At 45.6% G+C, this 72089-nt stretch overlaps 1 long non-coding RNA gene and 1 pseudogene across 4 annotated transcripts; one reads left to right on the plus strand and one right to left on the minus strand.

Moving 5' to 3' along the window:
• Positions 1–4657: 4657 nt before the first annotated feature.
• On the plus strand, positions 4658–40709 carry LOC102550049 (uncharacterized). Of its 4 annotated transcripts, XR_005502466.2 has the most exons (7): positions 4658–4918; positions 6224–6348; positions 6956–7025; positions 8437–8574; positions 10280–10356; positions 36898–37044; positions 40112–40709. It is a non-coding gene; the product is annotated as an uncharacterized LOC102550049 (long non-coding RNA). The 4 variants fall into 4 exon arrangements; XR_005502468.2 differs by lacking the exons at positions 36898–37044; positions 40112–40709 and adding an exon at positions 30655–31444; XR_005502467.2 differs by lacking the exons at positions 36898–37044; positions 40112–40709 and adding an exon at positions 19145–20192.
• A 27769-nt stretch (positions 40710–68478) lies between these two features.
• The window catches only part of Fam98b-ps3 (family with sequence similarity 98, member B, pseudogene 3), a 6464-nt pseudogene continuing 2853 nt past the window's right edge, over positions 68479–72089 (minus strand).

Raw genomic sequence — 72089 nt, forward strand, 5'->3', positions numbered from 1 at the left:
GGAGGGAGGGGGGAGGGAGGGAGGGAGGAGGGAGGGAGGGAGGGGGGAGGGAGGGGGAGGGGGGGAGGGAGGGAGGGGGAGGGAGGGGGGAGGGGGGAGGGAGGGAGGGGGGAGGGAGGGGGGAGGTTTAAAACTTCAGTTGTGCCAGGCAGCAGTGTGCAGGCCTTTAGCCAGCACTTGGGAGGCAGAGGCTAGCCTGATCTACAGAGCTACTTCCAGGACAGTCAAGGCTACACTCAGAAATCCTGTCAAATAGCAAGAACAACAAAAATTAAAATTCAGCAAGGTATAGTGGCACACAACTTTAATCCCAGAACTCAGGAGGCAGAGGCAAGTGGATCTCTAAATTGGAGACCAGCCTGGCCTACAGAGAGAGTTCAAGGACAGCCTAGGCTAGACAGAGAAACCATGTCTCCAGAGAAAAATAATTTATTCTACATTGTGAAACCCAAACCTATCAAATTATAAAAATTAGCCTTTACTAGTTTAAGGTCTAAAAAAAAAAATCACTTGTCTAAGGCAGGGCCATTTTTCCATTTGCACCCCCTTCACCTGATAAATGTTTTATGTGACCTCAGGAATAGAGACTTAAATAAAACTGGTTTTATTTTACCACGAATTAAGACAAAGGCAAATCTGCTTATTGACATGGATATGCCTTGACACTGCACAGAGCACCATCTTTTTCAGAGGTGATTTTTGGACTTTACAATATCAGTGCTGACATGCTGCTGTGTATAAATACACGGTACAGAAGGGAAGAAGTATGCTCAGGCTCTGACGGTTCATGTTGACTTTCAATTTGATGGGACTCAGAACCATCATGAAAACACCTTCTGGATGTATCTATAAAGGTGCTCCTTGCCCATAAAGGTTGGGCTGACGAGGAAAGACTGGGCTGAAAAGTAGCCCAGCAGTTAAAAGTTCTGCAGTTCAGTTCCCAGCACCCATATGGCAGCTCACAACCGTCTGCTACACCAGCTCCAGAGGATCTGATGCTCTGGTACCAGGCAAGCACTCTGACAAAAAAAGTTTTTTTAAAGAGCCTAAAGTTAAAAGGCTGAACCTGAATGGCAGTATCCTCGCAAGCTGGAAGTAAACTGAGGATCAGCACAGGTCCCTCTCTCTGCTTCTCAGCTAGACACAATGCAACCAGCAGCCTTACATACTGCCTTGGACTTCCCTACCATGATATCCTCAAGTAGTCAGCCACAATGACCTTTCCCTGAAGTCGTTTTTGTCAGGTATTCTGTCAGAGCAATGAAAAAAATAACCAACACAGGGCCATCCATGTCTGAAGTTGTTGGAAATGTAATCCCAAGCCATATGTTTTTGGATAAAATTCAAGTTAGCAACTCAAGCAGCTTTCGTTTTGAGACAGGGTCTCACTATGTAACCCTGGCTGGCCTGAAATTCACTTTGTAGACCAGGCTGGCCTTGAACTCACAGAAATCTGTCTGATTTTTCTTTTCTTTAATTGCTACTTCAAGCCAGCTGTAGTTGTAGATGACTTTAATCCTACCATTTGGTTGATAGAGGCAGGAAGATAGATCTCTGTGAGACTTAGTCTACATAATAATTTCCAGGTCTATTCAGTGAGATGGGTCTCAAAAAAAAAAAGATAAATATTTAAACACAATACAATCCAAATTTTTCTCTTTCTTTAACATTTTTTTTTGTTGTTTTGGCTTAGCTTTGTTTTAGAAGACAGGATTTCTCTGTGTAGTCCTGGTTGTCATGGAGCTCATTCTATAGACCAGGCTAGCCTTTTCTTCCCAAGAGCTGGGATTGAAGGCATGGACTAGCAGTCTATGTGGGTGTGTAAGCTTACTTGTCAGAGCAGATGTACTCATTGTCACTGAGCAACCTCTTCAGCCCCAGATACAGTAATGCTACACTTACATGCTGAGAGGAATGACAATGGGAAAATATTAACCCCTTTTTTCCTTTACTAAACCATTATGACTTTTATTTGTTTGAGACAGGGTCTGTATTATGTAGTTCTGGCTGCCCTGGAACTCAAAGAGATCCACCTGCTTCTGCCTCCTGAGTGAGGAGATTAAGGGTGTCCACCATACACCCAGCTTTAAATGTTTCTATAAGATCATAAAACTTCCTGTGTTCAGAAAAAACAAAAACAAAAACAAAACCACTGTGATTCTAACAGACAATAGCCTAGAATCTGAGCTGAGGCTGTTACGGCAGCATTCACTGGCATAGTGTAGTGTGACTGCATGTGAGGTACCAGGCCTACTGAAGCAAGGCTGCAGTGAAGTCCTGTTTCCACACCAGTACTGATGCCAGCACATTACAGATCTATTATGTGTTTGGTTGTGAATTATTGTTTTAGCAGGGTCTCTTGTATCCCAGACTGGCCTCAAACTCACTATATAGCCAATCTCCCAAAGGGAGATGGATTACAGGTATGGGCCACCAAATCTAGTTAATTCTGTCCAAGGGATCAAACTCAGGGTGTTGTGCATGCTAAGCAAGTACTTCACGTCTAGTCCCTTGAATTAATTTCTGATCACTGAACATTCAGAAACTTTTGATTGCTAATTTTTGTGACTCCCACATTCACTTATGCAATCCCATATTGGCTTGTGACCCACAGTTCAAGAAAGATGCATAAAGCAAGAATTTCACTAAGAATAATGGATTGTCATCTAACCAGTGGAAACTTTTCTTCAAATTAAAAGCAAATGTTTCAAGCAGAGTCTATACATAAACAGATGTTGTGGAGGTTTACATGTCATTCTGTACTGAAATTTTACTAGGAATGAAAATATATGTGACTCAGAAATAAGTAATCTTGAAGAGAATCTTAAAGAAAACTGAACCCACTCAATTATTCATATATAAACTCGATTTTTTTCACCACCACTATTTTGAGTCAAAAGATCACAACAAAAATATTTCAGAAATGTGCTTTTTCACTCTACAAAATTAGAAGGGTAAAAAAAGAAACGAAAATATCATTATACAATTAGAGTAATAACTATCTTCTAAAATTCAAATAATCTTAGCCTAAAACAATGTAACAAGGAAAAGTTTGTTGTTTATTGAGACAAGGTCTCATTCTGTGTTACGGCCTGGAAATTCCTATGTAAATCAGACTGGCCTTGAAACCACAGAGATCCTACTGCCTCTTCCTCCCAAGTACTGTGATGGCATTTGCGGCCACACCTGCCTATTTTAATTACCTCTTTATGTGGCTAAGTGAACAACAGACAGGCTATCCTATCAAGCTAAAGCTCAGGGAACCCAGCAGTGCTTCCTACCCTCTTTGGGGGCGGAGAAGAGGGGGAGACCAGGAGAGGGGCGAGGGGGAATGAAGACAAACAATGGAGGAAAAAAGGGGTGTTTTCTGATAAGTCACGTAAGATGATCTGTTCAGCTAGGCTGCACAATCAAACATACGAAATTCAGATCAAAGCCAGGGTGCATACCAGGGTAATATTTAGGTAATATCCTTAGCCAAAGCATTAAGGGGTGCGGGGCGGGGACGGGGGCGGCGACGACCGGACAGACAAGAAGGTGGAAAGAACCTGCTAGACCACCTCTTATTAAAGCAGAAAGACAAGAAACATAATCTGCCTGCATGGAAGAGTGGGGAAAGCAGTGCCCTAGATAGATTGGGAGTATTCCTATAGATAGGTACACAGCACAAAGACCTATTATCAATGATCTAAGCAATGTTTAGGATGTTGGCGTACCCCCTATACGTAAATATAACACAATTAATCCTAAAAGAAAAGTGTTCTAAATATACAGAGACATAAGAATGCAGACTCACTTTCAACGAACAGACCCACTGGTTTTACAACGAGAAACAACGAAACACCAAAAAATCCTGTTATCTGATATAACACCAGAGACGAAGGGGGTAAAGATGAAGTTATCTTTACACGTCTTTTCCTTCTGCCCTTTTAGACGATCTCAGACCGTCTCATTTCACAGGACACACACCCCTTGGGTCTCCGGAAACAAAGCAGGGTCATTAATTCTCTGGCCTGTGGGTGCACGCACGCCCCCCACCCACAAATGATGAGGCCGCCATGTGACTTTCATTAATAAATAAGCCAACCGGAGAGGTCTCAGTGTGCCTTGCACAGTGTGACAACCAGGCGCCACAAAAGAAGGAGTGGCTCCGGACCAGAAAAGCACTGCCACACCGCACCCCCGAGACGCGCGTCGGTCCCCAGCACCGACGCAGAAGCAGCGGCTCCTCCATCCTCCGCCCATCCCGCCTCCCCCGCCCGGGCCCAGCCCGAGGTGACCTCCGGGTGACAGCCCGCGCAGCCTTTTGTGCCGGTGTGTGGGGACTGCCCCGCGGCCCCCCGGTCTCGGAGGGGGTGCGGGGCCGGCGCGCTGCCCTCAGCATCCCGGAGCCGGACCTGCGGAGCCTGCGCTTCAGCCTCAGCCTCCGCCGCGCGGCCCTCAGGCCCGGCCCTCCCCTCACTCACCGGGGCGGCGGGCAGCGGGCTTGCGGGCGGCGGTGCCCGGAGTCAGCTTTCGTGCGGCGAACTGCTAGCGAGCCGCGTCCGTGAGAGTCCGAGCCGCTGAGCTGGCGGTAGCGACTGCTTAGCTGCGGCCCCGGCGAGGGGCGGGCCCGGCGGGGGAGGGGCGGGCGCCGCGCCTCTCATTCATGCCGCGGGGGCGGGGTGTGGGACCCGGATGCCCGGGCAAGTCCCGCCTTCTCCCTGAGGGAGCGCGGCTTCATTGTGTGCAGTGCGCAGGCGCAGCGTTCCTTAGGCTAGGCTACTGGCCACTCTGTAGGATTGATTCATGATACCGAGCTATAAGGTTCATATATTTTCAGCTGGATAGTGTTTTCCGTGTCTATGGACATTCTTAAGAGTTAAAAGAGTTTACTTGGCTTGGCTTCTCGTAGCATCCGACCCAAGAGTCCTCAAAGGTGAGATACCCCTAGTTAGATACTCCACCTGCTGCAGGCCCATTGCCAGCACAGACAGTGGAAGGAAGAAACAGTGTATCCTTTATTTAACTACATCTACCCATTACTTTAGGCCCCCAGCTCCTATTTTATTTTGGTTGTGAGCCTAGCCTTTAACGGCTGAGCCATCTCTCCAGCCCAGCTCCTATTTTATACTACAGAAAACTAACTCGGGATTTGGGGGCACTGAGCCCTCGTAAGAGCAAGGCCTAAGTTCTAGCAGATCAGTGAAAGCATGCAGGAGTTCTCATCATTACCACGGCTAAAATTTATTAGCAGAGGGTGTGGGTACTGCACCTTAGACCTGCTTTAACTTACTATTTTTCCGGGAGGTATCCCCTCCTCCTCCCCTAATAGATCTCATGGAAAATGTCTACCAAGCCATTCCTCCTGCTTTTCAGTAAACCATAAATCTCCTAGGAAAGGGAAAGTAAGAAGGACTCAGTGAATATTTTACCACAGACCCTCTGCTCAACTTCCTCTCTCCCCAAATCAGGCCACACATGAGTGCAATCTGCCATCCCTTCTCTCCCCGCCCTCTCCCCACTTCCCCTCCTCTCCCCTTCCCTTCCCTTCCCTCCCCTCCCCTCCCCTCCCCTCCCCTTCCCTTCCCTTCCCGCCCCCAACAACACCCTGTTGTGTTGTTGCCAGCTTAAAGACCTATCTAATTCTGTCAACTTGGCACATAGGCTAAGGCAGATTAGTACCCAAAAGTCAAGGTACAATGCTTTCATATTCTTGGTCTCTTATTCAAAGTATTGAAATAAAAGCCTACACAGATGTGTAAAAGTAGCAAGAAAATTTAGTTGAAGCAAAGCAAAGCAGAAGGGGAGTGGAGGAAGCAGCAAAGCAAAAACAAAAACAAAAAAAAAAAAATAGAAAAAAATGTTCAGGACACACTGCAAGGGAGCGGCAGGCCACGTGAGTGAAGATACTAAAGGGCTTGTATTGTGTGAGGCTTTCTTACTGCATTCAAGAGAAGTGTCACACAAACTAGAGTTGCTGGGGAAGAGGGTACCCCTGTTGAAGAATTACCTCCATGGGGCTGGACCGAGGGCACATCTGTGGGGCACGTTCTTTTTTTTTTTTTTTTTTCCGGAGCTGGGGACCGAACCCAGGGCCTTGTGCTTGCTAGGCAAGCGCTCTACCACTGAGCTAAATCCCCAACCCCTTCGTGGAGCACATTCTTGATTAATGATTGATGTGGGAGGACCCACCCCTTGTAAGCATATCACCTGTCACTGACTGTAAACCTATACTCATCAGGAAATCTCCCTTGGAAAATATGTCAGCGGTCGTACTGGCTAGAGTTTTATGTCATCCCCACACAGCTAGTGTTATCTGGGAAGAGAAACCTCAGTTGAGAAGATGCTTCCATTAGATTGCTTGAGGTGAGTCTGCAGGTAGAGTCTGAGGGGAGTCTGATTAATAATTGACATGAGAAGGCACGAACCACTGTGGTGATATCACGCCTGGCCCGGTGGTCCTGGGTGCTATAAGAAAGCAGGCTGAGCAAGCCGTAGGAAGCAAGCCGGTAAGCAGCACCCCTCTGTGGCCTCCACATCAGCTCTTTCCTTCTGATCTCTGCTTTGAGTTCTTTTCTGACTTCCCTCAGTGATAGGCTATTTATTACCTATAAGTGTAAGCCAAATAAACCCTTTCCTACCCAAGTTGTTCTGGCCATGGTGTTTTATCACAACAGTAGAAAGCAAACTAAAACAATGGTCTTGCTCGGCACAGGATTATGTGCTACTACACTGATCTGTCAGTCGAGGCCTTCCTACTGGTGTGATAGCAATATAACTGTTGTGGTTTAACTCAGTACTTTCTGATTGGACTTGAGGCCTGCCTCACAGGAAGAAAGTCATACTTGATACTGTAAACCTGGTCAAAAGCCAGTGGCTTGGGAGGTCACAGGCCCTAGGGGAATCTAAATACTATTGTTCTGCTAAATGTTCATGTCGTCAAGCTGCAGTCTAAATATTTATGTTTGTACAGATTAGTGCTGCTCCCAAGATTGGACAGAGAACATTCTGTTTGCAGCGGGAAGCAATTAATGCAGAGATCCGTAAGTGGTCAAAGAGCTAAGAATAAGTGACTGTTGGACACTTAATCCTAAATAGGACATCTGTTATTGCCCCAAGGCTCAGGGAGTATATTGTAAGCAGGGGCAAAAAGAATGCAGAGGCCAATGAATGGGAAGGAATGCTGTGAATTGCTTTCCTCTGAGCATGACATGGTCATGGCCCTTGTGAACTTACAACCATTGTGCTTACCTGCATGAGATTTAGTCAGTGAACATTCCAGCATGGGTGGAGGGGGAGTTCACAAGGCCCCACCCTTAAGTGAGAAGCTCTTGGCAGTTGATGGCTGCTGGGGAAAGGGAAATCAATTTTCTTTAGGGATTTGTCTGCTAATATGTCGCATGATCCAGTGGATGACACCATATCTACACCCTTGTGGGTAGTACTTGATTAGGCTCAGTGAGCGGAGAGAGAAGGGAGAGAAGAGGGAGGGAGGGGGAGAGGGAGAGGGAGAGGATGCATGTACCTGGGAAGGAGATGGATTTGGGAGTTTAAGGGAAGTGGGAGAAATTGAGGGGAAGATATGACCAATATACATTATATACATACATGAAATCATCAAAGAATAAGCCAAAAATACTGTAAAAAATTCTTCCTTGTTTGGGGTGATCTGAAGACTCTTTCCCAAATGCCTGCCATGCTGGATGTGACTGCTCTGTTTTCTGTTCTTCCCAGTTGAGCTGTCTCTAAGCATTAGAAGGGCAGACTCTACCTCTCTCTTTGAGGTCTGGTCATGTTGTCTCTGAAGGGATGAGCTGTCTCTACTGATGTTCTCTTGCCTTAAGCCTAAGAATGGCCCTCCATGGTCTTGAGGCCCTCTCTCCTAATAAAGCTTATTCTCAACCAACCTGCTGAGACCACTTCCTCCCTTGCCCCTTAAACCAGGATCCCCTCGGTCCTTGCTCTTAATCCCAGCAATTAGCAGGAAGGTCTTTTGGACACAGGCTTGCTGATGTCACCTTTCACTTTGATATAAACCAGACCTCCTCACCTTTCCCCTGGGTTGCGGCTGACTTTGCAATCCATTCTCATGCAAATCATCCTCTCTTTTAAGCTCTCTCTCTCCAAAACGTCTCCTCCGTGTGCCAATCTGCTGTCTGTTTTCTTTCATTTGCTTCTCCCAGTCTGGCACTTGAGCCTTATTTTTTTTTTTGGTTCTTTTTTTTCGGAGCTGGGGACCGAACCCAGGGCCTTGCGCTTGCTAGGCAAGCGCTCTACCGCTGAGCTAAATCCCCAACCCAGTTGAGCCTTATTTTACAGCTGTTTCTAGAGCAGCACAGCACTATTTCACTCTGCAACTGTCCCTCTACTAGAAAAGCAACACTTATCCAGCAACACAGGAAAACAGCAGCAGCAACAACAACAACAAAACTGGTTTTCTTTTAAAATCCACAGGGAATTTTTAGAGCGCCCCGTGACCCTTGTGATGGCAGACACAAGTCACACATTCATGCAAACCTGTAGAATGGATGGCAACAAGAGTGAAGCATGGATTCTAGATGGTAGTGACATACCAATGATGGGTCATCAGCTGTGAGTATTCTACTGCAGTAGAGGTTAAGGAGAGGGAAGCTAGTTAAGGCACAACTTCCCAAATTGTGGGTAGTGATCCACACTGAATGAAGGAGTCATGGAAAAATTGGCAACAGTCAAAGGTTTCTGAATATGCAATAGCCAAAAAATTCCCTTCAAAAGCTGGCACGTAATGAGTCTGGGCTATTTCTGATATGCCTAACCCATGTTGCCTCACACAGCTTCACTGCAGTCTTAATTCTGAACACACAACATCCAACAGTTTCTGAAATGGCCTCAAACATATGTGTGCCATTTGGTTCTATGTATTTATGCAACATGACAGTGTCAACATGATGACTATAACATGAAAATAGCAGTCAGACTTCAAGATGGCTCAGTAGGTGCTTGATACACAAACCTGATGACCTGAGTTTGACTCCTGGAACCCCAGAGGAAGAAAACAGACTCCTGAATGTGATCTTCTTATCTCCACATACATGCTGTGACACAAGTACACTCTCATTCTCACACATATACCATCATACATATGTACACAATAATGATAAATTTTTTTTTTTTTGGTTCTTTTTTTCGGAGCTGGGGACCGAACCCAGGGCCTTGCGCTTCCTAGGTAAGCGCTCTACCACTGAGCTAAATCCCCAGCCCCAATAATGATAAATTTTAAAAACAAAATGAAGAATCAATAAAAAGTGTTGAAGGATGTCCCATGTCTTGTAAAGTCAGATATTAGGCCAAACTTTATTCTTATCTATTAATAGTGCCTACAGTATTGGGGAAGGGGCCTTCATACACCATGCTGTGTCAAGGGCGACTTTAGGAATCAGTTCTCTTCTTCATAGCAGGTTCTAGGTATCGAGTTCAAATGATCAGGTTTGTATGTCAAACACTTTTACCCACTGAGCCATCTCCAAGTCTCCCTTAAGGTCAATTCCCTATATAAAACATATCATTGTAGGAGGCAAACTTACTTTTGTCCTTAATGAATGGTAAAATTCCATGTGTACCAAAGAATTGCTTTAAAACAAAGAATTGTATTGATTTATTATAATAAATAAGTGGTGTACTTACATATCTGCACTGATTACCTATTCCATGGGATTGCATAAAAAGTCTTAGGCAAAAAGGGATTGTGAGTGAGAAAAGTTTAAGAAATCTTGGTATAAGGAAAATCTTTGTACTTTCCTCTCATTTTTGCTGTGAACCTAAAATTACTCTTCAAAAAAAAATAGTTATTTTAGTATAAAGTGTGTCTGTGTTGAGGTTTGGTCATTTGCTATTTATTGTAATGCTAAATATTGGTCCCCAAGGCTTGGTTGCCCACAAAGAGGAGACAATCTATACTAGATCCATGTGACTCTATGTGACCTTGCCCCCCAAGTTATCCCTGATTGGTAAGTGAAAGGCCTACAGCCTACAGCTGGGAAGAATTTGTCAGGTGAGGCTTAGGGTTCTCAGGCGTGGGGTCTGAGGAGAACCACGAGGAGAGAGAGACGGTATCGAGAAGGAAGACGCCACGCCTTAAGTGAGTCATGAAAGCATGGCCAATTGAAGTTAAGAGCAGCCCAGATGGAGCATGGCAAATTATAATTTGGGGTTATTGATGGAAAAATAGAGTCTAATAGTGTAGACAGTAGATATCTGCCCAGCTCTAGTGCTCATTAAGGCTTATTATAAATATGAATGTTATATGTCTTTTATCCAGGAACTCCGTGGTCAAAGGCAGAGTAGAAACCCTGGATGGAGATAATTATTTTCTACAACATCTGTGTGTATATGCATGTGAGTACAGATGCCCCAGAGGTCAGAAAAGGGCACTCAATCCCTGGAACTATAGTCACAGGTGACCTGAATACTGCAAACAGAACTCAGATTCTCTGAGGAGCAGATGTGCTATGAACCACTGGACCATGTCTCCAACCCCCTAAAACTATTCTTAACAAATTATTCTTAAACTTTTTTAAAAGACTAATTTATGTGAATGTATGTGTGCCTTGGTGTGTGTGTGTGTGTGTGTGTGTGTGTGTGTGTGTGTGTGTGTGTGTGTGTTACTTACATGCAGGAGTCCATGGGAAGAAGAGGGTTCCAGATCACCAGAAACATGTTACAGATAATTGTAAGCCACCATATGGGTGCTGAAAACTGAATCCGAGTTTTTTGCTAGAGCAGTAAGTGCTCCTAACCACTGAGGCATTTCTCTTGCTCCTCTAATTAAGTATTTTAGAACAACGCATTTTATGGTTATTGTTGTTGTTATTTTAGTCTGGGTCTTACTATGTAGTTGACCTGGAACTTGCTATGTAGACCACGATGGCCTAGAATTCACAGAGATACTCCTGCCTCTGGCTCCCCAGCCCTGAGATTAAAGGTGGTGCCACCTTTAATGTTGCTTTAAATGATGTCTCTTTGCTTCCAACCACCGGCACTCACACTCCCCCTTTTTTGAGAATCTCCACTTGTGTTCATTTCTGTCTTGTCATTGGGCGCCCTTTGAAGTCTCTACTCAGTTGCATATTGTCTCTCCCATTGGACTGTGAACATTTCAGTTACAGAAGCAGGACTGTCTCCTCAGGATACTTATGTCCTCAGACTGGTGAACAGTGGACATATGGTAGTTGTCTGTGGAGGTGATGTTTACTGGTAGCTCAGAAAGGCTCCACAGAGAGGAAGGCTGAGTTATTTTTCTCTTAGCCCCCACAGGTGTCCTTTAATAACTGAACCATACATAGACTCACACACAAGTCTATGGAGGCCACACCTAGCTCTAGCATAAAGCAAAATACATTTAATCCAACTTCAAAACTCCCCATAATCTATGACAGTCTCAAAGTTAAAAGTCCAAAGTTCTAAGTCTCCTCTGGGATTCATGCAGTCTCTTAACTGTAATCCCCTATGAAATCAAAATAAAAAAGCAGACCACATATTTCCAACATCACAGGATGTTATCATTCCAAAATGTCACGGTGCGGAAATAGGAAACCAGCTGGGCAAACTCCAAACTCTCCACCTCCATTTTGATGTCAAAGCAGTCTTCATATTTACAACTCCCTTCATCTTTGTTGACTGAAACAACTTCTTTCTCTTGGGCTGTTTCCACTTCCTGTTAACAACTTTCCCCAGCAGATAGCCCATGGCTCTGGTATCTTTTTTTTTTTTTTAAAGATTTGTTTATTATATGTAAGTACACTGTAGCTGTCTTCAGACACACCAGAAGAGGGCATCAGATCAGATCTCATTACAGATGGTTGTGAGCTACCATGTGCTGGGAATTGAACTCAGGACCTCTGGAAGAGCAGTCAGTGCTCTTAACCACTGAGCCATCTCTCCAGCCCGGCTCTGATATCTTGAACATTTTGGGGTCTCCAAGTCAACTTCAACTTTAGCTTCTTTTTTTTTTTTCTTTTTCTTTTTTCAGAGCTGGGGACCGAACCCAGGGCCTTGCGCTTGCTAGGCAAGTGCTCTACCACTGAGCTAAATTCCCAACCCCCAACTTTAGCTTCTTGTTCCACTGTCTAGGAATGATCTTCTGTGCTCCTCCAAAGGGCTTAGGTCACTTCTCCAGCTCTGCCCTCCGTAGCACTCTAGGCTCTGACTCCACTCCGCTGCTGCTGCTGTTCTTGGTGGTCATCCCATGGTACTGGCATCTCCAATATGCTGGGGTCTTCTGCTGCAACTAGGCTCTTTTCATGGTGCCAAGCCTCTTGGCCTGACCCCTTCAGTCCTGAGCCATCAACTGCAACTGAGGCTGCACCTTTACCAGTGGTCTTTCCTGACCTCTCCATGACCTCTTCATACCTTCAAAACCAGTACCACTTGGATGACTCTTACACATTACCAAGTCTGGCTTTTATCTCTGGAACACAGCTTCTTTGTGCTCTCAGTAAATACTTCCCAGATTTCACCTCAGTAATACTGCTCTCTTCTTAATCACCCATAATATCCTAGCTCCAGTTAACCAGCATCAATTGTCCCAGTAACCCCTTCTGTTCTTGACTCAAAAGTCAAAACCATACAGCTGAAGCTGCTGAGTTCTGCTGCTTACTGGGGCTAAAACATGGCCCCCTTGTTCTATTACATTATCACCAGCTTTCTGTTTTCCAACTCCTTCACTACCTATACTTGCTGTCCTGGAACTTGCTTTGTAGACGGACCTTGAACTCAGAGATCTTCATGGCTCTGTCTCCTGAATGTTAGGATTAAAGGTGAGTAGCACCATGCTTGGACCTAAGCTTTTATTGGTAACTATGCCTCAAGATCCAGATCAAAAGTTTGTGTCATCCCATGACAATTTGACACATAATCATATCTCCTTGTGTTAAATGAAAGCAAAAACCAGGTCATAATAATATAACTTTGTGTTGTTCAACTGCAAACATATAAACAATAAGCTTAGCTGGGTGGGATCTTGCCCCAAAGTCACCACCCCCTTAATCTGTTTATTTCCTTGAACACAATATTTAGCTTCATTGTGCTTCTTGGTGCCTTTTAATAACTGAACCATACATTTTGCATTTTTCCTTTTTAAGCTTGCTACATTTGATTAAAACACTTCATGGGAGTAAACCAGAGGACAAAGTCTATGCTGTAATTTTTCAAGACTTCCTTTGTTAGTACAGTTAATGTGAATCTCTTCACCTTAACCTCAGGTAGAAGCTTCAGAAAACAGCAAAAGAGCAGCCACATTCTTCACCAAAACATCATAAGAATGATCTCCAGGCAACATACTAAAATTCCTCCCCTCTGAAACCTCTAGAGCAAGGGCTACACAGTTCAAACCACCCTCAGCACCAATGTCTTTCCTGTCTCTACCAGGATGGTCCATTAAGCCCCATGTAAAGCATTCTGCTGCTTCCCAAATCCACATCCCTCCAAACAAAAACATGGTCAGGCATATCACAGTAATACCCTAGTCCCTGGTACCAATCTCTGACTTTGGATTTCCATTGCTGTGAAGAAACACCATGACCTAGGCAGCTTTTATAGAGGACATCATTTAACAGTTTCAGAGGTTTAGCCCAGTACCATCATGGTGGGGAGCATGGCAGCTTTCAGGCAGACATGGTGCTGGAGAAGGAGCTGAGAGTTCTCCATCTTGGTCCTAAGGCAGGCAGAAGGTGACTGTCCTCCAGGCAGCTAGGAGAAGGGTCTCAAAGCCCACCCCTACAATGACACTCTTGTTCCAACAAGGCCACACCTCCTAATAGTGCCACCTCTGGGCCAAGCATATTCCAACCATCACATGGGGTTTGGGAGAAAGCCTCCTGTGAGACAGGGCAACCTCACAGTTCCCACAACATATGTTAGGGTTGTACTTTTTGTGTGCAGTAATGAGTGGTCTTTTATTTATCTTGGAGAAGAATTGGAGATTTTGGCCTCCTTGCATGTCTGCTTAGAAAGTCACTTGCTCATTTGTGATTCTGTTTGCACAGTGTTACTACATAGGATCTTTTTATTTACCCACCAGTTCCAAGTGTCCCTACTCATTGAGGCTATCTTACCTTCTTGGTCCACAAGGGAGAGGTAGGGAAGACTTTACTGTTTAGGGGTACAGCGATTTCTATTGCTTGTTATGGTTTGAATATGTCTCCTGAAGTTCCCAAGCTGGCTGTAGTAGCTAATACAGCAGTTTGGAGACGTTGTTGCTGGAGGTAGTAGGTCACTGTGTGTGTTTTTAGAGTGTAGAGTCTCACCCCATTTCCGGTTTGCTCTCTGTGCTTTGTGCTTGAAGTAAGCATTGTGATCTCTCAGCTCCCTTCTCCCACTGTTATACCTCCCTGCCATAGTGGACTCTCAGCCCTCTGGAACTGTACACCTCAATACACACTTCTGTCTCTCAATTGCCTAGTCATGGTCACTTGACCACATAATTATCCAGAGCTCTTAATGATCCCTTCAAGGGTCAATTATGCAATGCTTTAACCTCTTAGACTGCACCAGCTAAATGAACCCATCCTTTCAGTGAGAGCCAGATAGTATCTTTCTGGATTCCCCAAGTCCTTACATTCTAAGAATTCAAAACAATAAATCCCTCCTGAGGGTGCTCCTCTCCTTGAAGGCCATGTGGACTTCTTGCTGATTGTGACTCTTGTGTCTAGAGAGATTAATTGCTTCTCAGTGTAAGGTATGTGTACATGACTGAGGCATTAGCACTGGGGAGGAATCCTAGGCACATATGTACATGATGTCTTTGGTCCAGGCTATGTACCATACCACCACCACTACCACCACCACCACCACCACCACCACCACCACCACCATGCCACCACCACCACCACCACCACTACCATACCACCACCACCATGCCACCACCACCACCACCACTACCATACCACCACCACCACCACCACCACCACCACCACCACCACCACCACCACCACTACCATACCACCACCACCATGCCACCACCACCACCACCACCATGCCACCACCATGCCACCACCACCACCACCACCACCATGCCACCACCACCACCACCACCACCATCACCACCACCACCACCACCACCATGCCACCACCACCACCACCACCATGCCACCAACACCACCACCACCACCACCACTACCATACCACCACCACCACCACCACCACCACCACCACCACCACCACCATGCCACCACCACCACCACCACTACCATACCACCACCACCATGCCACCACCACCACCACCACCATGCCACCACCACCACCATCACCACCACTACCACCACCACCACCACCACCATGCCACCACCACCACCACCACCACCACCATGCCACCAACACCACCACCACCACCACCATCACCACCACTACCACCACCACCACCACTACTACCACCACCACCACCACCACCATGCCACCACCATGCCATCACCATCACCACCACCACCACCATGCCACCACCACCACCACCACTACCATACCACCACCACCATGCCACCACCACCACCACCACCATGCCACCACCACCACCACCACCACCATCACCACCACTACCACCACCACCACCACCACCATGCCACCACCACCACCACCACCACCACCACCATGCCACCAACACCACCACCACCACCACCATCACCACCACTACCACCACCACCACCACCACCACTACTACCACCACCACCACCACCACCATGCCACCACCATGCCATCACCACCACCACCACCATGCCACCACCACCACCACCACCACCATGCCACCACCACCATTTCTTCCTCCCTGATTTTCCACCCAACTGCCATGGCCTTTTGGTTCTTTGGCCTACTTGGTTCTTGGGTTGAGTTCAAATGGAAGAGGAGGACAGAGACAGGGAGTCTGTTTTCCCAGCCATCAACAAGCCACCTTGCTTTCTTGGTATACACACAGGTCCAATCACCTAAAAAGAACTCATAATCCCTGAATAATAATATGGTCAGGGTCATATTTGGGAGCTTCCTAATCCAGACTAGCTACAAATGCAGAAAACTGATGAGATAATCTTCCAGGAGTGTCTTACTTGGTGTTTTACTGCTGTGAACAGACACCATGACCAAGGCAAGTCTTATAAAGGACAACATTTAATTAATTGAGACTGGCTTACAGGTTTAGCGATCCAGTCCCATATCATCAAGGCAGGAACATGGCAGCATCCAGGCAGGCCTGGTGCAGGAGGAGCTGAGAGCTCTACATCTTCATCTGATGGCTGCTAGGAGAATACTGACTTCCAGGCAGCTAGGGTGAGGGTCTTAAGCCATGCCCGCAGTGACACACCCACTCCAACAAGGCCACACCTCCTAATAGTGCCACTCCCTGGGCCAAGCATAGACAAACCATCACAAGGAATGACACAACTGCTTAGATTCTCCTTTGAAATAGACACTTGTCTTCTCGTGGATTCTCCAAAGAACTGACCCTGAAATGGGGACATAGATGCAGAGAATTTATTTGGTAAATGATCTCAGGATACAGGCATGAAGAAACCAGGAGAGGGAGATATGGAAGGGAATAAAGACAGTAAAGAAAGAGTACATTCATGGTCCAGTTACTGTGGGGACCAACTGGGACTCAGTCCTTCTGGGAACTTACTAAGCAACTTTGTGGAACAGCCCTCAGCATCATTTTCCAGGATGATGATGATGAAGCAAACTGTAGCCTCTGTTGACTTCTATCTCTCCTTTGAGTGCCAGTGACTACCTGTGAAAGCCAAGCAAGCTGTCTACCTCAACTCTTCTAGCCATGCTGCTCCTCCAACTGACATCACCCTTAGTATACCACTATCGCCAACATTTCTTCCTCCCTGATTTTTCTACCCAACTGTCATGCCTTTTCTTCTTATTTGGTTCTTGTGTGGAGTTCAAATGGAAGGAAATGGAGTGGGAGGTACCTATCACCCACAGCTTACGCCAGGAAAAGGAACTATGTGGTAGGTTTCTTCTTCCTCCAATTCAGTCTGTCTAACCTGCTCACGTAACTCCCAGTCACTGCAGCTCATTTGAAAGCAAGGGAAAGGAGAAACAGGAAGAAAGCAGACAGCTATCTGACCATTCTCCAACCTTTGCAGGTTGCCATCATTCCTGGATGTTAGCTCTTCCATTGTATATAATTGAAATTGAAAGGTAGCCCTCTCTGTCTTCAGGAGTTGACTTACACAATGACCAAGAGAAAGAAGACTGGAAGGGAACAGGATCTCCAGGTAGACACAGCTCTCATGTCAAGTCTTAGGCTTTAATGCTAGGCATTTCTTACTTGCCTGCTTGTCATCCCAAGAGCTCACGAGAAGGGAGGTCCTGAGCATTTATGTCTTTGAAATAGCACTGAGTTTTGTCCCCTCTCCAGTATCCCAGGCTAAGGTAATAAAATAGTCCAGGCATCTACTTTTTGTTCCCTCCTTGATCTTACACAACTGCTAGATGGGTTTGGAATTAGAAGTGGAGGGGAATGTGAGCTCAAGAGGACAGAGAAAACAGGAGGGCCAGTTGAGAAGCATTTTAGAGGCTAGGATGCAGGGATGGATGATAATTAACTTAGAAACGCCAAGAAAGCTGAGACCCAAGGAAAATTCAGAACAGCCTCGTGTGCATGGAAAAAGGAGTGAGGTGGGGATAGAAGATTTGAATTAAGTTTTAGATGCCTTTGGAATTGAGCAAACTGAAATCAGGAGAATTAGGGAGAGGTGACTGAGGCATGGTTAAAGTATTATTTATCATGGTAGTTTGAAGGAGGCAACCCTACACCCCGCCCCCACCGCCTTAGACTCTGGCTTTTGAACATTTGTTCCCCAGTTGGTGGCACTATTTGGGAAGCTTAGAAGATGTGGCCTTGTTGAAGGAAGTCTGTCTCTGGAGGTGGATTTTGAGAGTTCCAAGAGGTGCAGTCTTCTCTGCTTCATGCTTACCATGAAGGGAGTGAGCGCTCAGCATCCCGCTCCCACTTCAGTACCTGCTGCATGTTGAGCACTCTTCCCTCCTGTGATGGACTCTTGTCCCTCTGAAAGCCTAAGCCAAATCAAAATCTCCATTTAGTTGCCTTGATCATGGTGTTTTATCACAGCAACAGAACAGAAACAGACAATTGACATGCCCTTCACCTAACACTGCACACCCTTCCCCACACTCCTACCATTCTACCCTCCAGCCCAGGGCAGAGCTGAACGTTTAGCCCCTGCAAAGGATAAAGTCTAAAGGATTCCTGGACTAGGGCATGAAGGTGCCCATTTAGGATGAAGGTGCTCTGTTGAGAATAGGGACATGAATAGAATAGTTTTTCATTGCTTCCCAAGTGGGGCTCCTCCACCTCTGCACTCTAGAAATTCTGATCAGCCAAGTAAAAACTAATGATATGATCAAAATGCAATATATATATATATATATATATATATATATATATATAATCTCAAAGAATGACTAAAAGGTTTTTTTTTTTGAGACAAGGTTTTATGTAGCCCAGGCTGGCCCAGCACTCCCTATGAAGACAGAGGATGACCTTGAACTTTGGATCCTTCAGTTTCTGCCTCCCAAGTGCTGGGATGGCAGGCCTACAGCACTAGGCCTGTTTTACACAGTGCTGGGGATTGAACTCAGGGCTTCTTGCATCTAGGCAAATGCTCTACCCACTGAGCTACATCTTCATCCAAGAGTAAAAGTTTTTCTTAAAGAACTAGTGATATAAATATTAGAGATCTCAATAAGCAACCCCTGTCTTCTCCATGACATTCAGCATGGAGGAATTTAACTCTTGTTTTCAAAACTTTTCAAGATGTTACCCACCCAGTCCTGTCTTCCTTCCTTCCATTCCTCTCCTTCCTTTCTTCCTTTTTATTTATTTTAGTAGAGCTTGGGTCAAATGCTACCATTGATCTACATCCCTACTCTTGGCCTGTCCATTTATTTTTAAGCAGGATCTTACTAGGTAGCCCAGACTGGCCTCAAATTTATGATTGTGTCTCTGCCTCCCAAGTGCTATGATTGTAGGTGTGTAGAATGTGCCCCGACAGATTCATGCTCTTAATCAAAAGGAGACTGCCAAAGATGGTTATATTACTTTTCTGATTGATGTAATAAAATTCTTTCCAAGTGCCACTTTTTTAAAATTTATTTATTATGTATACAGAGTTCTGCCTGCATGTATGCCTACAGCCAGAAGAGGACAACAGATCTCATTACAGATGGTTGTGAGTCACCATGTGGTTGCTGGGATTTGAACTCAGGACCTCTGGAAGAGCAGCCAGTGCTCTTAACCACTGAGCCATCTCTCCAACCCCCAAGTGCCACCTTAATGGAAGGACTTATTTTGACTCAGCTAAATGAAATACAGTCTATTTCCAAACTCAGTCATATGAGAGTGAATGGACATGTTTGCCCCTTTGGCATTTCCAAGCCCAGTTACATTGGGGGTTTTAAGTGAACGGTGGACCAGTCATATGGGAGAAAGATAGTTAAGGATACTTTGGCCCCATACTTTTCAGAGTCCGATCATATCAGGAGTGTATGTTAGCCACTATGATCTTTCTGAGCCCTTCTGTCCACCACCCCCATGACATTTCCAAGTGATGTGGGAGGATTGTGTGGGCACATTGGCTCCTATGCCATATGCCAGTCATTTGGGAGGGTATATGCACATGTTGACCCCATAGCATTCCAAAGCCCTGTCATGTTAAAGGGTATTAGTTCACATGTGATTTATGAACACGAGGACCATTATATGAGATGGCTAGTCTTGGTTGTCAATTTGATTCCATCTGGAATTAACTAAAACCCGTGAGGGATTTTTCTTAATTAAGTCACTTGAAGCAGGTAGATCCATCTCTAAGCCAGATCTTTTGAGGAGGGAAGATCCATCTGTAATCTGGACTGCACTTTCTGCTGGCAACCTATAAAAAGGACATGGAAGACAGAAGATTCTTCTCTTTGCCTATTTGCCCTCATTCTTGCTGGCAAGTCCATTCCTTCATTGGCATTAGCACCTACTTCTTTGGGATTCCAGTGCATGCTGAAGACCAGCCGAGACATGTAGTGTCGTAGGCTGAACAACGGCCAGATTCTTGCACGCTCTGTTGGTAGATAGCCATTGTTGGACTAGCTGCACCACAGCCTGTAAGGCTCTTTGTAAGTTCTGTTCCTCCTGAGAATCTTAACCAATACACACATGTTGGCCTGTATGTCATTTTTGAACTCAGTTAGACAGAGGTGTCTGGCCTGTTGTCCCCCAGGCCATTCCCAAGCCTGGTCATATAAAGAGGTGTCTTAGAGTTCGTATTGCTGTGATGAAACACCATGACTGAAAGCAATTTTGAGAGGAAAGTGTTTATTTGGTTTACAGTTCTACAATGTAGTGCATCATTGAGGGAATTCAGGACAGGAACTCAAAGAGGGCAGGAATGTAGAGGCAGGAGCTAATATAAAGGCCATGGAGGAGTGCTGCTTACTAGTTTTCTCATCAGGCTTACTCAGCCTGCTTTCTTATACCACCTAGTACCACAAGCCCAGGGATAGCACTGCCCACAATGGACCGGTCTACCCCCCCCCATTAATCACTAATTAAGAATATACCCTACAGCCAGATTTTATGAGGATGTTTTCTCAATTAAGGTTCCCTCCTTTCTGATGACTCTAGCCTGTGTCAAGTTGACATAGAACTATCCATCACAGAAAGTGTATGATCAGGTTGACCCCATTTCTGAGCCTAGTCATATTGAGGGGTGGATGTGCATGTTGACCCACAAGCCATTTTTGAGTGTGGTCATATGGGGAAAGGTTATGGCTCTGTTGGCCCCTATGCTATTTGTGCTCTCAGTTTTATGGGGATACAGTGTATGGGCATTTTGTCCCCTGTGCCATTTCCAAGCCTGATCATATGGGCTGGGGGACACTTGCCATATGGGGGACTGTTGAGTACTTTATCTCCTATGCCATTTCCACATCTGGTCCATGTAGGTGTGGTAGGAGGCATGTTTGCCCCATGCTATTTCCAAGCAAAGACATAGGGAGGTGGGCTCCCATGCCATTTCCAAACCTGATATGGGGGCGAGGATAAATGGGTATATCAGCCCCGTTAGCCTTTCTGAGCACAATCCTTTAAATGTATGTTTACCCCCATTAGGTTTCCAGGAGTGGTCCTATGTGGGAGTGAAAGGGCATGTTTACCCACTTGGCACTCCTGCCCAGTCATATTGTGTGTGTGTGGGGGGGGCTGTTATATGTGTGTTGACCCCCTTGCCATTTACCCATCTTGCCATCAACTTCAGACTTGCTCACACTCCTTTCCCTTCCAAGCTGCCCTCCCAGCCCCCCGCTACCACTATCTTTCTGCTTTCAATCCTCACTGTGAACTGTGGATAAGTGCATGCATCAGTAACAGTGCGTCTGGCTTCTCACATAGCCTGACTGTTTGTCCTCTTAAGATTTCCTCTGCCAAATAACTTAGTTCAGGGGCAACAGATATTGGTTAAGAGCACTGGCCACTCTCCCAAAGGACCCAGGTTCAATTCCCAGCACCCACATGACAGCTCACAACCATTTGTAACTCCAGTTCCAGGACTTCTGAGGACACCAGGCACATATGTACTGCACAGACATACATGAAGACAAAACACACATTCATATTTTTTTAAAAAAATAGCTTAGTCCATTACTTCTTCTTTTTTTTTTTTTTTCCAGAGCTGGGGACCGAACCCAGGGCCTTGCGCTTCCTAGGTAAGCGCTCTACCACTGAGCTAAATCCCCAGCCCAGTCCATTACTTCTTAACTCATGCTCACTCCTGTTTTTGGGACAGGGAAGAATACAGTCAGATTCTTTGTCACAACGTAACAGGTCCCAATAGGATCCCCAAATTAAAACAAATTTGAGATTTTTATCACACAGTTTCCTCTGTGACCTCCTGAACTGAGACTTTACTATGCCTCAGAGTACACTACAGCTTTTCTAGTTAATAGGTCTTTTTTTTTTTTTTGGAGCTGGGGACTGAACCCAGGGCCTTGCGCTTGCTAGGCAAGAGCTCTACCACTGAGCTAAATCCCCAACCCCCTAAATTCATTTTTAATTAAAATTTTAAATTAAAATACAACTACATTACTTCCTTTCTTACTCTGTCCAATCCCTCGTTTCCCCCTCATTCCTTCCCAAATTAATGGCCTCTTTTTGATTATTGTTAACACACACACATAAACACACACATGTACACACACATAAATTAATCAGTTTAGTGTTGTTTGTGTGTATATGACTTCAGGACTGACCCCTTTGTGTTAGATTACCAATTAGGGGCCTCATCCCATACAGGCTACTTCTTTTCTCAGCATTCATTAGCTGACTTTAGTCTTTGTCTAGAGATGGGATTCCAGGATACTTCCCCCTTCTACATTAGCATGTCTTGTAGATATTATCATTGTTCCTGTCTTCTTTAGGCCACTGTATTGTTAAGGTATCTCGAAAAAAATTCTCTGTCAGCTACAGAAAACACAATCTCCCAGAAGACTGCCTGGTCCTCTTTCTGCCCTCTCTTCCATGATGTTCCCTGAACCTTCGGTGTGATTACCCACTGGGGTTGGGCTCCACAGTATCCATCGATCTCTGCATCATGACCTGCTGTGGTTTTCTGCAATGCTATAAAGTGAAGCTTCTTTGATGAAGAAGAAAAGCTACCTTTATCTATGAATATAAGGATATATTTTAGAATGTAGTTAGTTCAAATCTCTGAAGAAAGACATCTAGGAAGAAAAAAATGAAAAAAAAAACCTACCATGGTCAAGGATCAGTAGAATTAATATTGTAAAAAGGACTATTCTAAGGGGCTGGGGATTTAGCTCAGTGGTAGAGCGCTTACCTAGGAAGCGCAAGGCCCTGGGTTCGGTCCCCAGCTCCGAAAAAAAAAAGAACCAAAAAAAAAAAAAAAAAAAAAGGACTATTCTACCAAAATCTGTCAATGGCATGGGTTTTTGAAACCTTAGAGTTCACTCCCGGTGGTACACCTCCTCCAGCCAGGGCACACTTCCCTCCCAAATTCTTTTCCAAGTGGGAGCCAAGTGTTCAAATTTATGAGCCTTTGAGGGTCATTCTCATTCAAACTTCCACAGGACTTCATAAAACTGAAAAGTTTCTGAACAGCTAAGGAAACTTGAATGAATAAGATAAAAGAGAATCTTTGCCAGATTACATCTATACGTACATCTGCATCTATATATCTATATGTCATCTGTATATGGCAGAAGATTAACATCCAGAATATATAAAGAACTAAAAAATCAAGTCAAAACAAATGAACCAATTAAAGGGGAAGGGTCGTGAATCTAAATAGAGAATTCTCAATAGAAGAAATAAAAATGGCTAAGAACGTATCAGAAAGTGTTCATTATCCTTATCAATTAGGGAATGCAAATTAAAACAAATTTGAGATTTTTATCACACTCCAGAGAGAAAGACCAAGATAAACAGAGCAACTGACAACAGATGCTGGAAGGGTGTGGGGAAAGGGAGAATTTCAAACAGGTATAGTGGCTCTGGAAATCAATATGGAGAATGTTCAAAAGTTAAAAAACAAATCAACCGTATGACCTAGTTATTCTCCTTGGCAAACGCCCAAGCAAGTTGACATCATACTTCAGACACTCGCTCAGCCGTGTTCATTGCTGCTCTATTCACAATAGTTAGGAAATGGAAAAAACCTAAATGTCCTCCAGCCTATGAACGGATAATGAAAATGTGGCACACACAATTGAATACTAGTCACCTCTAAAGAAAAAAGGAAATCATGAAACTTCCAGGTAAATGGGTTATATTAACTGACATAACCCAGACCCAGAAAGCCAAATGCCACATGCTCTCTCTCTCATCTGTAGTTCCTAGAGATTTTGAGATGCAAATGTACAACATGGAGTAACGGCAAACCAGGAAGGTAAGAACGGACCATAGAGTTTGGTGGAGAAGGTAGTAGCAGGATACAGGTAATATGAGTTATGAAACATAAAAACAAAGAGGAATTTCTATCTGGGAAGCTGGAGGGGGACAATAAAGTAAGAGAGAGTTGGAGGAGGGACACATAACACCAATGATGTTTGACATTCTCAAGAAATTATATTATTGTATATTAGTTTTCTTAATATACTATACATATATTTTATGTGCGTGCGTGCACACACACACACACACACACCATAAAGTCTCTTGGGCTTACAATGTTCACCACAAGAAAAGAGCCATCAACTGAAAGCCACAGTACCAAGCATGAGAAGGCTCTGTTCAAGTTGTTTGTCAGGGGAGCCCAAGTGACTGTCTCTCAGAAGTCGAAAAATAAGTTCCTTTTGCTGAAGACAGCACACACTTTGGACACAGGACTCAGAGAATTCATGCTAGTTCTAACATGAAAGCCTTTTTTCTGTAGTGCCAGAAAATATCACATAAACTGCCAAGGGAGGAAAACTACCAAGCTGTGATGGCAAGACATCTCTAAAGGTGCAGTAGTGGCACTCACATCTTGGAGGTAACCAACAGCCGTCTAGTAGAACTTAAGGCCCTCTCAGTAGGAGGGAAGTCATACCTGGCACCAGAAACCTGAGAAACTGCTTGGGTCTAATGAGGTCCTGGATCTTAGGAGACAACCCATTACCACCCCTTTACTAGACCCACATAATTCCTGTTTCCAAATTCTTACAAATTCCTTCTGCAAATCAGTCAAAGGCCTATAAACTATATGCTAAGTTATTACAACAGTGTTTGGAATCAATTTTCTTTATCACTTGCTTTTATTGTTTTTTTTGAGAAAATACCTGATGAGGACTAATATAATATGTGACCAATTCACTTTGGCTCACAGTTGAAGAGGATAAAGTCCACCATGTAGGGAGAGCAGGGAAGTGGGAGTGGAAGGCAACTAACTAACTAGTTACACTGTGTTCACAGTCAGAGAGCAGCAAGAAATGAATGACAGTGCTCAGTGTATTTTCTTTCACTTTTTACTTAGCCCGAGACCCAGCCATGGAATGGTGCTGTCCATGTTCAAGGCGAATCTTCCTTTCCTAATTACATTTTTCTTGGAAGTGCCCTCCCAAACATGTGGGAATGAGCCTCATAATTCCAAAACCAATCAAGGCAGCGGTGAAGATGAATCAAATGAGGTGCCCTGTGCAAGTGATTCACAGAGGGCAGGGACTCAGAAGAAGCTCTCCATTTTCACTGTCAGAAGCCCTGGAGACAGGAGACTGAGGAGGTAGCCTTGGCTGAAATTTGGACTCAGACTGATCCACAGGGAATTCTGAAATGGAAATTATATCAAAGTTGATCTCATCTCGGAGCAAGAGAATGACTGATTTCTTTTCTTTTTTAAGATTTATTTAATGTGAGTACACTGTCTTCAGACACAACAGAAGAGGTTACAGATGGTTGTGAGCCACCATGTGATTGCTGGGAATTGAACTCAGGACCTCTGGAAGAGCAGCCAGTGCTCTTTTTTTTTTTTTCCTTTTCTTTTTTTCGGAGCTGGGGACTGAACCCAGGACCTTGTGCTTGCTAGGCAAGCGCTCTACCACTGAGCTAAATCCCCAGCCCCCAGCCAGTGCTCTTAACCATTGAGCCATCTCTCCAGCCGGAGGACTGATTGCTTATATACAGATGTTAATAGATCATTGGCCACTGACTGCAAAGAGAGTTCACAAAGTAGGAAAAACAGTTTCTGGTCAAGGATAACTCTCTATAGAAAGGAGAACAGCATCCAGACACACACGGCAGTTGGGCATGGGTAGGCACCGATAATATCTAGTATAGATTATTAGATTACCAGATATCTAAGGAAATCTGGTAGCATAGAAGAGAACAAGGAACAATAAAACAAATTATAGTAATAGAAAAGAAGCAACTTAGAAAGCATCAAGACATATTTCATGGATGATCAACCGTAACCATAAAACAGGAACAAGACACTATCTTAAGACAGAAATAAAGGCAGCGTTACAATAAACGTACATTCATGCTCAGTACCAGAAACGGGAAAGCCAATAGAAGATGTGAGGCAAAGTCAGAGACTTCATAGGAAGCAAATGCAAAACACATGGGAGGAATAGTCCGAAATCGTAGTCCTTCCAGAAGGGGAGAGAAGGTAATAATGAATGAGATAATTCAAGACAGATTTCTCAAAGTGGGAAATAAAAGTTAGCCGGTCAATAGATAAAACAGCCTCAACTAAGACATGGGAACTGTGAAATTTCAGACCCTGGCACAGAAAGATTCCACAGATTTTAATGGAGAAAATTAAGTCATATAGCAATTCTCAAGAATCAGAACAGCTCCAGACTTCTCCCCACCAGACAGCTGGCAAAAGCTGGAAACTCCTGGCGTTTCTCAGTGTACTGAGGAGTCCCGTTCAGGGTCTTGGGGGACCTTGACTCAGTTGTACCTCGATCCTTGATAATCCACCACAGGAGAGATCTTCAGGACAAGTCAGAGTAAAGCAAAGTGGGCAGATCTACTAATTAAGCAAGAAGACAAGACACATTTGAAGGGAGTCTATGTGAACATTAAGAGAGAAACACAGAAGTGCCTCAGTAGAAGCAACATTTGTGACTTTGGAACTCTGAACTAATTTTAAATCTGTTAGGGAAGGTAGTGTGCTGAACTTTCTCATTCACAGAGTTTTGTCCTTCAAGAAGAGTGTTTTCAGGTGCAGCATTTTCTCCCTGCAGCCTGAGGGAGAAGGGCTGGAAAACTAGAATACCAAGTAGACTTTGACACATGTCTAGGTCCCCAAAGGTTGCTCAAAAGGCCTCAATCGTTAGCATCTTTAGCCACCTCATTTGCAATGTTTCTCACAGAAGGCAGTACATTGCTCTCTGCAAGTGGTCTGGCCAGTCAAACATGAAAACAAAACAAAATGAGGACAGGAAGCCCTCCTAGGGTAGTGATGGCTCCGTGGTGACAATTGGTCTGGCGACAATTGATTGCTACTCTTTCATGAGGACTAGAGTCTAGATCCAAGTCTAGATCCAAGGCATCGGTTCCAAGGGACCTGACACCCCCATTTGGCCTCTGCACAGACACATGTGGTATCTCCTCCCTCTCCCCCTACACACACACACACACACACACACACACACACACACACACACAGACACACACACACACACACTTTAGAAAAACCTTTTAAAAACAATTATAGTGCAAAGGACTGAAATAATGTCAAAAAAGAAATTCTGGCTATTAGCCAGTGGGAAAGAGAAAAAGAACAAAGTTGGAACCAGGAGAATTAGGGGTAGGGGATACATTCCTCTCCCATGGCCTATTTCCTAACAAGCTATTATGCCTCTGAACTATTTTAGCAACACTGGAAGAATATTAGAGAATATCTGCAGAGTTCTAAAGGGAAATTGTTTTAATCTGGAATTCTATACCTAGTAAAACTACCAGTCAAGTATTGCATAGCATGAAGGTGATTTCAAATATGTACAAACTCCTGTTTCCTTTTCTAGAAGTAATTGAAAGTTGTACTTGCCGAAGCAAAAACAAAAAACAAACAAACAAAAACAGAGCAAGACTGAAGGCATAGGAATTGGGATATCCAGCATGGGGGAAAGTACAGGGAGTCTCCATGAGGCTCACATAGGGTCAGCCCAGGAAGACTTCAGAAACTAGTTAAATATTTGCATGGAGCCCCCAGGAAGTTTAGAGGTCTGGTGGGGTCATCCTTGTGGAGACTGGGGATGGAGGGATGGGATGTAGAACAGTCGGGGGTGGGGTGTGAACCAGGAGGGGAATAAAATCTGGAGTGTAAAAATAAATAAATAAAAAAAATTAGCAAAAAATTGCATCACCAAGAGTACTACTATATTTAGACCATTGTCATAAACATACTTTTTTTTTTCCTTTTCTTTTTTTTCGGAGCTGGGGACCGAACCCAGGGCCTTGCGCTTGCTAGGCAAGCGCTCTACCACTGAGCTAAATCCCCAACCCCATAAACATACTTTTAAAAACAGATTTATTTTTATTATTTTAAAATTATACGGATATGTCTATGTGCCCATAGATGTCAATAGAGAGCATCAGATTCCCTGGAGTTGGCGTTACAGGCGGTTAAGGATTGTGGGCTGCCATGTGAATGCTGGGAACTGAACCTGGTTCCTCTGAAAAAGGAACAAGAGCTCCTAACTTATGCCTCACCTTTCCAGCCCCATAATCAGGCGTTCTTAGAGGTACAGACCTTCAAGTACTACTTGTCTAAGAGAAAGTGATCCTCAGTGGGTGTTGGAAAGAGCTCTATATTGTACGACTGAGGCTTAGTTCCAGTTTTAACTCTGTCTTGAAATAGATGTCAGACTTGGCTGGGCCACTTGCTTTTCAGGACGGTCTCTGTAAATGTTCAGATGGGTTTAGTGACTGCACATGTCCTTAAGACTGTCCGTTCCGGGGCTGGGGATTTAGCTCAGTGGTAGAGCGCTTACCTAGGAAGCACAAGGCCCTGGGTTCGGTCCCCAGCTCCGGAAAAAAAAGAACCAAAAAAAAAAAAAAAAAGACTGTCCGTTCCTGGGTTCGGTCCCCAGCTCCAAAGGGGGAAAAAAAAAAAGTAAAAGACTGTCTGTTCCTCTTTAAAATTTACTCAATATAGTATTCAGTTCTATGAGTTTTTTTTTTTTTTTTTTTTGGTTCTTTTTTTTTGGAGCTGGGGACCGAACCCAGGGCCTTGCGCTTCCTAGGTAAGCGCTCTACCACTGAGCTAAATCCCCAGCCCCTAGTTCTATGAGTTTTGATGTGATGTTTTTGTCTATCCTGCTCCTAAACTTGTGTTTATATCCACCATATATTATTGGTTTTGCTGGCCTTGGAAAATTCTTTCTGCCCTAGTTGGTGTTTACTGCAGAGATTCATAACTGGTCACAATACTGATAGTAAGTGGTGTCACTGTGATATAGTGGCCCAATGATCAGCCCTAAATGGGAGAAAAACAATCATACACATATATTGCCCCCTCCAAGGCGCAATAAAATTGCAGAAAATAGGGGGAAGGGCACGTAAGAAGCAGAGGACGTGGTGGAAAGCAGGGAACTAAATTTTTCAGGCAAGTGTGCATGTCACCATCTTGAAGTCACAGCAGTTTAGGTGACCTGCATGAGACTTTTAGAAGACCAGCCATATTGATTCGCCTTAGTAAAAGGGGCTGAGATTATAGCTTCTCCATTCGTCCTGCTTTCTCATAGCTAACCATGGCCTCAGGGGGTGCTAGAGTATAGTGGGGTTGAAGGTTAACAGCCCTGGAGGGAAGACTTCACCAATCAGCCTTTGAGAAGCTGTCATTCATGGTGGGTGGGACTTTTCAGTATACAGCTATTTGGAGATTATCCGCAATCCTGTAAGTGAGCCCAGTAAAGTGGTTGGTTCACCAAGCTGGAGGTGGGGGCAATAATTTCTTTGGTCTTCCTTTGATGTCCTATCAGGGGTGAATGGTATTTATCTGTGTCTCCCCAGGAAGTCATGCAAAGGCCTGGTTGAGTGTTTGCTCTGAGGTACTTTCCCTCAAACCATCCATCCACACCTATATTCCATTAGCTTTCTTTCTAATGAAGTTCCTTTGAACCACTGTTTTAATTTTGAGATAGATTCACCTGAAGTTGTAAGAGATAAAACAATTCTGTATATTCTTCATCTAATTTCTCCCAGGTATGGTAACATATAACATGATATTATAGCCAGGAAACTGACACTGCTACAGTGTACACATGTTATCTAATGGTCCCCTGCGTGTGCACTTAACTCTCTGCAGCTTCTCAGTAGTGTAGGTCTATGTAATCACATCACAGTGGAGTTACAAATACGGGGTGCACATGCTGCCCTTTATCCTGACTCTTGTTTCCTTTCTTCTCAGCTCCAAGTCCTAATGTCCTGGCAGCACCTAACAGGTTTTTTTTTTTAATTGGATGGATTTTTTTATTTACATTTCAAATGTTAGCCCCTTTCCAGGTTTCCCATCTATAAACCCCCTATCCCATCCCCCATCCCCCTGCTTCTGTGAGGGTGTTCTGGTACCTAACCACCCACCCCTTCCCGCCTCCCCGTCCTAATATTCCCCTACACCAGGATTGAGCCTTCACCGGCCAAGGGCTTCTCCTCCCATTGGTGCCAAACAAGGCCATCCTCTGCTACATATGCAACTGGAGCCATGGATCTGTTACCCAACAAGCTCTTAATGAGTATAATTGTATCATTTCAAAGTGGTCCTATGAATGAAACCGCCCAGTGTGTAATCTATGACTAGCTTTATTTTCTCACTATACTTTCCTGAAGCTTTGTCTGTACTGTGGCATGAGTCAATGGTTTGTTTCTTTTTATTGCTGAGTTGTGTGCCATTGTGTGGATATTATATTTTTTCCTTAAGCGTTTATTTACCTGATGAAGGACATCTGACTTGTTTCCAATTTGAACATTATAGTCTGTGTACTATAAGAGAAACATCTCTATATAGGGTTTTTATATGTTTATAATTTCTCTTGGGTAAATGCCCAGGAGTTCAATCGATGATTGACATGAAAATTTGCATATTTAGTTTCATAAGAAATTGCCAATTGTTTTCTAGAATAGCTGTACCACTGCCCACAGGTGATGTGTGAGTGATCTGGTTTTTCCAACTTCTCATTTTGTGTTCTTAGGAAGTGTCTTAATTGGTTTTCTGTAACAACACACCGTGATCAAGGAAACGAGGGGGAGAATGCATTTAATGGAGGCTCACAATTTCAGAGGGTGAGTCCGTGAGCATCATATCGAGGAACTCGGCTGCAGACAGGCAGGCAGGACCCTGGAGCAGTAGTAGCTCAGAGCTTCTGTCTGATCCTCCAGCATGAGGCAGAGAGAAGAGAGAGCTGACTGCTGGTGTAGACACCTACATGCTCTTTCAGAGTATGATTTCTGGGAACAGTTGCTCTCATCTGAGTGTTTCCCTGTTATTCCCAAAGCCTGTTGTAGATGAGTATAGAATTCTAGGTTGAAATTCTCTTATCACTTAAAAATGTCATGCTACTTCCTTCCAGTGACTGAGCATATGATGGGGAACTTGCTGTGATCCCAGTGGTTTCTCCCATATAGATGGTGCATCATTCTCTGTGTCTGCTTTAAAAATGTTTACATTTTTAGTGTTTGGGTCCTTATCTGCGATATCTTGATGTCCATTACTTTGGATTTAGTAATCTTGGAAATTGTTTAGCTTCTTGAATATGAAGGTTTATAGGGCTTTTATTATGTGTGCCAAATTTGAGAAGTTTAGTCATTGCTAATTTGAATACTCTTTTCTTTTAAATTAAAATATAATTGTATTAATTTCCCCTTTCCTTTTCTTCTTTGTTATAATCTCATGAAAACAGCATGTCTGTCCTCTCCTCTCTCCTTCCCCTCTTATGCCCTCCCTCCTCCTCTCTCCTAAATACATAAACACATTTTCACCATGATTCTTGATTTTTTTGCTTCCCTATTGTGTGTGTGTGTGTGTGTGTGTGTGTGTGTGTGTGTGTGTGTGTGTACTTACTGTAGTGTAAATAAAGATTTCCCCAAATGCTAAAATGTTAAAGGCTTGTTTGCCAGCATGTGAAACTTTTAAGAGGTGGGCCTGATGGTGCACATCTTTGATCCTAGGTATAGCCAGGCAGAACTCTGTGAGTTCAAAACCAGTCTGGTCTACATAACAAGTTCCAGGCTAGCCAGGACTGAATAGTGAGACCCTGTATTTAAAAAAATAAAAGGTAGACATAATGGGACAAATTTATGTCCCCCTGAAAGGTATATTAGGATTTTCTGTCTCTCTCTTTCCTGGATGCCATGAAGTAAGTAGCCGCCTTCCATCACATGCCATCTCATGATACACTGTGTCATCAACCTCCCTCTAACCAATAATAATGCCAAGTGATCAGTGACTGAAGCCACCAAACTAGTAAACCAAAAAAAGCATTTTCAATATAAATTTATTATCTTTTATATTTCATCACACTAACAGAAACCCCATTAACACATGGGTATAAACCCCTATAATACAAGAGAAACTTCTAGGGGCTGGGGATTTAGCTCAGTGGTAGAGCGCTTACCTAGGAAGCTCAAGGCCCTGGGTTCGGTCCCCAGCTCCGAAAAAAAGAACCAAAAAAAAAAAAAAAAAAGAGAGAAACTTCTAAAGATCTTCAATCTCATCATGTTACCAAGTTTCACAAGGATGCCATGAAAGGTAGTATATCTACAGGTTCTAGGGATATGGATAGGATGTCTTGAGGGGTCATTATTCTATTTCCCTCAGAGAAAGGGAGAATGGTGGCATAGAGGAGGTAGAATACAAAACGGAGAAATACACAGAAGAAGAAAAATATAAAATTCATTGGTTATTCGGTGTGTGGGCATGTGGATGAAGAGACCATATGTCTGGAAGGAAGGAGACACAAGAAGTGAGATGTCTTACTTTCTGTTGCTGTGAAGAGACACCATGACCAAGGCAACTTATAAAAGAAAGAGTCTGTTGGGGGTTTGTTTATATGACCACCATGATAGGAAGCAGGGCATCAGGTAAGCAGGCCTGGCCACAGAGAAGTCGATGAGAGCTTATATCTGATCAATAAGCCTCAGGCAGAGAGGAGAGAGGCATGGGCTTTGAAACCTCAAGACCTAGCCCCAGTGACACATCTCCTTCAAAGCCATAACTCTTGATTCTTCTCAAAAAGTTCATCATCTGAGGGCTAAGTATTCAAATATATGTGCCTATAGGAGCCATTCTTAGTCAAACCATATGAGGATTGAGCCTGGGAAGAACATAGGTCCTGATATAGTGGCCCTACTTCTGAAGAAGTGACCCCAGATGGACAGAAGAAGGCACAGGTGTAGTCCATGATGCTTTTGTTTTTAGACCAGGTTTCACGTATCCTAGTTTGGCCTTGAAGCATGGCCTTGAACTTCTGATCCTCCTGTTGCATTGCTAGGATATTAGGGACATGTTGCCACCCCCTGGAAATTGAACCCAGGGCTCTGTGAATGCTAAAGAAACACTCTGTCAACTGAGCTACATTCCCAGGACCCACAGAGAAGAGTCTCAAAGGTTGCTAAGAGTGTGTTCACAAAGTAAAGCGAGAAAGGAATTCAGCCTAGACTGGAGAGTGGGCAGTACCAGCCTACAGTGTGATCTATGCAGAAACAGAGGACCAGCCAGGGCTCTGAGTCAGGAGGGAAAGAGAGAGAGAGGAAGGAGATTTGTCCTAGAAAATGTGAATCTGGTTTTACACTTGGCATCGTGTATGGTGTGTGATAGGCTGGAGAGGAATCGGTAAACAGTCCTCTTAAAGTCTCCTGTGTCTTTTAAATTTTTAATAAAATTAAATTTATTATTATTATTATTATTATTATTATTATTATTAGTGTGTGTGTGTGTGTGTGTGTGTGTGTGTGAGAGAGAGAGAGAGAGAGAGAGAGAGAGAGAGAGAGAGAGAGAGAGAGAGAGGAGAGTATAATGTATTTGGGCATTAATGTGGTGGTCAGAGGAAAACTTTTAATGTTGATTGATTCTTTTTGATTCTCCTTCCCTGTGGGTTCTGGGGACCAAACTCAGGTTGTCAGGTTTGCTTGTCAAGCTTTCCCCACTGAGTCATTTTCACTGGCTCCCTTTTGTCTTATTTATAAAAATGTTGTGTATATAAATGAGATTCATGGATTAACTTAATAAATAATAAGTTGATATTATACATTGGACAGTGTTCTTTGCACAGGGACACATTTAACCACATGTGTTTAAGTGTGCGACTACAACTGGGAATTAGACAAGAGAAAAATAGACAAAGCCATGAAGGACCCAGTTGGTGGGCGGATGCTGGAAGCAGAGGGAGTTTTCCCAGCAGGGGAACATTCAAGCTGTTCAATATTCTTCTCACTTAGAGAGAGAGACTGGCCTGGCTTCCACCCTCTAGAAAGCTTTCCCTGGAGAGAAGCTTTGAGGTAAATCTTTCTTTCCTTCCTTCCTCTTCTTCCTCCCTCCAAATCTCTCTTTGCACATAAGTTTAGTGGGGTCAAGGCTAAAGAAGGTGGGGACTGTGGCTTCTTGACTTTGCCTTCATCTTTTTCTTTCTAGCCTTTGGAGCCAAGACAAAATATCATTGATGAACAGAGACCTATGTAAGCCTGGACTCATGGATGGAGCAGGGCCGCCTCACTGGGGGTTGAGGGGAGTCCACCTTTAGTAAGACAGGGTTTGGGGACATTAGCAACCAATACACATAGCAACTGGGCCAGGGCTGTACCAGCTTGGAAGGCTTGTATGAGGCATTGACATCATTCACTATAGCAAGGATGTCAACTAGCAAATAAGCTCATATCCTGCTGGTAATTTTCCATACCTTGCTGGTTAATCACACACTGTCTTCAAATCTCAGGGCTCTGTTACACAAAGAAGCCATGTCTTGAAAACAACTATAAAAAAAAAAAATCTCATACCCAGATGCAAATTGGTATAAAACTCTGTAAAGGAGCTAAGGATACAGCTCAGTGGTAGAAAGCCTGTTTATCATGTCTGAGTTGAATTCCCAGCACCCAAAAGAAAAAGATAGAGGCTTTAGAAAGCAATGTCATAATACAGAGTGGAAGTTATACATGTCCTATTATCCAGCGATTCTACTTTCAAATATATTCCCTAGAGAAACTTGATATCCAAGAGGAGACAAGCACAGGAACGCTCACTCTTGCCATTTGTGATGGTGAACACTGGAAAAAGCTGGAGTGTTCATCCTGTTGGAATGTAGACACATTTACCAAGTAAAAGAAATCAAGGTTGATTTATCAGACACATCTGTCTCCGTTTGGCATCTATCGCTGTGATAAACACCATGAGCACAAGCAACTTGGGAAGGAAAGGATTTCAGCTTACAGCTTGTACTTCATGAAGGGAAGTCAGGGCAGGACCTTGGAAGAAGGAACTGAAACAGAGGCCATGGAAGAGTGATGCTTATTGGCTTGCCACTCCCTACAGAGTAAGTTCCAGGGCAGCCAGAGCTACACAAAGAACCCTCCTTGTCTTAAAAAAAAAAAAAAAACAAACAAAAGAACCCCACCAACCTCCAACAACAATGACAACCATGTACTTGAGCTCAGAAGTAGCACGTTGGGCACATTGTTCTCACACACACAATCCATGGTGGAGAAAGTCAGTAGGGCTGGGGAAGAATCCCCACCAATGGTGAAGCAGGATAAGAGCAAGAGGAGAAAGGAGAACCTTGAGGAGACACCAGTGTGGTAATGTCCACCTTCTAGTGCTGCTGGAGAGAGTCAGCAGATGAATGTGTATCAGGACTTAGAGCAGATCCCGGCATATGGCAGGTTCTGCGTTGCTGTTCAGGAGCACGATGAACTCCAACAGGAAGTTAGAAGATTGATCTCATGTGCTAAGCTTCCCCTTTCCCCTTAAAAGTCATAAAAAGAAATATCGGGAAGATAATGTATTTGTTTTCAGGAGATGGCGTTTGCAATAGGTAGGACCTGGGTTATCACAGAGGCAGTGGGGTGCTGGGGGAGAAGCAGACACAACATCTTAGAAACATGGAACTATGGTGGGAGAAGAACTAGAGGTGCAGCTACGTGTCAGAGCATTTGTCTGTTCCAGAGCTGGGGGGTGGCTCTGCCCAGGATGCCAAGTGCAATGGAAGAGTCTGTGAACCCCAAAAGGCAGGCGTGAGGCATCACTCACCTCTGTCTCCCAGCACCAGGGCTGCCACATAAGAAATGTTTCTAAAGGATGCGGGCAGGGAAGAAGAAAGAAACGTCGATGGGAACAAGGGTCTGAGAGAATTAGAGAACAATGAGAAATGCTCACTCTAAAAGGCAGGGAGATTGTTAAAGAGGTGTACTGATCATGGGGGGTACAGTCTCACCATAGACTGGGTGTCAGCCTTGCTATCTGGGTCAGGTATCCTAGGGCAGAAGGGACAGATTTCCTGTTTTCTATGAGTTTTGTTTAAACCCAATATCTTGGCAGTGAGGTGAATATTACTGTCCTGGTCTGTCTCTATCCCACCCCTTACTGTTTCTTTTCCTTTTATTTGAAAATGTGCAGAGGCCAAAACGGGTGACCAGGGCTCTCTCGGATTAGGAGGGATGGTGGAGGCTCTCTTTGGCCTAAGCCAAAGGCCAAGAAGAAGATTGACTCACTTCCTCATGAGTGATACGATTAGGGCAGAGGAGATGGCTCAGAGGTGAGGCACATCTTTAATTCCAGCACTGTGAAAACAGAAGCAAGCAGATTTCTGAGTTAGAGACCAGCCTGATCTACATAACTAGTTGTAAGACAGCCAAGGCTAAGACCCTATCTAAAAAACAAATAACCTAAATTTTGGCCCCATTACTCACACGAAAAGCTAGGTGTTTGGTGTGCTCATACTTCTGGGAAGAAGTTACAGGAGTTCCTGGAACTTGCCACTCTAGTCCACTGGTGAGGCCCAGGGCCCAGTGAGACACACTTTTCAGAATAACCAAGGTGGATGGGTCCTGAGGATCAGTCCTCAAGGCTGATCTTTGTCTCCATAGTCACATGCACATAAGGGAAGGCACCAGTGCACAGGTGGATTAAAAAGTATCATGAAAGGATGGACAGGAATTTCCCATGTGTCACTTTGGTATCATCGGGTTATTGGATACATGGTCCTTTAGAAAGCTCAAAGTCTGGCTTCTGACTCATAGCAGGAACAGAAACAAGGTGAGTCCGTCACTAGGGAAGGAGCTCCATAGAGGTATCTATAGCAGTCTGACTAAGTGCTGTCAGGTGGGGATGCTCTTTGGGGTTCATCTGTTACAAAAGTCAGTGTTTGTGTTCAGTCTTGGCCCCACCACTTGCTAGCTGTGTGACCTTTGGCTGGCTGCCCTCCCTAAGCCTTCGTCCCCATCCTCAGACTGGAAGTGATGGTGGAGGAGGATTTGTCTGGAAATGACCTGACTGTTCAACAGCTGTCCTGAGGAGAACAGTGCGGGGATGTGCTCACCAGCTTCCAGAGTCAACTCCTTCGACTTCCCTCAGGAATATCTTACATGGCACCCTGGTAAGCTGCAGGGCAAGTAGCTACTTCTATCACAGCATTTGTTTCTTAGGGTTGTGAAGTACAGTGGCCATCAATCACAGAATATTTACCTTCGTCCACCCTAGAGGCTCAAAGTCCAATATTCACAGTGTTGGTGATGCTGCTCTCTCCTGGCTCTGAGAGGGAACCCCTCCCAGGGCCCTTTCTGAGTTCCTCATGCCACCAGCAGTCCTCAGCACTGGTTCTGGCAGCTGTGTCACTCCAGTCTCTTCCTTGAAGCATTTGACTGGGTGACTCTCTTCCTATGGTTCTTTGTGTGTAGACACGACAGAGTTTCCCTTTGAGAAGGAAAGGGGTCATATTGGATTAGAACCCACTACAATGGCTACTCTTAATTTGATGGGATTGAAACTGTAGGATTTCTTTTGGGAACACAATTTAGGTCATGATGCTTTGCCTATGACTCAGTAATTCTACTATTAGGACTACAACAACAACAACAACAACAATAACAACAGCAACAACAACAAAATTTTTGGTCCCCGCAGAAGTATGTAACAGAATTTTTTCAGTAGCTTCAATTTTTACAGTCCCAAACTGAACACAAGTCAAAGGTTCATCGACAAGTTCATGATTTGCTGGATTTTTATTCACACACAGACTAGCACTCAGCAATAAAAAGACAATTGTTGGTATTAGCTGAAACATGAATGAGTGCACACCATAATTCTATTTGTGTGACATTCAAGAGGAGATGAACTAGGCTAATAGCCCACGAAGGCAGTAAAGGGGCAAGTGGAAGTGTTTGGGGGTGCTTTGGGGTGCTACATCTGAGGAGACATAAGGAGAGGTACTAGAAACTATAGAAGTTATCGAAGCACTAGACAATATAATGGCACTTAATGTTAGGAATGGGGTCAGGAGGTGACCTGGTGGGTAAGGGCAAACACAAGGAGCTGAGTTCAGATCCTTATATAAAAAGTCAGTCTTGGCTCGACATGCCTGTAACCCCAGTGCTGGGGTGAGGAGGACAGATCCTGAGAGCTCACTGTCCACATTGGTAAAACTGAAAGCTTGTGGTTCACTGAGCGGCCCTGTCTCAAGGTGATAAGGAGGAAAGCTGTTGAGGAAGGCACATAAGGTCCTGGTCACAAACATACACACCACTGTACTTACCCACACACACCACATACCACACACACATCAATCATATAACATAAATACACACCATATGCCACATACACATACATATATGTGTGATACACACACACTACAAAACACACACATATATACTATACATACATACCACATACACATAACATGCACACACACCATATGCCACATACATACATACACACGCATGCTACATAACACACACATATACAATATACTCACATACCACATAACACACGCATATACACACACACCATATACCAACATAATACACACACACACACACACACACACACACACACACACACACACACACACGAAAACCAACAGATTTCTACAGCTTGTTTTCCATTTGCCAATCATTGGATCTTGATGTGTAAGAAGAGGTAAGCTCTCACAAGAATTCTACTGAGTTAGAGGCTCAGCACCTAAATGGCATGGATAGTGCTAGAAACAAACTGTCCCATGAGGTCCTTAGGACACTCCTCTGCCGTGCTTTCCTCAGACAGGACTTCACACAATCAAGTGATTCTAACTCCACTCCAGTGCTCTGGGTCCTGTAGAAATCCCTGAGTGTTTTGTGTTCTCATTTCGTCATCTCTAACATGGATATGCACACTGCAAGAGTAGTGTGAAAAGCCGGCAGTGTGATGGTGCATACCGTTAATCCCAGCACTCTGGAGGCAGAGGCAAGCGGATCTCTGTGAAGTTGAGACCAGCCTGGGTCTACCGAGCTAGTTCCTAAACAGCTGGGGCTATGCAAAGAAACACTGTCTCAAAAAGAAAAAATAAATAAATAAAAAGAGTAGCGAGAAAAGCAGCAGAGGATACATTGTGTCAGTCCTGGTGATGGATGGGAGGCTGGGAGGCCTCAGAGTTGGAAGAAAGTAAATAGCAGATGGGAGATTACCGGGGTCTGTATATTCTGTTGAGATGGCCCCTGCTCTCAGCATCTCCTCAGGATCATTCTAACTGTGCAGGAGCTGTGTGCTCTGACCATTACTGCCCATTTGGGGATCTCCCTTTGTTCTGTGAACTTACATCCTCAGCCCATGTTCATACCCTTTGGGTGGAAAGGGGAGGGGAGGGCGGATCTGATGCTGAGGAAATGGCAGCATCTCATGACCTCAGCCCTATCGGGAGGTCTTATGTGTCCCTTAAGCATAATTTTGGGGTACACAGGAACAAGCTCTTGGTCCAGTTGAGCCCTAGGTCACACCCTTACTCTCCTTTCCTTCAATATTGACCAGAGTTCTTCAGAGAAGCAGGAGTAAGACAGTCAATACATTGAAACATGAGTTTTGAAAAGACGCAGATCTCTCTGTCTCTGTCAGCATCTATCTCTGTCTCTCCTCTTGCTAGAGATCAGTCTTGTGCTATTCAGGCTGTTAGCTGATAGGATAGCATCCAATGAATGTGCATTAGTAAGTTTGAGGACTTGTTTGTTTTTGTTTTTTATAAAATGCGTAACATAGACAACTTAAGAGGAGAAAGAGCTTGGCTCACAGTTTCCGACACCCAGTCTGTGGTCATTTCTCTCCCTTGCTCCTCGACAGTGGTAAGGCAGCAGATCTCACAGCACAGAGGATATGGTAGGGCAAGCGGCTATCACTTTACCACAGACAGGAGGCAAAAAAACAATGGAGAGGAAAGGTTAGGGACAAGATACAGTCAAGTTCAAAATGACCCACTTTCTCCAGCTACGTCCTACCTCCCAGTGCTCCCGCCACTTCCTAACGACGCCATAAAGATGGAATTACTCCTCAGTGATTAGATCTAACAGCTGGAGACCAAGTTTTAAACATATGAGCATTGGGTAAAGGCAAGGCACTTTACATCCAAACTATAAAGGAAGTTTTACTCAAACGCTACTGACTTAAACATTAATCTAAAAAAAAATTTTTTTTTTTCACAGAACCATCCGGAATACTGATTGATTGATTATCTCGGTACTGTGACATCACCAAGTTGACACATAAAGTTAACCTAATTAAAAGGACTACTTCATGATTCAGAAAGAGTGGGCAGATACAGTCGTTGAGACCCTCTTCTGTCAGAGCACTGTTCTTTTTTTTTTTTTTTTTTTTTTTTTTTTGGTTCTTTTTTTTCGGAGCTGGGGACCGAACCCAGGGCCTTGCGCTTCCTAGGTAAGCGCTCTACCACTGAGCTAAATCCCCAGCCCCCCAGAGCACTGTTCTTACTGCAGTGACCTAATCAGGATGTTCCAGTACCAACCCAGCATAGCTCCACCCCAGCATAGCTCCACCCCAGCATAGCTCCACCCCAGCATAGCTCCACCCAAGCATAGCTCCACCCCAGCATAGCTCCACCCCAGCATAGCTCCACCCCAGCATAGCTCCACCCCAGCATAGCTCCACCCAAGCATAGCTCCACCCCAGCATAGCTCCACCCCAGCATAGCTCCACCCCAGCATAGCTCCACCCCAGCATAGCTCCACCCCAGCATAGCTCCACCCCAGCATAGCTCCACCCCAGCATAGCTCCACCCCAGCATAGCTCCACCCCAGCATAGCTCCACCCAAGCATAGCTCCACCCCAGCATAGCTCCACCCCAGCATAGCTCCACCCAAGCATAGCTCCACCCCAGCATAGCTCCACCCCAGCATAGCTCCACCCCATCATAGCTCCACCCCAGCATAGCTCCACCCAGCATAGCTCCACCCCAGCATAGCTGCACCCCAGCATAGCTGCACCCCAGCATAGCTCCACCCCAGCATAGCTCCACCCAAGCATAGCTCCACCCCAGCATAGCTCCACCCCAGCATAGCTCCACCCCAGCATAGCTCCACCCCAGCATAGCTCCACCCAAGCATAGCTCCACCCCAGCATAGCTCCACCCCAGCATAGCTCCACCCAAGCATAGCTCCACCCCAGCATAGCTCCACCCCAGCATAGCTCCACCCCATCATAGCTCCACCCCAGCATAGCTCCACCCAGCATAGCTCCACCCCAGCATAGCTGCACCCCAGCATAGCTGCACCCCAGCATAGCTCCACCCCAGCATAGCTCCACCCCAGCATAGCTGCACCCCAGCAAGTTTTTTGCTCATTTAGCAGAAAGGGTGACTGGATCTTGTCCCGTGTAATCGGTAATGAATGGCAGTGCCTCACTTATACCTTTTTCTGACCACCATGTCTTTTCTCAGTTGCTGCCAGGGCTGTGGCTGCAGATTGTTTGAGACCATCCATGAAGGTCTCCCCTAGTGGTGGAGAGTCTTCATTCTGAACCTGGGGAACCTATGTCTCCTTCCATCCTTACCTCCCCGTTCTCCTGAGACCAAAGTGACTGACTAGCACAAGTGTACAGATTCCCGTCTGGCCTCGAAGGCAGCCTGTTCATCACTGGGTGGCAAAGATGTGCACCTTTTTGGAGGAGGGAGTTCTTGGCTGAGGGGAGAGCTCATGGTCAGGAAGGCTTTTGTGGGTCTGTCATGTCCTCTTTTGGATTCTTGCCCCTCATTCCTGCTTCATTTTCCCCACCTCCCCCACCTCCGAAAGAACAACATTTCTAGCTCTATCTGGTCCTGGAGGTGAAAGTTGAGGGCTACACTTGTCGGAAAGAGAGACTCCAGACTGATCTATGGGTCCCACCCTGTGATGGTTTAAATATGCTCGACCCAGGGAGTGGCACTATTAGGAGGTATGGCCTTGGAGTAGGTATGTCACTGTGGCTGTGGACTTTAATACCCTTGTCCTATCTGTCTGGAGGCCAGCCTTCTCCTAGCAGCCTTCAGATGAAGATGTAGAGCTCTCAGCTCCTTCTGCACCATGCCTATGTAGATGCTGCCATGCTCCCACTTTGCTGATTATAGACTGAACCTCTGAACCTGTAAGCCAGCCCCAATCAAATGCTGTCCTTATAAGAGTTGCCTCGGTCATGGTGTCTGTTCACGGCAGTAAAACCCTAAGACACGCCCCAAGGCTCATCAGAATAGGAAATTGCCACTTTCTGAAGCCAAATGAGAATAGAATGTATTGTAAGTCCTGAGCTGTCCCTGAGAGAGTGCAAGAACCAAACTGAAAGCAAGCAGGCTGCCTGCCTGGTCAACAGGCACCAGGCCTAGGCTGTGGTCTGGAGTTCCCACTGCAGCAGCGCCTGTGGGGTGCTGAGTCACAGTACTCTGGAAGACCTCAGTGGGGTTTTTCCATAACTTTGAGGTTTGGAAGTGCCCCAGTCTCTCTTGCTCTAGTTGGAGTTTCATCTTCTGCTTTCCCAGAGGCTTTTGGCCCTCTCTGAGAAACAGCTGCGCAAAGGCAAAAAAAAAAAAAAAAAAAAAAAAAGTGAAAGCCGAGGTGGAGTGAGGGGGGCCTAGCAGAGGAACTATGATGGACTGGAGAATAGCTAGCTCCTTGCTGCTCTCAAAGAGCATTCTATTTCACCTGACTGGAGAGGATAGCAAATTGTGTGGAGCACTGGTTAACAAAAATTTCTCTTTTTTTCTTTCTCTTTCTTTCTTTCTTTCTTTCTTTCTTTCTTCCTTCCTTCCTTCCTTCCTTCCTTCCTTTCTTTCTTCCTTCCTTTCTTTCTTCCTTCCTTGCTTGCTTTCTTCCTTCCTTTCCTTTCTTTTCCTTTCCTTTTCTTTTCTTTCTTCCTTGTTTTGTTTTTGTATGTTTCGTTTTGTTTTTGTGACAGAGTTTCTATGTGGCCCTGCTGTCCTGGCACTTGCTCTGTAGACCAGGCTGGCCTCAAAGTCAGAGATCCACCTGCCTCTGCCTCCTGAGTGCTGGGGTTAAAGGTAAGTGCCACCACCCAACCAATAAAGGTCTCTTTAACAGTGAGACGATGATGACAGGGTGTTGAGTTGCTGCCTTAGGAGAATTGCTCATGACTTCTCTATGGACTTAGGATGGGGTTTCAGTGTTAGAGGGCCCTGACTGAAAACCTAGTTCTGTTCTTAAGCGGTCTATAACAGTGCCTGGGTAGCTACTCCCAGCTTAGAACCCATTTCTCCATCTGGGGAAAATCATGCCCACTGTACAGGTTTGCTTTCTGGAAGTGAGCAAGAAGGAAACCAGGGGCAGAAAAAGTCTCAGCAGGACACTGAGGGAAACAACTTCACCCACATTGGTCAGGTTTGCTACTGGAGCCTCGGTGACAGACTGGGTCCATTGCAACTCACTCTCATGCTCAAGACAGATGTCACCCTCTACACCCCCACGCCCTAAGTCTGGATGGGAACTCCACCTAGCCTTACTAAGTGATCAGAGATAGTGCGTGAAACGGACTGACTATATGTCAACCAAAAGGTCTTGACAGGTATTGCACAAGAGTCCTTAGGCATGCGAGGAGGATTTCCAAGAAAGAAAGCGCTTTTTAGTCTTGTCTAGCTTAAGTGGCTGGGGAGCTGGGGATGGGGTGTTTTTCTGAGAGAGCAACCCAAAGGCTCTGTGATGGTGTGGCTACTCGAAACACTGAACAGAGAGAGCAGGTTTGCCTTACAAGTGCCTTTGGGAGACATCCATTAGCTTGGCCGGCGGTTTCCCTGCAGGTGGGAGCAGACTGGAGATAGGGATTACAGTGCAAGTCGCTTAAGTTTAAACAGATCTTAGGACCTTCAGTAGAAACACAAGGAAATGAACCATGTAAGAAAGCAGTCAGTGGGGCTGGAGAGATGGCTCAGCCGTTAAAGGCTAGGCTCACAACCAAAAATATAAGAAAGCAGCCAGTGTGCTGGCTTACTGTCTTTTGTTGTTGTTGTTGTTGTTGTTGTTGTTGTTGTTGTTGTTATTGTTGTTGTTGTTGTTGTTGCTGTTGTTTGGCTTTCAGTCCATAGTCACTTGGATACATTGCCTTGGGCCTACACAGGGGATGAACATCATGGCAGAAGCGTGTGGTAGGGGCTACAGGCTCACTTCATGGTGGCTGGGAATTAGAAAGGAGAGAGACCGTATCCCATGGTCCTCCTCCAGGGCTCAGTGACTCAAAGTTCTTATTAAGCCTCTGTGCTTAAAGGCTATGTTATGGTATCATGGAACCTTTGTGAGGAGCAAACTTTTAACACATGGGCCATTGAAGCCATTTTACATATTGTGACAATTATCAGCTGAACAGGCTACTGGGGTAGGATGTTAACTCCTGACTACAGAGGGACAGAATGAGGTCAAGAGTCTGGAGGAAGTGTATGGGCAAAGACTCATGAGTGCTGTAGTTGGAAGTCATTAAGAGCCAAGGTAGTATTTCTTTTCAAGTGGTCATGAAGGCCTCAGGGGAAGGAAGGAAGGAAGGCATTTTCCTTGGAGACTTGGGCCGTAGGCTGTCTTCTAAGCAACAAGTGGGTGGTTTAATGGTGTTCTTGAAGTCCCAGGGTTTGGCAATGTCAAGCTCATCAGTGTCATGTAGCAGGATGATTATAAAGTGATCCCCACTGGCTGCTCCCCTTTGAACTGACCCCCCTGTTCTTTTATACCTGTACCTGGCTTTTATACCTTTTTTCCAGTGAGAGGTGGGATCTGGTCTGAGCTTGCTCTGGTCGATGGGAAGTGCTGGGAGTAACCTTGAGTCCTTTTTGAGTTTAGGCCTTAGTGCCCTGCCTGCTTTTGTATGGTCTCTTAGACATTGCCATGTGAACAAGTAAGTCTGAGGGAGGGTAAGAGACCCCAGAGAGCTAGAGACAGGTTTCCTTGCTCAGGCCCTGATTAGCTCACCCAGTCACTAGTGGGTGATAAAAAAGCTCACCTCATAGAGACCACAAACACGTGCATGACCCCAGACAATAAAAGGTTGGTTAGCTGATCTAGACACATAAATTCAGGACATTTCAAGCATCTTTATTTTGAAAGGATTTGGTTTTTGTTTTTTTTTTTTTAAACTGTACTAGATAACCAATATGTTTAAACCTTCTTCCTTTACACTAAGCTGGACACTTAGTCTGGCCCAACACCGAAAGCATCTTCCAGCCTAGTCAGGGTTTCTACAAAAGACACTCTTGTGACCTCTGCCCGCTTGCATTTTGGCTTCTTCCTTATTGATGAGGCTTGCTGGGAATTCTCCCATTTCTGTCCCTTATTCTTTTTTTTTTTTTTTTTTTTCCTTTTTCTTTTTTTTCGGAGCTGGGGACCGAACCCAGGGCCTTGCGCTTCCTAGGCAAGCGCTCTACCACTGAGCTAAATCCCCAACCCCTCCTTATTCTTCTTTAAGTAGATGTCTGTCTGTCTGTTTGTCTGTACATTTACTCATATGCCCATGACCTCTAAAGTGTTCTTCCCTGTGAGCATTCACTCACTCTTCCCTGTTTTTTATTTTGTGCTTTATGTAGTGCTGGGAATGTAGCCCCGGGCCTCGCTCATGCTAGACAAGTGCTCTCTATTGAGCCACATCCGCAGCTTGTATCTCACATCTCAAGGTCAGTCTGCTCTTGTTAAGGACAGCCGGAAGCCCAGCTTGCACTTTGCTGCCTCTCCCCTCTCCTTTGAAAACAGTCCCTAATGTTCTTCCTAGGTTATGAGAATCCAGCTCTGTGCATTTTGTTAAATGGGCTAGCCCTGCCTTACTTCTCAATATAGCAAGAATGGTGACGCCCAGCCCCCACATTCACAGCTAAAATTAGTATCCCTAGCTAGGTCGGTTTTTCTGCCATTTTAGGGCCCTTGCCTACTCAATGGCCCTCCCCTGTGACTTGAGCTGGTCATGGGACCACTTCTCACTATCTGGAACCTGATGAACTGGAATGGCTTAGGACACCACCCGGATCTCTGGTCTCTTCAAGACAGCATTTACTGACAGGGTATTTGGTCTTGGTCAGACATTGACTCTGGCCTCAGTGGAGGGGAGTTTATTAATTGATTACAGGGTACCTTCTGGGATCCATCAGAAGGACTGGGCATGAGAGGAATGTGCTCGTGAGTTACCATCGGCACCGCTGTCGATGCGGCTGTGTTCTTGGCTGTCCCTTCCTTTCTGTGATGCCAAACTCTGAGCTCTGTGAAGCGTGACTGAGACAAGGCTGAGCTTGGCTCTGAGCCGAAGCCCTCATCATCCGAGAAGACAAATCGGTATGCTGGGTTCCTCCAAATGATGGGAGGGGTTTGAGGTGTTCAGAAAAAGAAAGGATGACGGTCCCTCTTTCTCCTGCCACCACAGTATTACACATTTAGAATCTATTATGAGCAGCTGTGTGGTCCAAGAAGAATCTACCCCCCACAGCTATCTTTTTCTGTTCAGTTGAAAAAATTAAAATACTTTTCCTACAGAATATATTGTGATTGTGTTTTCCCCTCCTCCAATCCCTTCCAGATCCTCCCACCTCCCTACCTACCCTTTATGTTCTTTCTTGTTCTTAAAAAAGAAAAAAAAAAACTAAAACAAGACATGCAAAAACTCCACAAAAACATAAACCACAATGAAAAAGCAAAAGACCGACAAGACAAAAAATGCCCAAAGAAAAATGAGAGAAAAAACTCTGCAGACCACTGTGTTTTGTCCCAATAGCTGTTTACATTGTGCCTTTTTAAAAGATTGTATTTTAGTCCACGTATTATAAAATATTCGCTTCTGAATGATTTGGGTTAGTGATTTTTTTTCCTTGCCCATTTATGCATTTGTGTAACGACCATCTAGACCAGCACGCATATGTCCAGCATCCCCAGAGAGTCTCTTCCACCCTCCTTGCTAGTTTTATCTGACCCTTCAGAGGAAATGATTCTTCTGATCATAGCCTTTTTTTTTTTTTTTTTAATACAGACTCTAAAACATCATGGCTGTCCTGGAACTTGCTGTGCAGATCAGGTTGGTCTGGAATTCACCTCTGCTTTCTGGGAGCTAGGATTAAAGGCATATGCCGTGACCTAGCCAGTTTTGTCTTGTTTTTGCCTGAAGTTCACATAAAGAGAATGAAACACTAGGGAGCAGGCTCCTCCATAGTCATTGCTGAAGCAGAGGCCATGGGGAGGGGTGCTGCTTGCTGACTTGCTCCTCTTGGCTTGCTTAGCCTGCTCTCTTATAGAACCCAGGGCCACGGCTCCAGGGCAGAAACACCCACAGAGACTTGTATCCTTTTACATCAATCATTAACTGAGAAAATGCCTCACAAACGTGCCCAAAGGCCATTTTCTCACATGAGGTTCCCTCTTCCCAGATGACTGTCGCTTGTGTCAAGTCAATAAATAGCTGATGTTCCACTCGGAGCCTGACCTCTGGCTAGGATGGTGCTTGCTCTTTCTTCTTCCTTGGCTGTGTTCTGACTCTCGACTTAGAGTTCAAAGTTAACTGTGTCAGGCAGGGGATGAAGCCTGTGTCAGTCATTAGGAGCTTTAAAAAGTCAACTCAGGATTGTGTCAATGTTAAGAACTGTAGAAACTAGATTAACAGCAGCCTACGTGTCTACCAAAAGAAAAGTGACTAACGTATGGTCTGTCCACATTCTATATACTGCATGGGGTGTAAAAGAAAGCTCCTGGACAAAATGATAAAGGAAAATGTGTATTGTAGAAGACACTTCTAGAGCATGAGCTCCTGTATACAAGACAATCTCCAATGTGGCTCTAACTCCATAGAAAAGGTCACTGCCTCAGAGGAAATAGAAACATAGACAAAGGGATTGGAGCCTGAGCTGTAATATTCTTACAACCTCCTCCTCCTCCTTCTCCTCCTCCTTTCTCCTTTTTTGAGACAAAGTCTCTTTACACAATGTGGCTGTCCAGGAACTTACTTTGTAGACCAGGCTGGCCTTGAACTCAGAGATCTGCCTGCCTTTGCCTCCCAAGTGTTTTAATTAAAGATGTGTGCCATCGTGCCTGGCTACATAACTTGGATCATTAAAAGTAAAAACATGAGGCTGGAGAGGTGGCTCTATGGTGAAGAGCACTGACTGCTCTTCCAGTGGTCCCAGATCCAATCCCCAGAATCCACATGGCCTTGCACAACTCTGTAACTCCAGTTCCAGGGGAGCCAATGTCCGACTTCTGTGGGCACTGTACACACACACCAGGTGCACATACCTACATGTAGGTATAACACTCTTACACATAAAATAAAATAAATCTAACAGTTTAATCTGATTTATGTATGCATATTCCGCATATGTTCTCAGAGTCATGCTGGGAGAGGCATTAATCAACTAATCAAGCAATACTGGCCACGCATATGTGTCTTAATCAGACTTTTCTGGTTTGGCCACTTACAAATGGTGTCATCATTTTCTCCGTTTTAGTCATATGACTGCACGTGATTGATGATGACTGTCATATCCTAAGTGATCACAGCTCTGTATGGACTCTCACCTTCTGTTAGTATAATTGGCATATGTCCAAGCTGTGTGATGTTGAGCAAATGACTTAACTTCTCTGACATCTGGCTGCTATCTTGGCCTAGGTCTCCTGAAGGAGAGCTTGAGAAAAAGATTTATGAAGAAGCAATTTGTTTGAGAATGTGATTGTAGGAAGCAGGACAGATGGACAGAGGACTGAACCTGAGAAGAAAGCCCATATGAGATGGGTCACCAAGCTGGTTAATGCTGTGGGTGTTCAGGGCTCCAGGCCATCATGGCCTTCCTCATGAAGCCTTCTGAAATGGTTCAGAATGTTTTTCTGGCTAGAAGCATTTACCCACTGGCTCCTATTGATCAAGAGAGGCCCACAGACTCTGAGTTCCCCATACTTATGAGATACATATGCCCCCTTGGTTATCCCACCTATTTGTATCTGAGAAATGTGTTTGCTAGGTTTTTGTCAACTTAACACAATCTAGAGTCACCAGAGAAGAAGGAACCATAGTTGAGAAAATGTCTCCATACAAAAGGCCTGTGGGCAAGCCTGTGGGACATTTTCTTGATTAGTGGTTAATATGGGAGAACCCAGCCCATTGTGAGTGGTGTCATCCCTGAGTAGTGGTCCTAGATAGTGTAAGAAAGCAGGCTGAGGGTTGGGGATTTAGCTCCTAGCAAGCACAAGGCCCTGGGTTTGGTCCCCAGCTCCGAAAAAAAAAAAGAAAAAAAAAGAAAAAAAAGAAAGCAGGCTGAGCAAAGCACAGAGAGCAAGGTAGTAAGCAGCATCCCTCCATGACCCCTGTGTTAGCTCCTGTCTCTACATTCCTGCTCTGCTTGAGCTCTTGGCCTGAAACTCCTGGATGATGACATCTATAAGATGAAATACACTCTTCTTCAAGCTGCTTTTGGTCATGGTGTTTAATCACAGCAATAGAAACTTAACTAAGACAGCAAGTGCCCGGCCAGACTGAAGCCTGCCCAGAAAAACTCACCTCAGCTCTAGGCGGAGGGTCAGTTGTGACCTAGGGGTTTTTATGTCCAAAGAGTGCATGCCGAGTTCGTGTTGTCTTTCCCCATGAAGAGGGAAGCCTCCACCTCCAAGGCACGCTGCCTGGACTGGGGTGAGTTCTGTACCTGGATGGTAAGGGTGAGGCTCTCCAGCCCAGGAGCTAAACAACAGCAACCATCACTGCCGCCGCCACCGCCACCAGCACCACCCCAGGCCACTGTAGAGTGAGGTAGATCTGGAATTGAAGGATGTTTTAAGAGATGGGAAAAAGAGGGTAAATTAGGGTGGGGCTAGGGGATGGGGCTCTGGGCCAGGCGTGGAGGAGACACCGAATGAACAAAGGATGGGATTTGTTCCCACCAGAGCTATGCCAGGGACGCTCTGGGGATTAGGTTTTCAGAACTGTGGGAAATGATCTTTGTTAGGAAAACCTGTTACCTGCAGTGTAGGCTTTGCTCTGGGAGGTCCCTGACAGTCAGTGTGGGGACAAAGGGCTTATTAATTTGTTTTTGCTGTGAAACAAACCATCTGAGAATGTGTGTGTGTGTGTGTGTGTGTGTGTGTGTGTGTGTTGCACAAACAGGAACGCATGTGTACATACCTGTGGAGGCCAGAGGTTGATTTCAGGTATTATTCTGGAGGAACAGATCCCCCCTTATCTATCTATCTATCTATCTATCTATCTATCTATCTATCTATCTATCTATCTATCTATGTGTATGTATGTAGATGCACACACACCATGATATGTGTGTGGATGTAAAGGGCCATCTGTCCTCTTAACGTGTGGATCCTGGGGATTGAACTTAGATTCTTAGGCTTGACAATGATAGAAATAAGTTCAGGGTCACAAAGAAGGAGACCGCCATTCTAGCTGAAGTGTCTGGGCAGGCAAACTTTACTCTTGTTCAAAAGGGTGTGGTCAGAAGAGCAAACACATGGACACAAGAAGTACATTTGGTTTTTATTCTAACTCAGTGACTGTGTCTTTTCCCCATTGGCTGGGAGCTCTGACCTCATAGTCTTAATTTAATTGGCAAGTCCGAAATATGTTGGCACACCAGAAATGAAGGAAGGGGAAAAGGTCAGTTCACCAAGGAGAAAGAAGTCATTGCTCTTGGCAATCATATTCAAGGGAGACATATGAGGGCCATTCTGTAAACAAAGGTTTTACTAGGTAGGAATTAAAACATTTGCATCAATCTTACAAGGTAGGGGTGGTGTAAAAAGATTTGAATTCCTTGTGCTAAGCACAAGTCTTAAAGTGTATGATAGGAAAGAGTCGTATTTTATGTTTCTTACAGTGGCTAAGCCATCCTTTCTGCACCTACTTTATTTGCCTATTATTTATTTGAGCCAGTTTTACTGTGTAGCCTTGGCTGACTTGGAACTTGCTATGTAGACCAGGCTGGCTTTAACTATGGAGATCTATCCACCTCTGCCTTCTGAGTGCTGAGATGAAAAGTCGGTGCCACTCCAGGCCCTGCTGTTTTTTGCTACAGGAACTGGGAACCCAGACCAGACTCACTGATTAGGCTGGCCTGGCTGGCTTGCAAGACCCAGACATCTGTCCAGCTCCAGCTCCCAGCACCACGATAACGAGCATGAGCCTCCACACCCAGCTATGTGCACGATTTCAGTCACTCAGGTCCTCACGCAGTAACCTGATCTACCTCCCCAGCCCTACAGAATTTATTGGCTTAAAACCCTAATGATCTATTATTTCTCAGTGATGTACGGCTCTTCTGCATGCTTCTTCTGTCTAGGGTGGTAATCCAATCTTAGTAGCTCTCTCACACCTTTATGGGCAGCTGGCTGGGGGTTGGTTCAGATGGTTGGCATCTGGCTGATCCTTGCCTGGGTCAGTGGGGTCCCTGGGTAACACTTTTTCTCATGGTTCAGAAGGCTATTGAGGGCTTACTTTTGTAATGACTACACAGATTTCCCCAAAAAATAGAAATTCACACAGATTTGTGTCAGGTTGTAGTAGCCAAAGCAACCCACAGGGAGAATCAAACTCAAGGATATTTCTTAATGGGGGATGATAACACAGTTATATGTGCAGAGGGCATGAGGAATAACTGGTCACTTTTGCAATCCATCTATCAAAAAAGTTCAAGGGAAGTCGGTGGAAGGGAGACTAGAAGAGTCCAAGAGATTGGAGGACTCTGTTTGGGAGTTGATCAGTAGTGACTAGAAAGACAGGGATAGGATTTGCCTGCATTCCAAGATGGATAGGTGTGTGTGGGTGTGGGGGAGGATGCTTTAAGGGATAGGAGGGAAGGAAACAGGTCTCTGAGTCAGTGAAGGTCTATAACCATTAACAGAGCTTGGGATGTCAGCAGGTGACTGCTGGATAAAAGACCCGAGTGATGGTCTCTGTGATTTGGAAGCCAGTACTGGGAAGATGTGAGACTAAGATAAATGGCAGTTCGGTGAGATTTTGGGCCCTGAGGCCCAGGATGCCCCAGGCTGGAAGCTCTCATTGTTCAGCTCTTTCTTAGGCTTGTTGATGGCTGCAGAACAACTGTAGGAATTCTAAGCTTGTAGAGGAGGAGGCTCACTGTGGGGAAGCATCTTGTAAATCTTTTGGACTGCACATTTATTCATTAGTTTATGGTTTGGTTTTTAATTTAAGAGACATTGGCTACTCGGAGGAGGAATCTAGGAGGGAATGGAAAAGGAGAAGGGATCTGTTTGGGGGAGGGCTGATGTCAGGGAGGGAAGGATCCACAGAGGGAGGATGTGTCAGCTTCAATAGAGTCCCTGTAGCTTAGGGTAGAAGAGGGCTCAAGATGGCATCAGTGTCGGGTGCTGGGCTGTAGCTGGCTCTGTCCTCATCAGGCGTTGGAGTCAGGGTTGGAGTGGGGACAGGACTATGGTGGAGAAATTAGTCTTCCTGCTTAATGCTCTGGCTAAGGCTCCTGGGTGGTCTGTACTGACGTCAGCACAGCCCCCACCCCCCTTCCTCTTTGCTGCTCTGAAAAGTCCAGCAACATCATGGCTTCCAGATGTGATTTCCAGATGTGGCCTGGAACATTTCCAGAAGGACCAAGGATACAGAGGCAGCAACAGCTAAGCTCCTGGCTTTCCTCTAACCCTTTCTCCTACGGCTGCCCCTCCCTGACTTCTCTCAGTAGGTAGTGTATCAGGTACCCACAAACCCTGGGGGATGGGTAGGTAAATACCAATTCCAAAGAAACCTGAGCTGGACAGACAAGTCTTTACTTATGTTGGAAAGAATTTACTTCTGGGGCAGCCGAGAGCTCTGGGATGTTTCTGTTGTGAGCAGTTCCAGCAGCCCCAGGAGGAGGAAGTGAGCTATCTCTGGTGCAGAGGACCTGCAAGGGCAATGAGCAAGTGAACAGCTGCTGAAAGCCTCCCCTGATGGCAACAGCTTGGTGTCTTACAGGGATGAAGCCTCCAGTACGAACAAAGGCCACAGGCCACCAAAACCAGGTGGGACTGCTGGGTGGCCGTTCTCTGATGCCTGAGCCACACGTCTCAAGCAGACCTGTACCTCACTTTTCTGGTGCTCTCATTAAAATGTAGACACTGACTGGGTACATCTGGGATGGGGCCTTGAATTCTGCATTTAAAAAAAATGTTTTTTCATTACATTAAAAAGTTGTATGTGTGCATGACTCAGTAAGCGCATGCTACAGTGAATACGTGGAGGTCAGAGGACAGTTTGTGCAAGTTGGTTCTGTCTTTCCACCATGTTTGGGTTTGAAAACAGGTGGAGAGGGATAGCATGTGGATGCCTTGGGTTTGATCTACAAACACACACACACACACACACACACACACACACACACACACACACACTCACTCACTCACAATCAAGGAAAGAAAAATGGCTACTATTCATTGCTGGGAAAAATTAAAACAGAAAGCAGCCAGACAGTATGTAAATGAATGGGTGTGGCTATGTTCCAAAGCCCGGAGGGAGGCAGTGAGCTGGGTTTAATTGTAGTTTATTGACCCTTGGCCTTGAATGAACAACACAGATATCCAATCATCTTCTGAAGTCATGAGTAAAAACATGTTATTTGAGTAAAAATGTCAAAGGCAGAGTACTGAGCAAACTCTTGAGTGCGTGGATGCGTGGGAGGACGATGTGTCAGAGCCCTAGCAGGAAAACAAAAACCATTTAAACGGAGGCAATTAAACACAAGGAGTTGGTCCTACGGGTGATGCAGAGCTGAAAAGGAAGTTAGCAATGGCACAGAAGTTGTTACAGATCCTTTGAAGAGGGAAAGGGCCAAGGAAACCACTAGAAACAGGGACCATGTAGGCATGGGGTGCCTGTAGCCCATGTTGCCCTTCCCTCTGTCACTCACTGGTCACTGTGATTTGGTATGAGCATGTGGCAGCTGCCCCCTGCTGTATAGGCTGAGCAGGGAAAGGTGAGCAGCTTTGGGCTGGGCTGAAGGGACATCATCTGGAGTGAGGTCTGGAATGTTAGGTCATTGACTGGCATGGGGGGGTGATATTCTGGGTGCAGGCTTAAGCTATCAGGTCTGAGAGGTATCAGGCGTCGGGAGGATGTTCCCTTAAGCCAGATGCGATACAGACTTTATAGCAGGCTTTGGCAAATATGTGTCACATAGTCTTGTTTTGTCTAAAAATAAAATGTAAAAACCATTCTTAGCTCACGAATGACACAAAAACAAGTCACAGGCAGCCACAGCTGATCCATGAGCTCTAGTCTGCCAACCTGATTTTGGAAGATGTATTTGTTTGAGACAGAGTCTCACTATGTTGCCCAGACTGGTCTTGAACTACCGAGGTAAGCAATCCCCCTGCCTCAGCTTCCCACATACCTGGAGCTACAGTTATATGCCACTCTGTCTCAATGTTTTGGGTGTGCTAGGGATCAAATCCACTGCTTTGTGCAGGCCAGGCAAGCACTCTGCCACAGGCCATACCCCTAGTCAGAGGCCTGCTTTAGGACTGGAGTGGACAGGAGCCTGAGAGAGGAGACACAGAGGCCGGAATGGAGGCTGCTCACCCTCCTGGAAAGTAAGGGATGAGTCAGTGATATAGAATGGGTGGGACAAAGATAACCACTATGTCAGACATGCTGCCTAAAATAATAGGTATGCAGGGATTTCCAAACAAACACATTAAATAGTTCCCCAGTTAACTTGGACTTCCTAAGCAGTCCCTTGCTTCAGAAAGCCAAAGGGAAGTCCTGTCACTACGGGTGACATCCTCATTACAGCCTTTCTCACTCCACCTCTGACCTTTGTTCAGGCAGAACGTGTGGAAGAGCAGGTCTCCACACTTTCAGGAAGTCAAGAGTCAGGCTACCAGGCTGCCAGTGACTCACTTACTGCTCACTCTAGAATTCGGGGACCTCTTACCTCTTGTCCTAATTTTTAAGCCTTGGCTGCTGTTCTGGGACAACAGGGGAGTCCTGCCAGCACCCTCTCATGCTTTCTTATGGGATTTGGGTCCAGAATAGAAACAAGACAGGCAAGCCTCCCACCTAGCCCTGGGTTCTGATGCCTGCTACTAGCCCTTGCAGCATTCTGATCACAGGCTGCTTGTGTCTGGCAGGCTGGGTAGTGTCTTTATGGTGCACTAGAAGCAGACAAACAGGGCTGTAAATGCTAGTTTGGTAAGATGAGGAAGACAGAGCCCATACAGGGTGCCTTGCCAAGCAGGCTCCTATTGTGGATGACTTGAGAAACTGGAGTTTCATGCAGCTGGGACTCATGAAGTTATGTGGCACCAGAAAGGTAGGGAGGCCTTTATAGAATCTCTTCTAGATCTTTCTTATAAGACAGACAAACTGAGAAGCAAAATTGACCTAAGTCATGTGGGGTGGGTTTGTGACAGATGGAGAGCTGAACCTTGGAGTCTGTGGGTCTCAGGTCCCCTACTGTGTTTTCTGGAATCTGTTCTTGCTGTCTCATAGATTGACAATACTCTTGCCCTGGGTTCCTGAGGTACTACTAACCACCATCCATTCACTGCAGCTCCTCAGAGGCCCACAGGCAGAAAAGGGGAAGGAACCAGTACAAGGCCAACTGGTCCTGTCTGACCCAGGAAGAGGGGTATAAACAAGAGCCCAAGTAGAGCTAGAATCTTGGAGGTAGCCAACTGGTCAAACAATTGTAGGATGGCATGTTTGGCTAATAGAACAGAGGAAGCATGGATGGTATAGCACAGGGGCTATGCCAGGCTAAGTGGTTGCCCCTTGTCTTGCTTATTTGGGACCAGGACCCACACTGTACAGCTGGATGTAGGCATTGCTGGTCTCAGCATTGAAGATTCTGTGTGTTCTAAATCAGGCATGAGTCTTTCCACCGTTTGTTCATTCAGGGCTGGCTTCTGGGAGGCTCAGTATGTCCCGGCCATTTTGCCAACTATTTTGGGGATTCATGGGGGATCAAACTAAAGCTCTTCCAGAATGCATAATAATTTTCAGGCGGATTAGTGCAGCTTTTAAAATTCTCCCCGGGGGATTTGAGATAAGTGGTGGAAGATACTGGAGGTCTCGGGAATCTAAAGAGGTTGGGGATAGGTGTATAGGAGAGACCCATAGTCACAAATCCGGGAGTAGAGTCCCTTCCTTTTCACAGAAGCTTGGGAACACAATGGAGCACAGGGATTGTTAAAAGTTCCCTTGATTGGACAGTGAAGTGTCAGTGCTCAAACTCAGATGCCAAAGGTTGCAAGTTCCAAACTCTGCTCATACTCACTCCATTCTCCAGCTTGTGTTGGTTCACTCAGTGACAAAGGTGCTTGGGCTAGGCCCCTCCCATGCCCCGCCTCTTATCACATGGCTTAGCTATCCATCTCATCAAAGGCAAAGACTCTGTTTCCACCCCTTGAATCTGGGCTAGGACATTAGTCAGAGTTCTCTGGAGAAACAGAATCAAGAGGATATGCAGGTGAATGAGAGAACTATTTTAATTAACTCACTCACAGAGCCACAAAAGTTTGCAAAATAAGCTGGCAGGTTGGAGACTAAGAAAAGAGCTTTGGGTTCTGTCTGAAGGCCTTCATTGTACTGCAGAGGTCCCTGATGCTGGGGGAGAGGTGAGTCTCTGTTCTGTTTAGGCTGCCAACTGATTAGATGAGGCCCAAGTGCATCATGGAAACAAGTTCTTAGGCTTTAGTTGAAGTCTTCTAATTTAAATTAAAATAAAGCCATCATGGGAATAACCAAAGTAATATCTGACCAATAACTGCATACTGTACCCAAACACAGTGCATATAAAATTAATCATAATATTTGGGCTATCACTTGTTTTGTGCCATTGAATGTGGATTAAAAAAAAAATGCTGTGTAAGTGCTGAGATCCTTAGAGACTGTGGTCAGTTGTACTTGCTGTCATGGAATTCTGCCAGTCATTGTATATACACTCAGGCTTCACTGGAGTATGAATGCCTGCATTGGACAGAGATAAGATATGCCACTTGACTGTAGGTCCTAGCCAGCCTGGCATCTGATTGCATATGTATGAGAAGATCGAACTGAGACAAACTGCCCAGTCCTGACTGCTGGCCTGCATGACTGGGACCCTAAATAGGCTTCTGTTGACTGATAAAAGTTCAACCTCCATGGTGCCTTACAGTGCCTATGGTGCCCATAGTGCCCTGCCGTGTTAGCTGTTTAAGAGGACACAGGAAGGCAGGCAGTGGTGCTGCATGCCCTTTAATCCCAGCACTTGGGAGGCAGAGGCAAAGAGATCTCTGAGTTCAAGACCAGCCTGGTCTACAGAGCGACTTTCAAGACAGACAGAGCTGCACAGAAAGACCCTGTATCATAAAACAAAACAACACAACAACAACAAAGAAGACACAGGCCAACAGGTCCTCATATGACTCTGTGTGTATATCCAGTGATGACACGTATGTAGGTACCACTGAGATTTAAATATAGCTTTATCCAAGCACATTCTGAACTGGCAAGATCCCACAATCATGAGCCAGAGCACAGGGAGGAGCCGATGGCTGGCAGCCAGGAAAGTTGTGTGAGGCAGGTTTGAGGACAAAAGGGCTGGGTCCTGGAGCCTACCTCTGTGGGCCTAGGGGAGTTTCCAGGAGGGTCATAGAATGTAGACTTGGCAAAGAATTTGGGAAACAGCAAAGGCAGGCAGCATCCTGCTTCTGTTGCCACCAGGCCTGTGTCCTGGGCAAATTGTCTTCCCATTCAGAGCCACAGTTTTTCCAAGGGCAGAGTTAGGTTCTGTGAGGCCTGAGTTGATGTTGACTGGGAACTCTCTTCAGAATAAAAACTATGATTGAGGCTGATGGATGTGGTGGATCCCTTAATCCCAGTACCTGGGAGGCAGAGGCAGGTGGAACTCTGTGAATCTGAAGCCAGGCTGGTTTTATATAGCCATTTCCAGGCTAGCTAAGGCTACAAAGTTAAGATTCTATTTCAAATAAACTAACAAAGAAACAGAACAAAACAACCTGTGGTTACAAAATTGCAGGAATATGCAAGGGGCCCAAAAAGCAGCATTAGCTTCAGTAGCTTGGGTAAATTGTTTCTGGCTTTCTCCCAAGAGCAGGGATACTGAGGCAATGGAACAGGGGCACTGATGCAGTGGGACAGGGGCACTGATACAGTGGGATGGGGCACTGATGCAATGGGACAGGGGCACTGATGCAATGGGACAGGGGTACTGATGCACTGGGACAGGAGCACTGATGCACTGGGACAGGGGCACTGATGCAACAGGACAGGAGCACTGAGTATCAAGACTTTTTCAAAGGCCAGGTGAATCCACCATACTCCATATGATTTCAGTAGGAAAGCAGCTCTGCATGGGGGAATATGATCACGAGGGGGGGGTTGGGGGAGGGGCGTTCCTCGGATAGATGCAGTGGGACAAGGAGAGTAGAAAAGGGTTAGGAGTGTGCATGCAGGTACCAACCTGGTCCTATGGACCTCCTAGCACCTCAAGCTTACAGAAAGGCCTATAGGTAGGAGCCAATTTTATGGGGTCTGTATGATCTTCTAGGGCTAAAGCAAGGTTGACATAGGGTTTGAGGAGCAAAGTAGCAAGATATGCTTTTTTCCAGAGTAAGAGGCTGTGAAGGGGATTCTGGAATAAGTGACTTACCAATGTAGTGTTTAGGGGAGCACAGAGGGGAAAAATGGACCAGGGTAGGATCCGGACTCAACAGGGATGGGATCCAAGCTGATTTCTAACTTTATCCCAATATCATTGGGAGCTTTAAAGTGAGAATGGGTCACATTGCTGTCCTCACTATACCCTTGTGTCAACCAGTTGTTAGGGACAAGTTGGGAAGGATAACCTCCCAGTGTCATCTGTCAACCCAGGTAAGGGAAGGGAAGGCATTTGTAACAACTCTACAGACTTTAACAGAGCCCCACTCCCATTTACGTATGATAAACAGATTTACTGTGGTCTGAGGTTAGCAAGTTCAAGAAGATAAGTGGTTGTAAATTGGAGGCTTAGGCTAGACTGCCAGGGTCCATGGTATGGTGCCGCCCCTGTGTGCCTTGTAAGACCTTGGTTTTCTAGGAGAGAACCAGTGCTGAGCTAAAGTGAGACAATTTGGGGACTTGTGAAAATAACTGGGACATATTCAGTGGCACTGGATTACCTGCAATCTGCAGAGGGAGTAGATTCTTATGAAGTGTGTGTGTTTCCCTGGTAATACAAATTTATGAACATGTGTTGTCTTAGTTAGGGTTTTACTGTAATGAACAGACACCATGACCAAGGCAAGTCTTAGAAGGACAACATTTAATTGGGGTTGGCTTACAGGTTCAGAGGATCAGTCAGTCCATTATCATCAAGGTGGGAACATAGTAGCATCCAGGCAAGCCTGGTACAAGAGGATCTGAGAGTTCTACATCTTCATCTGAAAGCTGCTAGCAGAATACTGACCTCCAGGAAGCTAGGACTAGGGCATTAAAGCCCACTCTCACAGTGACACATATACTCCAACAAGGCTATACCTCCAAATATTGCCATTCCCTGGGCCAAGCATATGCAAACCATAACATGTGTTGGTGGGGCCTTGAGGGGACATAGCCAGGCACGGGAAAGGAAAGAACTTCATCAGGTCTGGAATGCAGGACCAGAATCCTAGGACAGTTCTGAATGTGATCAGCCTAGAAACAGCTGTACTGTGGAAGGACTAACGACTTATCCCAGTTAGGACTATGGTGCATAAAGAAGAGGAGGCCAGCCATTTATGCCACATACCTGTAATTCAATCCCAGCACTTATGAGGCTGAGGAAGTTCAAGGCCAGCTTGAGATGTGTAGCCAGACTGTTTCAGTGGGAGAGGAGAGAGAAGTCAGCCAGGAAAGAATGAAAGTTCAGTGCGGCCAGGGTCCTGCATCTTATACCCAATGCCAGATAGTCCAGGAAATGTTATTTGTCTTTGGTGAGACTACAGTTAGAAAGACAGTGATTGCATTTACATATGGTAGATAGAAACAGAAAACGGAACAACCACATTGGAAGCTCTTTGGCAGCTTTCTATAGTGTTAAACTTGCTAAATTAAGTTGATTTCATGGGGGGGTGTCTTTATGATCTTCTGGGGCTAAAGCAAGGTTGACACAGGGTTTGGGAGCAAAGTTGGAAGGTATATCTTCTTCTGGTGAGTGACGAGGCTTCCAGAGCAAGTGACTTACCAAAGGAGTGTGATCTAACTATGGAGAGCCAGCCTGTCTCTATCTTAGGCTTAAACGCCAACTTATAGTAAGGACGAACTAGGTTTATCCCTGTTCATGACTAAACCTCTGTTTCTCAATGCCCATCTTTGTTTTAGGAGGTGATTAGGAATAACTTGTGTTTGTATTCTACTCCTGTAACCTCATTTATTCTGCCTACCCCGAGCTATAAAATCTTTGTCTTCCTCACATCCAATGCTGACCTCTTAAGCCCCACTTTAGGGGGAGGCAGCCTTTGTGCAGACTGAAAAAGCTTACTCTAATTAAGTGCTTGCTTTAATTAATTTGACCACGATGATATGGGTCAGCGATCTTTCTCCTCCCATCTTTGGGATTACCATTTACCGCCTTAGGGTTTCCCCTACCACATCAACCCCTTTCTAGTCTGAGAGGTTTATGGGATGGAAGTGTGGTCTCCCTCCTTCCCACAGAGCAGGGAAGCAAGGCATGTTCTTCAGCCCCTGAAAGCAGCCTGTGATTCCGTAAAGGAGTTTGGGCCCCTCCGTAAAGGAGTTCTGAATGATGTTAAAACTTAGACCTACTCCTCACCACCAAAGCGCATATTTCCGAAGGACATGAATGAAGAAAGAACTTTACAAGGGAACCCAGGGCTTGCTGAGCAATGCAAATGAATCTATAAAAGTGAACTTGGGACTCAGGGCCAGTGGGTTTGGACAAACCAAAGGGTTTTTGTGCCAGTTTGCCCAGCCCTGGGTCATGGCTCCCTGTGGGAAGTAAGCAGAGGTGCTCTGCAGTGTCTATGAAGAAGGAGCTAAGAGGGCATGGCACTGTGGAGCACCTCCAAGCTGAACCTGGCAGCTGCACACTGTGTGGTCATTGAAAGACGGCCTCAACAGTTTTCTAACTAATCTATCAGCGTGACTGCAGGAACTGTCACTTTAACCCCTGTTGCCCAGTTATTTGACTGTGTCTTCTGACTCTATCATCTTCAAGCAGACCCAGCTGTCCTTTTTGTGTCTGGGGTGCGGGGGGGATCTTGATTCTTTCCCATGGGCCTGCCTGGCTTAAAGGTTATTCCAAAGCCTAATGCAGACCTCATTCTGGTAAGTTCCAGATCTATGTAGTGCAGAATCTGCAAAACAAGTCCCCTGATTTCAAGGCTGAGCAGACCGCACACAGAACACATGGTCCGCCTGTCTTAGGGTTTCTATTGCTGCAACAAAAACACCATGACCAAAAGGCAAGTTGGGGAGGTTATCAAAGGACACCAGGACAGGAACTCAAGCAGGGCAAGAACCTGGAAGCAGGAGCTCATGTAGAGGCCATGGAGGGGTGCTGCTTACTGCTTGCTTCCATGCTTGCTCAGTGTCTTAGGGCTTTACTGCTATGAACAGACACCATGACCAAGACAACTCTTATACGGACAACATTTAATTGGGGCTGGCTTACAGGTTCAGAGGCTCAGTCCATTATTATCAAGGTGGGAGCATGGCAGTGTCCAGGCAGGCATGATGCAGGAGGAGCTGAGAGTTCTATCTCTCTATCTGAAAGCAGCTAGAAGACTGGCTTCCAGGCAGCTAGCCCATCCCACAGTGACACACCTATTCCAACAAGGCCACACCCACTCCAATAAGGCCACACCTCCTAATAGTGCCACTCCCTGGGCCAAGCATACACAAAGCATCACGTTCAGCCTGTTTTCTTATAGAACACGGGGCCACCAGCCCGGGGATGGTACTACCCTACCCACAATGGGCTGGGCTATCCCCCATTAATCACTAATTAAGAAAATGCCTTACAGCTGGTGTGTGTCAAGACCTGCTAGCACACCTCCAAACCTAGTTCTTGCCACTATCCCCATCAGTGTAAACAGATAGCCGCATCCAGCTAGAAAAAACTAGAAGGCTGAGGCTCTTGGATAACATGCATTTGACATTTTGTCTATTTTAGTAACCCAGGGCGCTCTCCCACACCCTGCATGTCCCAGGGTGCTCTCCCACACCCTGCATGTCCCAGGGCGCTTTCCCACACCCTGCATGCTCCACCTTCCAACTCTCACTCAGAATCCAGGGTTATTCATGTCCCTACTTTAATGTAGAAACATAGATGTGTAGCACTTGGGAAGTTGTTTCCTCTAAGTCTTAGGGTCAGCAGAGAAGTTTGTGGGGAAACTTGTCAAGGACCGATATAGACTGGCTTCTTGAGGCTCTAGAAGAAATATTCACAGTGGGGTAGAGAACTGGCCCTGGGCCCAGGAATTGCAGGGTAAGCAGTTCCTCCAAGCTCTGAAGCTTCCCATGCCACTTCCCGCCGACTCTCATGCTGTAGTGCTGGTCCCTCTTTGCTTCATAACAAAGCAACTGCTCATTCCTTTCCCATTCCAGAGCTGCAAAACCAACTAAGTCCCCTCACTCTTGCTAGCAGAGATTACATAATAGCTTATTTTATTCTTTTTGTTTGTTTGTTATTTGTTCGGTCGTTTGTTTTGGAGATGGGGCTTTCCTGTGTAGCTCTGGTTGTTCTAGAACTTACTCTGTAGACCAGGCTGGCCTCGAACACAGAGACCCACCTGCCTCTGCCTCCCCAATGCTGGAACTAAAGGTGCAGGTTACCACTGCCTGAGTTATTTATTCTTTTTAAAGGTAGAGTTTTATTATGTAGCCAAGATGGGCCTCGAACTTGCTCCGTAGTCAGGCTGGCCTTAAGACCATGGTCTTCCTTTGGGACTGGAGCTATCATTCTAATGGTTAAGAGCACTTGGTCTTCCAGAGGACCCAGGTTTGAGTCTCAACAGAGCAGCTAACAACTGTCTGTAATTCAGGTCCTAGTGGACCTGACACCCTATTCTGGCCTCTGTAGGTACTACATGTATGTGATATACAGAGATACATGCAGTCAAAACACCCATATACATAAAATAAAAATGACAAATTGGGGGGCAGTGTCAAGACAGGGTTTCTCTGTGTAGCCTTAGATGTCCTGGAAGTCGCTCTATAGTCCAGGCTGGGCCTTGAACTCACAGAGATCTGCCTGTCTCTGCCTCCAGAGTGCTGAGATTAAAGGCAAGGGACATCACTGCCTATCTAAACTAAATAAAAATTTTAAAATTATGACCTTCCCTTTCATCTCCTCACATTCCTGAGATTATAGGTGTGTGTTGCTCTGCCTGGCTTCATTTTTTGTTTGTTTGTTTGCTTTTAAATAAAAACGTTAAGAGTATTCAGAAGAGTATTCTGAACTGGGTTATGAGACCTTCCAGGAGCCTCACCTCAGCTATTGAACTTGCTGGTGGCCGTGCATTAGCTCTAAGCTCCAGTGTGGGCTGTGTTCCCTATGCCCAAGGTCTCTCCTGCCCAGTCTGCCCACTTCCTCTCGAAGCCCAGCTCTCTGGAACCTTAGCTCCCTACTCTAAAAGTGCCCCTAGTAGGGCCACTCAAGAGCCCTATCTCAGACCTTCCCGGGGGCTGGGAGCGAAAAGTGTTCTGCAGGGCCTGCTGACAAGCTTCCCTTGCCCTGCAGATGGATGAAATTCAGTTCATTTAAAAATGATTATAGGTTCACAGAGAGTTGCAAGGATGGTAAGGAGAGAAGTTCACAGAACTTCTGCCAGTGTCCTTCAGTGGTGACATCTTGGGTAATTAATTAGTCGTCTCAAAACCTGGAACTGGATATTGATACAGTATGGACATCTTATCACTGGTACACATTCGTGCAGTCACCACACCTGCCAAGATACCCCCTGCCCACCCATCTTACTCTGCCACCCCTAAACCTGGCAACCACTAATGTGTTGTATTCTCTCTCCGTGTCCATTACTTTTATCATGGATATGTCTGGACATATGAAAAAAGTTACTGTAAGGCAGGAAGGCTATATTTTTGGGCTTTAGTTCAGAGGGATGCAGTCCATCAGGGTGGGGAAGGCATGATGGCTAGAATTTAAGTTGTGTGCTCATGTTGTATTCTCAGCCAGGAAGCAGAGAGAGATGAGTGTTGGTGCTCAGCTCATGTGGTCTGTCTAGAACTCCAGCTCATGGGACGATGCCACCCACATTCAGGGTGGGTCTTCCTTTGGGAATGCAGACTACTCCCTGCTGAACCTGCTACCCAAGCACGATCTTAGCTGGAGATTGACCACACTTTCAGCTAGTGCCAGGATCACTGGTTTCTCTAGCCGATCGGGCACAGCATGATGGTGCCAAGCACATCAGGGGAATGCAAAGGCCATGTGCTTGGCAATGGTTGATGATCATCTTGTGCCAGACATAGGTGATTCTACCTATCCAGGTACACAGAGACCACTCAGAGTTTATCAGTGGTTTATTAGCTGCTGAAGCTGGGCCAGCCTCGTGCTCATACCAGCTCTTTTGCTACCAGTATCTCTAGAGCTTTTTCAGTCTTGTAGTGAGTAGGATCATTTCAGATGGTTCTATTGGCGTTCTTGGAGAAACAATTGTCTTCCTCCTTGAAGACATAAGGAACAGAGCCAGATACTCTAGCTGACTGATCTCCAGCCAGAGATCTGGTTATGGCAGGTGCTCTGTAAGCTCTCCATGAGTAATAGCTATGGTGGGCTAAGTAGGGTGGTCTCGGGCCATGGTTAGGGGAACATGATGGTCAGGTTTTTAGAGCACAAGCTGCCACTTGGTTGACTTAGGGAAAGGCACTGTGACCCCTCTCAACCCAAGGAACCCTCACCGAAAAGAGAGAACAGCCCTTGGTTGAGATTCTGCAGAGCAAAATCTTTGAAGGGGAAGAGTGTGCAGGTGCCTGGTCCTAGGCTCAAAGATACCTCCTTGTGGCAATTGCAGCCTCTGCAGGTCACTGTTGAGACAATGTAGACTCACCAGGTGCTAAGGGAACAGGTCTGAGGGCTCACATCACTCTAGACCTTGTCCTCCTTTTAGCCATGTCTTCGTCAAGGAAGTCCTTTGGGGAGGAGGAGATGAGCTGTGTGTCTCTCCACCTTGCATGAAGATTTGCCAGTCCCCATCTCTGGTCTCCAGGGCTACTTCTTCTGTACAGGGCAGATTCTGAAACCATCAGTCATAGGCTAATCTCCCTGGGCTGCCTTGGTTTTACTCGACTCTCTTGCCTCCTCTATCCTAGATGGTCTTTACCAGACTGTGGGTTCTTTCATGAGGATTAGCTACCTGCTAGATATAGTCAGGCACTCATGTGACTCTCGCGGGCCCCATACCTGGAGTTCCTCATTTCCAGGCAGGACCTTGAGGAGGAAGAGATCTCTGTCACTACACCACCACCACTTCTGTCCTTCCACTAGGTCCTAGGCTCCTCAGCTAGGCTTTCTCAGGGTCTCTCTTTAAACACTGTCTCTCAGGGCAGTTTTAGATGGCGCACGACATCCCCACAGGTAGATGTCATGAACAGAAGTGGCACAAGCTCTGGAGACAGGTATTAGATCGAGATTGATAGAGACAACAAGGAAAGAGAAGAAATGAGATGAAATTCTCTAGAAAAAGACTTATTTTTTAGTCAGGATGGAAAGGCTGCAGTCTCCGTGGAAGGAGACTGAGTGCGAATGGTGTGGGGGTATTGTGGGTTTGTAGACTGGGAAGGAGGGAAGAGGACTCCTCAAGGGTGGAAGATTCCATCGGCAGATCAGCTCCCCTCAACCTGGAAGTGTTGATTGCAGCAGGCTTAGGATGGTCCATCTCCTGATGGGAAGCCCCCCACAGCTATTATCAGTCAGGTCATTTCCTGTCCAGAGCTTCTCAGTCTACCTGAGGCTTTTGGGTGATTGACCCTTCCACAGGTGCTTCAGATTGTAGGTCATTGACGAGGATTTCTTGCCAACATGAAGCCCGTGTCATTGTCATTCCCTCCCTCTTGTGCCCATATGGTCCATGTGCACGTCTTGCCCTGGGAAAGAAAGTTCCCCCCCCCCCAACATAATGTTTTTATTAATTATTTGGGAACTTCATACACTGCACCCCACCACACTCACTTCCCATTCCTCCAGGTCCACTCTTCCCCCCACCCTCAAAAAAACAAAACAAAGCAAAACAATTCACCAAATTCAATTTGTGTTGTCATGTACGAATTGGAACATGGTCCAACTCTCAGTGGCCAACCCCTTTAAAAGAGTGTGTCGTTCCCCACCCCGCCCCCCTGCCAGAGGCCATCAACTTCAGTGAGCTACACTTCAGCATCTTCATCATGGTTTTTTTTTTTTTTTTTTTTTTTTGTTCTTTTTTTTTCAGAGCTGGGGACCGAACCCAGGGCCTTGCGCTTCCTAGGCAAGCGCTCTACCACTGAGCCAAATCCCCAACCCCTTCATCATGGTTTTTAAGGACTCTCTTCAATGACTTCCTGTCTGGACTATTTCTTTTTGAGGGAGGCTGGGAGAGGTTGTCAGAGAAGCCTTCCCTGTCTCTCATTCTCAGTCCAGTCTGTAGTCATCAATGCCCCTGTAGAAGAAGCATCCTTGCCCGTAGCAGAAGCAGCCTTGCAGATCATGAACATCAACACGGCCTCCTGTGGCAGCTTACCTCATTAACATCAGCATGACTCCGTGGATAGCACTGATCACAGATATCAACATGGCCTCCTGCAGTAACACTGACCACAGGTATCAACACAGCCTGAGGCAGCAGCACAGATTACAGACATCAGCGTTGCCCTCAATGGCAGCATGGACCACAGAAGTTTTTTGAGGAGACTTGATACAGAAGATGAACAGGTTTTCATCTCAGGTACCTTTTTGTGGTTCAGGGTCCAGATGATTTGTGCAGTGGGGCACCATGTCTGGGAGCAGGAGCTCTAGGTATCTGTCTATCACCCTGCCCTCAGCACCGGCCTCCCTGAATGCATCCTGGACATGACTTGGGTGTCCCGGAGTGTACTCTGTAGACCAGGCTGGCCTCAAACTTACAGGACTCTGCCTGACTCTGCCTCCTGAGGGCTGGATTAAAGGCGTGCACCACCACCACTCTTTGAAAGGAGGCTCTTCACAGAAAGAGAAAATGATATCTTTATCTTATACATCTGTGAGAGTTGTCTGTCAGAGGATAGCATTTCACTGTCTCCTGAGCTAACTTTATTTATAGTGGGAAAAACAGAGATCCTTGGTCAGTCCTTAACCTGGAATCTTTGGCCTTCATTGCCTGGGAATCTTTGGCTTGGTGGGAAGAGATGATTTCTGCTTTGGGGGACTTATATGAGCTGAGACTGACTGTAGAGGCTGGCACTCCACAAGGTCCAGCACTGGGTATGGATGGTGTACTATTTACCTTTACACAGCTGTGACCAAAATACCTGGGAGAAGGACGTAAAGGAGGAAGGAAGGATAACCTTGGCTCACTGTTTCAGAGGGTTTGGGCAGACCATCATGGCAGTGGGAACATGTCGCAGATGGGATTCTTCACCTTTCAGTGTTCCAGAAGCAGAGGGAGAGAAGATGGGAAGGGAGGGCCGGAGCAAGACCCAGATATGACCCCAGTTATGTCTCACCTACTAAAGCTTCCAGAAACTTCCAAACAGCACCACCAACTGGGGGCCAAGTGAACACATGAATTTGGGGGTGGGGGGCATTCCACATTCAAACCTAACAGATGGAGAGGAGAGGGGAGACTGAGGACCTATGAGTCACAGGGTTCCCAAGGTGCACCAGTAAGGCCATGAGAGTGGGAGCAAAGGAGTATGGGACCTCTCCAATGCTCTGTGCTGGGACCTGGTCTCTTCCTAGACTGGGTGCCCAGGCACTGTGAGGCAAGCAGAGCTAATTCCAAAGACCAGGAATAGAGACTGATGCTGGGTCTAGGACTCAAATAAAAGCAGGTTCCTGAGACATCAGAAGGTCAGAAGAAACTGTAATGCCCAGGAGAAAGCATTAAGCAGACAGAAGAAGGGGAACTGCAGCCGACCCTCCCAGAGGGAAGGACTATCTTCTTGTCAGAGAATAGTGAGGATCTTCAAAGTTGGCTAGAGTGATCCTGTTGCTGAACTCTGTGGATCCACTGCCTGCCACTTTACCAAGGCCAAAGCCCAGGAGGCAGAAGGAAGCTGGCTGGCTCTTGAAGAGTCCTCAGGATACTTTCTCTCCCAAACCCCCATCTTCAAACAGTTGCAGAGGGTAGAGGGCTTTTTCTGGGGCACAAGGGGTTACAGCAAGACAAATGGAGGAAAACCCTTAGGCTGGCCATCACCTCTGCTCTTCTTGGAACTTGGTCTGTGTGAAAGAGAAAGAGGTCCTGGAAAAAGAAACCTGCATTTATTTATTTATTTATTTATTTATTTATTTATTTATTTACATTTGAAATGCTGCCCCCTTTCCAGTCCTCTCTCAGAGAGTTCCTTCCTCCCCTCCCCTTCACGACTGAGAGGGCAGCCCCTCCCCACCCCTCCCCCATCCCCTGACCCTGTTGCATCAAGTCTCTGCTGGATTAGGTGCTGTATGTGCCACAGGACTCAGACCAGTCAGTGTATGCTCTTTGTTTGGTATTTGAAGTCTCTGGGAGTTCCCAGGAGTCCAAGTTAGTTGATACTGCTGGTCTCCCTGTGGGGGCTGGCATCTCCTTAAAGGTCTTTGTTTCTTCCCCTGTTGGGGTTCAGAAATCGCCACTCAAACCAAACGCTGATCTCAGTTAAGCAAGAATAGTTTATTGAATACACACCATAATATTGGATGTCCAGGACCTCAAAAAGCACTGCAGTAGTAGTCTTCTCTCAGGGTAGGCTTTTTTATAGGAAAAGCCAGGTTCAAAAGTTTAAAGTACAAGGAGGGGAGTGGTTGGCTCACTAGGTAAAGTGTTATCAGCTAACCATTGGCTGACTGGTCCTGAGTAAGGTGGGGGGTGGATGGGTGGTGAACGGGGAATTTCAGAACATTGAGATAATGGAGCATGAGCATTTTAATCATAACGTTTTGGCTTATTAGCATTCTTCAGTGTCAGCCACAGAAACCACAGGGAGTTCATATTTAAGTGCAGGAAGGGCTGCCTGGTGGTCAGCTCTGACTTAAGATATTTTAGACATCTTAACTGACCTTTGATTTGGTGGGTCCTAACCTGTCTAAAACACACACACACACACACACACACACACACACACACACACACACACACACACACAACTCCAATATCTCCTACATCATCAAGTCAAGTTGGTTTCACCTGAAAAATCTCTTCCCGCTGCTAGCACCTACAGTCCTGGACTAGAGGAAACACTCCATTGCCCCTGCTTCCTTCTATAACTCAGTAACGATTTAAACATCCAAACGGGAGCATCTGCCTGACTAAGCCCCTAGTTTGGAAAATTTAAAATTAAAAAAAAAATTTCATTTACTTTTTGTGCTGGCTGGATCAGAGGGTGATTCCTTGGAGGACATGCTGCTTAGAAGTCCCCAACCTTGCCTGTGGCTGCTGTGCCTGTGCGTGGGGCATGGATTCTCTTTTAGAATACTAGGGCCTCCTGCATGCTAGGCAAGCACTTCACCACCGCTATATCCCTCTCTTTTGGATTTTTGATTTTGAGACTTACTAAGTTGCCCAGGTGGCCTCACACTTGCTATTCTGGCTTCTCTGGCTGGTGGAGATTGTAGCTGGAAGGACACCCCTGGTGTAATAATGTTCTTTAAGTTAATGCAAATCTAAGCAATGAGAGGTCAGCTCACCTTGGAACAGCTGTTACCAAGAAAGCAAAGGTCAGAAAAGTTGGGAATGGCGGGAGTCGGGGAGGTGATTCTTGGATACAGTTGGTGGGAATGCACATAGACCCCACATATAGAAATTAGAGGTTCCTCACAACAAACAAAACAACCAGACTACTGAATGATCCCGTTCTGCCACTTCTAAGTGTGTACCCAAAAGAAACAAACTCAGTTTGCCATGTAGACACCTGCATACTAATGCTTGGGAGGTATTAGTCACAATGCAAGGTTACGGCATCAACCTGGGAAATGTGGTGTATATACACCATAAGTTCTACTCAGCCATAAAGAAGAGCAAGACAGGGCCAGTGAGATGGCTCAGCAGGTAAACGCCCTTGTTAGGGAAACCTGAGAAATGGAATTCTATGCCTGGATCGCATGGTGGAAGGACAGAAGACATTAAAGTCATCTTCTGACTTCCAAATCACAACTCTCTCTCTCTCTCTCTCTCTCTCTCTCTCTCTCTCTCTCTCTCTCTCACACACACACACACACACACACAGAGCAATAATAATATTACATAAAAGGACAAAAATAATGCCCATTCAAGAAAATGGACAGGACTGGAGAGACGGCTCAGAGGTTAAGAGCACTGACTGCTCTTCCAGAGGTCCTGAGTTCAAATCCCAGCAACTACATGGTGGCTCACAACCATCTGTAATGGGATCTGATGCCCACTTCTGGTGTGTTTGAAGACAGCTACAGTGTACTTATACATAATAAACAAATAAATCTTTAAAAAAAGAAAATGGATGGACCTGGTTCTTCATATTATGTGAAAACCAGACTCAGAAAGATACATTGCATGCTTGCTCTCAAACAGGAGACTTAGCAGGGGAAAGGAAGAAAGAAGTGGGACCATCAAGGAGGTGAGTGGGGAGAGGGGGGATCGATAAGAAAAGATAAGAGAGCCTTGTTCAAGTGGTGTGTGTGTGTGTGTGTGTGTGTGTGTGTGTAAAAAAGTCACATAAAATCTATTGCTTTGTACAATTAATATCCATTAATTTAAAAACGGAGAAATCACAACCCTTTTTGGTTGAAGTGATAAGGTGGTGAGACTGTGACTTTTGGTCCTTCAAAAAGCCATAAAAAGAAAGTCTAAAAAAAAAAAAAAAGTCTAGGTCCCTGGGGGAAAAGAAATCGGTCAATACCAAAGTATGGCAGTGCCAAAACACTTGTTATGTCAGCATTCAGGATGCTGAGGTGAGAGGACTGTGAGTTCTAGGCTACATAGCAAGCCTGAGCTATTGGGATACATAGTGGAGATACCTTCCGTGTGTCTCTGTATTCTATTAATGCTGCAGGGGCAGAGAGCTAATGCTAGTGGCATTGTGGTGTTATCATTTCTATGGTTCATCACCGGTTTCATATTTTGTAATAGTTGTTATTCCTCACAATAGGAAGGAATCAATCTAGAATTGTATCTAAATTGGCTGTAATAAAGATCTGACAGCTCGTAAATGGGTAGGAAGTGGAGGGTGGGTCTTCTGGGCAGAGAGAGGGATGCTGGGAGAAGAAATGAGACTCCGGAGATGTCCGGTAAACCCGGAGGTGGATGCATGGACCACAGCAGAACAGCAGCCATGTGACAGGATACAGTGTCTGGATTAGTCGGGATAGAGTAGTCAGGAGACTGCCTAGCTAAGGCCTTAGCTTTAAAATATTAATAGGCCTCAGTGTCATTATTTATATCGCTGGTGGGTCTGAGAGAGTCCCGCTATACTAGGCTACATCTCAAAAACCAAACCAAACTAGGCAAAGAGCCACAAACACTGAAGATCCCCCTGGGCCTGCAGAGGAGTGGGTAGGGGAATCGCTGTTGCAGGAGCTTCCTTCCCGGACTGTCCCAGCCACAAGGACAATCCTCTCCAGGGTCTGGGCTCCTGAGTGTGGGCACTCACCCAGGAAGAGCAGGAGGGGGATACCCTGTATACTTGAGGACCTGGCACGCCTCTGGTGTCTGGCCCAGACACCTGCCACTCAGTCTTCCTTGTTCAGAAAATCACTCTTCACTCCGTGAGAACTTGTTAACCTGATGGGTCTATGCTCCGTGCCAGACGCCTGCAGCCAGTGGACTGACTGTGAGTTAAGCCTGCCAGGTGGATCTGGTAGGAGTGGCTGTGCCGGGTGTCTGTGGGGTCAGACTGAGAGTACATTCTCCTGAAATCACACTTAGCATCAAGGGCCAGGGGTTTTGCTCCACAGAGGAGAAAGGCACCGGAGCAGCTAGCATGCACCAGATCTCCTTTTCCTTCGGGCCCCATTTACCCACCCAAGCCGCGAGTACTGGCTTAGATTAGCTCGGCTCGGTCTACATTTAGAAACCAGAGATCATCACGTTGGTTCTGATGCAG

The sequence above is a fragment of the Rattus norvegicus genome, chromosome 3 (genome assembly GCF_036323735.1).
Source record: "Rattus norvegicus strain BN/NHsdMcwi chromosome 3, GRCr8, whole genome shotgun sequence".
NCBI lineage: Eukaryota > Metazoa > Chordata > Mammalia > Rodentia > Muridae > Rattus > Rattus norvegicus.